Raw genomic sequence first — 69144 nt, 5'->3', positions numbered from 1 at the left:
AAAAATGTATACAAGATGTGTTTTTTTTTACTATAATAGATAATAAATAAACTTAATAATTGATAACTAAGAAATTCAAATTAATAGAAAATATGCAATATCTTTTAATATTTGCAATAAATAATAATTTAAATTTAAGTAGAAAATGTATAAGGAAATTAAAAAGTTTAATGTAACAATCATATAAAAAACATTAATGTGATAAAATACTATTCTCACAAATAGCTTTCATTATGTGATTAATCAAAAATACCTATATGATTAACTTAAATATTATCTAAGATAATGTTTCATTTTTTAAATCTATGTATTATATTTTATTTTTAATAATATGTGATTAACTTGCAAATTATTATAATTGAATCATTTGAAACTAATACATTAGAACAAGTAATAAAATTATAATAACGAACTTATTAATAATATACTGTCAAAACAAAAATTATGTCTAACTAATTAGGCTATTTAAAAATCATGTCAAAAATGAAGATAATGTATAAATTAAAAATTATCATTATTATAATCTACGGATTAATTTAAATCATAAAACAAATATATAATTAATATTTTTAAACAATATAACAAAAATAATTAAACATAAAATATTTCAATTTCTAATCTTGTTTAAACAAAATAAATAGTTGATAAATATATATATAAAAAAAAAAAAAGCTCGTCTACATAAATGTACAACTAGTGTACGTATTAACTAATAAAAGTTAATTTAAATGTACATGACTCATCTTAGTAACCACGGTAAATTTTATTTGTAAAATTTAAAATTTATTAATTTAATATTCATTTTTTTTTCTCTCTTTCTTTTTTATTAATTAATCTATATGTCTCCTTTTAATATTTTTTTTTCATTCTTTTTTATTAATTAATTGATATATTTATCTCCTTTTACTATTTTTTCTTTTGTTATTTAATTTTATTTTTTTACTATTTTGCTTCTTACTATATTAATATAAATTATTTTAAAATTATTTGGTCTCTTTTAAAGATTAATACTTGAATATTATAATGTATAAATTAGTTCAATATTTATTATAATATTTAATTAGCTAATTTATAGAACAATATATTTATTTCTCCTCGATTTTTATTCCAATTTGCATAAATATAACGAGTATATAATCCGTGTTCAACTTGTGGAAGAACAGTGTACACTTTCTGAAAAAAAGATTAAATAAATAATTATTTAATAAAAATACTTTAAACAAAATATGAAAACATTAAAGTATCAAAATATTGAACTATTCTATACATTTTAATATTTATTAGTCTAAAAAGAGACCAACTAAAATTTTAAATTAAAATAATTAATGTTGATATAGAAAAAAAATAACAAAAGAAGAAATAGTAAAAAGAGATAAATGTATTAATTAATTAATAAAAAATAGACAAAAATAAATAGTAAAAAGAGAGAAAAGAATTAATGAATTAATAAAAAAACGAAATAGAAAAAAAAATAAATATTTAATTTTTAAAAATAATTAACCATAGTTATTATGCAGACTAGATGAGCCAATTTGTATTAGTATGTACGTTTAAATTAAATTTATTAGCTCCTACGTCTAATTGTATAATAGATACGTCTAACTAAGTTTTTTTTTCCTTTTAAAAAATATAAAAATTGTCTAAAATACCAGTAATTAGTTTAAATATAATCTCAATTATCGACATATCTATACCTTTCACATTTTGCATCATTATATAATTAAGCATTACTTATTATATAAATTTCTATAATTTATTGAAAACAAATAAAATATTAATTTATCGTCATTATTTATTCTATCTTTATTTAACTTTTCGCCAAATGCCATGTCTAGAGTTTTAGTTAATTTTAATATATATTTATATGAAAGTAAATGAATATTTTAATGCGACAGTAATTTGACCCACTAATAAACTTGAAATTTTTTATTTTAAAAAGTAACATAAAAAATATTATACAAAAGTTTCGCACTAAGTAAATAAGATATTATATTTCATATAACATATTGGTATCATATAAATTATACCAAAAGTGTTTTAATATAGTATTTCTTATATTTTTAATATTGATATAAATTTATACACTTATATAATTTATATATCATATTTGATATAAAATAATAATTAGTCTTTATAGGGACAACATTATTATTATATTTCTTAATTTTTATTTTTTTTACTATACCCTTTATTAATTGTATATAACTTATTATTCATTTTTAATATATTTTTTAAATAATTTAATATTTTAATTATTTTTATTACGATAATTTTATTAATTATTATTTTATATATTTACTTATATTATAAATACTATTGTTTATTTTATATATTATTTTAATTTTAAGTTTATTTTATTATAATTATTAATAATATTTAAATTAAATAAATATAATTTACAGTTTATATTATAATTAATTTTTATATTTTAATTAAAATTATATTAATTATTAAAATAATAATAATATATGATATTAAACAATATTATTTATAATATAAATAAATATATAAAATAATAATTTTAAATTCATATTTATATAACTTATATTATATACCAACTACTAAATTATAAACCATATACAAATACTATTTTTATAATTTATACCAAACATTAATAACCTTTACAACTTATATTACCATATACTATTTATACTTTCTTACCATTTATAATTCTGTACAATTTATACCATATATAATATTACCTACCAAACTGATTATATTTTCAATATTTTAATAATTTATATATTATATATAACATAAATCATTTATAAACATTATACATATATAAGTTAATTTTTTATTATTTGTCTCTTTTTTTATAGTTGACATCAAAAGAATAAATAATATATTTTATACTTAAAAAAAAATTGACCTTATTAATAAAGGGAGAAATGTTATTCATGAATTTTATAAAAAAATTCAAAATATTGATAATTATCAAAATAATATATATATATATATATATAATTATAAATAAAATTTATCAATTACAATTCATCTAATAGTTAATAGTTAGATTGATCATCTTTCACACTCGAAATTACTCTCACATATATATTAATAATACTTCTTTAAATTTTCACCCCATTAAATTCAAATATTTTTATTTATGTAAATTATAAAAAAATTAGTTAATTTATATTTATATAATTTTATATGAATTTATTAATTTATGACTCAAATATTTGTATTTACCGTGAATTATAAAAGAAGAAGTGATAAGAAAAGAAAATTTAGAAAAAAAAATGACGTGTTATTGAAAAAATGATAAAAAGTGAAGAGAATAAATAAATTTTATATTTTTTTCAATGAATTAATTTTCTCTCTAAAATTCTCTTCCCAAATCATTTCTCTTATGAAAAATAATTTAATTTATATTTTTATAATTTTATATGATTTATTAATTTATAACAGGATGAATAGGGTGATAAGTTATAAATTTGATAATCAATAATTGAGAATTATAAATGCAGTACACGTAAGATATTTAGATCAAAATATGTGTTAATCATACTGAAAGCTTTCGAATAGTATTAAGATAAATTATGGATAAAATTTGGAAGAAGAAACGAGAGAAAATAATGTAGTGCAATTTAATTGGTTGAAAAATAAAATAATTTTATTTTAGTCTCTTCACACTTTTTCATTTTTCCAACTAATAAGATATGTCATGTTATTCCCTCTTTAATTCTTACACTAAATTTATCTCCCTTATTACTCCTCTAGTATTAAATAATAATTTTTTAAATAAAATATTAATTGAATATCTTATCTCTTCATTAAGGGTGTTTTTGGTAAACCTTGGAATTAACATTGGAATTGGAAATTTTTATGTTTAGTAGACATTTTATTATTAAGAATTATAATTCAAATGGAAATCAATCAACTGTAAATTGATAAATTCCAATTATTTTTTTATTTTTTTAATATTTTTTTAACAAAATAATTTATTATTTTATCATTTAAAATACGATTAAAGTTTTGATCGATAATTTGATTTTGGAATTTAAGATGTTAGAATATCGAGTCGGTGTCTTTTTTTATTTAGTAATTTAATATTTTAAACTAATATATATATATATATTTAATTAATTAAGAAGTTAATATGTTGAATCAATATTTGTTTTTGAATTTAGATCAACCTTCCCTTATTTGTATTAAATAAATCTAGAAACTTTCAATTTTGATATATATAGCTCAAATTATCATAATTTTAGTCATTTCAAATTTTCTCACAAAATAAACGTCCGCCATCTTACTCTAACATAATTTTTTTTCTTAATTAATTTACCAAATTTGTTATAGCAAAATATCGATTTATTTTTCAATTATTCTCTTACATTACACATTTTTAAGACATTCAAATTATATTCAACTATTTTAAACGAATATATCTCGAAATAATACAACATTAAAAATACAAATACGTCTAGTGGCGGACCTACAAGGGAGCTTTGGGATCGGGCCTCCCCAACCAAGGAAAAAAATTTAAGATATTATTTTTGGAACTGAAATGTATAAAGGAGTTCAAGTGATCAAATTTGCCTCTCACATTTCCTTTATAATAATATTTTATACAAACACTATTTTCTAATATATATAATATATATATATTTATAATAACCTCACACTTCTTTTTATAAAATAATAATTTTTTTTATTTTATACCAACACTATTTTCTAATATATATATTTATAATAAACTAATACTTTCTTTTATAAAAATTAAAAAAATATTTATAATAATACATAAATATTAATTAATATATAAATAAAATTTATTTATATAAATTAAAATATAAAGAATTATATATAAAATAATAAAAATCATATAATATTATTATTTATTTTAAAACTACATTTATATTATAATTATATATATATATATATATTATTAATTTCAATATAATTAATAATACAAATTACTTATAAAATAAAGATTAAAATAACAATTTATATAAATATAAGGGTAAAATATTATTTTATATTTCTTAATTTTAAATTAGTTTTAAACTATTTCAACAAATAAATGTATTTGTTGGATTTTATTTAGTGGCATAGGGTTGTGACACATATTTATTTTAGTTATTTAGTTTATGTAGGATATAGAATAATGAAGATGTTCTATAACAAATTTGTACTTCTACATCACATGGTCAGTCTGAGCCTTCTCAATCAATTAATGAGCCTACTAATAAGTCTAATGTTACTAATCAAATATACATTGTTAGAATATAGCATATCAAAAGATGCATCATTTTGTTTTTGGTGTTATTTTTTCAAGCCTTTAAATAAAGAAAACGTAGATGATACCTTTATAGGAGATGGGTACAAAAATTGGAAAAGGGCATTAGAAAGATTCAATCGTCATATGGGAACTTCAATTAGTTATCATAATGAAGCTAGAATTCAATTTGAATCATTTCAAGATCAAAGACATAGCGTGAGAAACGTTTTACGTACACATGGTCGTGATATATAAATAAATTATCGCACCTGTTTAACAACAATGTTTGATGTAACACGCTTTCTATTGAGGCAAGGATTACCTTTTCGGGGACATGATGAGTCAAGTAGTTCATCAAACAAAGGTAATTTTCTTGAATCGATTGATTGGTATAGTCAATGTAATGAAGAGATTTTGTCTTCTTTTGTACCGACTCATGGACAAGAATAATTTAGTAATTGTACGTGCTTGTTAGTATTTTGTAATTGTGCTTGTTAGTATTTTTATGTAATTACCGAGTAAAATTTTAATTAAACAATGCATTTATTTGATCGCCAAAAAAATGCTACATTACTATGTATTTGGCCCCCCGAGAAAACATTTCTGGGTCCGCCACTGAATACGTCCAAGTTGATAAATCATACACAAAATTATGTTGTCATGAAACTCTTTGAAAAAATAAATACAAAATCTATCTCTATTCAAAATATATAAATATATTTTCTCATATTACACATTTGTTTAGTTACTTAAACCTTAAACAGACTTTGACAAATTAGAATGCATAAATCTCAAAAATAATACGTCCGAAATGTCTCTAAATATCATTTTATTTACAAACCTAAGAAACTAATTATAAAAACGGAAAAAATACATAATAAGATGACAAAAGTTTTGTCTATTTGAGAAAAACCTTAAATGACTTAAATTTTGATAATTTAAATATGATATGACACAATTCAAAGTTTGAGCATTATTTAATGAGAATGTCTCGTCTCAAATAACAATGCAATTTTTTAATAAAGTAATGCATTTAATTGTTTTTACCATTAATTAGATTGAGTTAGATTTTATATTTTATTTGGTGTAATATTTTGTTTAGCTAGATTGAATATATTTTCGTCACAAATCCTCTTTTATATTATAGTGATTATTTAGTGAGAATGACCCATCTCAAATAACAATTGTTTAATATTTTTTTTTAATAGTGTAATGCATTTAACTGGTTTTACCATTAAGATTGAGTTAGATTTTATATTTTATTTGGTGTAATGTTTTGTTTAGCTAGATTGAATATGTCATTTTTAATTAATTTTTAATTTTTTTAAAATTTATTTATTTTTATTATTTTTTTTAATTGAAGAGAACTAGCCTAACACTCCACACAAATAGTCCGCTTCAACTCAAAAAGCTTTGAGTTGGAATCGAACCTTCAACCTTTTAGTCTTTTAAGACGATCTTTACCACAAGACTAACTTGGTGGATTATTTTTATTATATTAAATTGATAATAATTTATTTATTTACATTTATTTATTAAGCATGTGTTCATCTTTTTTACCATCAAAGTAAATGAATTTAGAGAATTTGAATATGTTTTTATTTGTCAAGTAAAGAGTCATTAAATTGACTTTTTACATAAAAGCATTTTCTATACGTTTATATATATAACTAGGGACGAATCTATGTATGGGTTCGGGTGGACTGAAGCCCACCTCGAAAAAAAAATATAAAATAAAATTTCTTGAAAAAATTTAATATAATTTATTGTTTTTTTTTTATCTAATTATTAAAAAATGGTAAAATTTTACTTTTATATACTTGTTTTTTTCAAAAAAATTTCGTTGTTATTTTAAGTCCACCCTAAATTTTTTTGAAGCCCACCCTAGTTCGAAATCCTGGGTCCGTTCCTGTATATAACCAGTTATTACAATATATTAAATTTTCAGCTATTTCTTACCAACTCTCCTGGACAAATTTTATTATCATACTATACTAATTGGTAAAAAAACATTTCCAACATTTTGACTTTATTTATTTCGATTACTTATCGTTATCAAATTTAAATATAAATAAATAATGGTTATATATATATATATATATATTTTTAATTTGTCATATTATTTAACATATAGTTGTTTAAATGTTGTAGATGTTATTTTATATTATTTGTGATGACAATTGTGCAAATTATTTAGTAGGGATTCTTTTGTAATAGTTTAATTTGATTTTCTTAATCACTTATTGTTATTAAATTCAAATGTACTTATCTTGAAGAAATTAAACAATAGTTGAATCATCTTTATTGGTTGATATTTTAATTTATTTTTTAAATTAGTCATACTATTTAACAGATATATTATAGTTATATATTATAGTTTGGTTCTTTAAATTTTGTAAATTAATTTTAGTGGTGTATTTTTTATTTCATTTAAATTAATTTTGTAGTAATAATAACTTAATGGCGCATTCGGCCGTTTAGGAATGACAATAAGTACATGTATGTCCGATATTTATTGGTATCTAATGATTGAGATCGAGTATTTTAAATTGGAGTTAAAGATGAGAAGTATGCTAAACCTAAACCCAAACTATGATACCTGACTATATTAATATTATATATATATATATATATATATATATATATATATATAATATGTAGCAACAAGGGCTTAAATAAAGCACATAACCTACCAACACACTTCTATTTAATTAGGCGCGAAACTTGTCACTTGATAAGGCTCGAATCCAAAACCTCTCAAAAAAGTTGATGATATCCACATCTTGTTATCGTTAGGCCAAGTGGATTATTAATATATTATATATATTAACGTATTTTAAACATTCCATCGAGACTTCCATCCTTATAATTACATTATTTTGTTTATTTTTATTAATATTCCACTTTTTTCCCCTTCAAACTCACTTCTCTTTCTATTATAAAAAAAAATTCATCATTCTTAATTTTTAAATATCATAATACTCTTGGTAACTTTTAATTCTTCAATTTTTAATATTTTTCAATATTTATTATATATTTTATTTTTTAATTATAGTAATAACAAAATTGATATTTTAGTTCACATCTACACTATATTAATATGCTTGGAAACTACCTCACTAATAAGTAAGTAATGTTTTCATTTCTTTTTTATTTCAATATTACTATTTTCAAATTATTTGTTATTTAATTATTTTTTAATATTCATTTTTGTAACTTTTTTATAGTAATATATATAATTTAGACATTTGGAAAATGTATAGATAATATTTGTAATAATTTTTTTTTTTAATAATACCAACAAGTTGAAAATGACAGCAAATAAAAGTTGAACTATTTTAATTCATCAATTATTTATAGTATGATTTAATATAAAATCTATATATATATAATGATGCTTAATTTTTAAAGTGTCCGGATTGCCGGGTCGAGAGCTGTGGTTAATTTGGATACTTGAGTCGGATTGTGGGTTGACCCGTTTTTAAATTTAAAATGGTTAAAAATAAAATTAAAAATGCTAAAGGTATGTTTCGAACTTGCAACCTAACAAAATAAGTACAACTCTTTAACCAACTAGGCTATAAAGACTTTATATTTTAAATTCAATACCAAATTTGATAAACGTGGGACGTTTTAATATTAATATAAGTTCAACTTTTTAACTAACTAATATATAATATTGTTGAGTAAATGAATAATTGGGTCGGATTGTGGGTTGACTCACCCATAAATTTATAAAACGGTTAAAAATAAAATAAAAAATGTTATCCGTAATTTTTTTTCACGGTTTTTATATTATTACTCGTGCAAATGCACGGGTTAAATGCTAGTTTAATTAAAGGAAAAAAGCTCACTTAGACGTATGTACTTGTACAACTAGTTCACTCAAACGTATGTACTAATAAAATGTCATTTAAACGTACGTACTATTAAAAATTGACTCATTTAGCCTCTTTTAATAACCATGGTTAACTTTTATTTTTAAATTTATATATTTATTAATTAAATATTAATATATTTTCTCTCTCTTTCCTTTTCATTTATTATTTCATTTATTACTAATAAATGAACCCTCTATTTTTATCTTTTTTATAATTTTTTATTATTTCTATATGAGTATTTATGATTGATTATTTTAATTTTATTTTATATATATAAGTATTTATCATTAATTATTTTAACTTTATATTTCTTCTTCTTTTTACATATATATTTTTTTATATTCACATTAATTATTAATTATTTTAAAATTGTTTGATCCCAATAATTATATATAACAATGAAAATTATTTCAGCAATAAAAATCCTTCAACACAAAAATAAATTACTTAAGAATTAAGAATTGAATAATAATAAAAACTTATTCATCAAACACTAAAAGAGTAATAATCAAATATTAGACAAAACAGTTCTTTTACTACTAATATAAGTCGTGAATAAAAATTAATTAAAAGATTATTAATTTCATTTTTATTTATATTAAACTAAATAAGAAAACCCCTTTTTCATTTTTATTATATTAAATTAAATAAGAAAAAACCCTTTAAAAAAATATTACAGTAAAACATAAAATTCTTGTTAAATTAAAAAAAATGAGAATTTAAGAAATATGAGAAATAAAAACTAATAAAAAAAGAAGATGAAATATAAAAGAGAAATTAATATTAAAATAATAAAAAATTTAAGAATAAAATAAATTACCTAGTTTAATTAATGAAAAAGTAAGAGAGAGAAAATATATAAATATTTAATTAATAAATATATAAATTTAAAAATAAAAATTAACCATGGTTATCAAAAGAGGCTAATTGAGCCAATTTTTGATAGTACATATGTTTAAATGATCTTTTATTAGTACATACGTCTAAGTGAGCTAGTTGTACAAGTACATACGTCTAACTGAGCTTTTTTCCTTAATTAAACTACCAATCAAAACATCTTGATAGTATTCCAAATAATAAAATTCTAAACTCTATAAAACTGATAGTGAGAGATGTTTGGGTGTGATCAAGTACACTCTATTGATGTATAAATCAGACATTTTTTGGCAATGAAAGAAACCTTTCCATTTTACATAAACACCAGTCCAGTTTGACTAGCAAAGAGCTAATATTGATCAATTGAGCTCATAGGAAGGAAAAGAGAGAAGGAAGATGACATGAAGAGGAAGAAATAGAACAAAGACAATAACTTTCTGAGATGGGTTTTGTGATAATTGCGTAGATTAGACAATTCTGTTCTTCAGTGGCGCGCAGGAAAGAGGGAGTCGACAGTTCGTCGAAACAATCAATCAAACATCATGGAATCTTCTACCCCTGAACCGCAAGTCCCCCGACCTTATTCTCCTACTCCAGAGGGTATTCGAGCTTACAAGATCTTCTGGCGTGTTCTTCTAGTCTCAAATCTCGCTATCGGAGGTCACTTTCTGCTTCTCTATCAATCTTTTAGTATCTCTATGTTTAGATTCGGAAATCTTCTATTTGTTTTTTCATGAATGGATGAAACTTCGATCAATGTGATGGGTTGTTTCGATTCTGAAAATGTTGGAATTGGGTCTACTGTTTATATGTTATTTTTTGCATACCCAGTGTTCGACGTTTTGACTGAGAGAAGATAAATTTGTGCCTTTTAGAATGAAGAACTTTATATGAGAAATAATTCAAAGGAACTCTGTAGCCCTAATAGAGAGTCAGAAAAGGAAACAGAAGACTGTTTGAATATGTGAAAGAAAACCTGAGATACTACAAGATACATTGCTTCTGTATTGCTCTTTTGGAGCTTTAGCATGTGATGTTGTGAAGAATCCTCAAATGTTGATCAAGCTATGTATTAACCTAAATGTTCTTGCTGAAAAATAAAAGTATTTCCAAATGGGGTTAACTTGATCTACTTAAGCAGATATTAACTTTACTATTATACTTTTTCATTTGCACTTCTTTACCCAAATTAATGTTTTTCATTACTAAGAAGACCCTTAACCCGATTTGACACCTAAGTTGTTTCGATTTTGAAGCTTATATGTTTGCATCTGCAAGTAAGAAGGAGAAAAGTGGGACAGATCGTAAAAAAGCTTCGAAAAATTCATCTTCAAAGCTAGAGAGACGCAGAACTGTGTCTACTCCAGATCCTTTAATACCTACTGTAAATCCTCCACCTGAAAAGGTACAGCAACCTATTTCTGAGGATCAGCAGCAGAACTTATTCAAATGGATTTTAGAAGAGAAAAGAAAAGTTAAACCTGTGGATCGTGAAGCGAAGAAAAAGATTGATGAAGACAAGGCTGTTTTGAAACAATTCATCAGTACCAATTCTGTTCCGAAACTCTGATGGAGGAGGTTTTCAATTTTCATTAGTAATATTGAACTTCATTTCCCAATTTATCGCGCAAAATAGCAGTTTTTTGCTTAAAGCGATTTCAACTAATAACTAGTATTGATTGTTTCTCCCTTACTTAGGTCATTGATTGTTACAATCTAGACAGTCTGTATGTTTTTTCTTGTCAATTATTTGAATTTGACATTCCCCTGTTCTGTTTTAGCTGAATATCTATTGTGAGGTTATCACAAGCTTGATCACAAAATGACCATTGAATGCATTCTTTTATGGTAAAAGACAAAAATAGACATTTTGCTTCCAGGAATTCTTTTTTTTTTTAATAGAAAAAACTCAGCCTTCAATAAGTGATACTATGAGGTTAGTGGTCCCCTACATGAATTTGTCTCTTTAATATTCTGAAAATCTATGTCCACCACATATATACATGTATACCCAATCCATAAGGAAGAAACTTAGACTGCAAGATCCTCTTAGAGTCCATCTTCTCCTCATTCTCATTGGAGTTAGGTCAAAGTGGGGAATAAGAAAAATGCCAGGCATAATCAAAGTTTCAGGTAAAGAAGCCTCTCCTGATCTCTGTCTCATTTGTTATGTCATTGAAATGATTTCCCCTTTTTTGTATTATAATCATCTTCCAGTTCTGAACTACATGGACCTCCCATCTTCATCTACATCTTCACCATTATCCCTTAAAGGTAAATAGGCCATCACTTCTTTTTTTTGCAGATTTTTTTCTAATTTGAAAAATTGTTTTGCAGTTTCAGTGGGAAAAAAAGAGTATCAGACTTGGGATAAGAAGGATGACTTCTCTTTGTAACCATTCTGAAACTCATGTTATTTGTTTTATGCTGTTTCGTTCTATGGTCTTAGTAATGGAAGTTCTTTGTTTTTCTTGAATGTAGTACAGCCCTTTGGCAAACCTTCGTGACAATATATTCATTATGATCCAGGATGCCGATGGAAATGAAATTACACGTACAGGTTTACTACGATTTGCTGTCACATTTTTTATTGTGGCAGATTTTGGTTTTCTGATTGATTCTTGTGAATGCCTTCAGTTATTCAGACAAGGGAGGTGATTGAAAAGGGTTCTTTGGACGATTTATTTGCACTTGAAGGAGGGGGAAAAGTACATATGAAATTGCAATTTGTTCTCAGTGAAGAAGAGCACAATCGAATTCGTCGAATCGTAATATTTATCCTTTTTTCCTGGGTTCGTTTTATGAGTTTGTATGGGTTATATATAATTCTGTTTTATGCTTACAGAGAGAATCTGTAGTGAAGAAGAAACAGGGAGACACCAGTCCTACAACTCGCACAACTACACGAGCCACTACAATTGGTTCACCTCTGCAAATTGAACGCGACATCTTAGGTATTATTGATTAATGACAAAATAAATAAATAGATTTCCCTTCTAATTTTGATAAATGAATCTCTCAAGCTGAATCAACGAGCCGTCCTCAAAACAATGATGGAAACATTCTGTCTCAACCAAGTGATCCTCAAACTTATATAGCGAAGAAAGAAGTCCATCAGGAAGAGACCTCTCCAGTTAAGGATTTTAGTTTCATTCGCTTAGATTTATTATTATTTTAATGAAGCTCTTTGGATTATGCTAAGTTTTCTAACATTTAACTGTATTTAGATTGATACAGATAGAAGTACTCTAGAAACCTCATTATTAACAGTTTCGAAGTCAAGTGAAACTGAAGAGAATCGTGGAAATGCAACAAGAAATATTGATGTTGCCAATCTGACTCAACCAAGTGATCCTCAAATCTATACTGCATTCCATCAGCGAGAGACCTCTCCAGTTAAGGATTTTAGTTTCATTTGCTTAGAATTATTATTATTATTTTAAAGAAGCTATTTGGATCATGCTAAGTTTTCTAACATTTAACTGTATTTAGAATGATACAGATAGAAGTACTATAAAAACCTCATTATTAGCAGTTTCCAAGTTAAGAACACAAAGGAATCGTGAAAACGCAACAAGAAACATTGATGTTGGCAATCTGTTTCAACCAAATGATCCTCAAACTCATATTGCAAAGAAAGAAGAAATGACTTTCCATCAGCAAGAGACCTCTCCAGTTAAGGATTTTAGTTTCATTTGTTTAGATATTTTTTTACACAAGTAAAAAAGTTCAATTTGCTTCCTCAACATGCGGTAGGCTCGTTCTGAACTTTTAAAAATGGCTCAAATTACCTTCTCGTCCTCATTTTTTGGTTAACTCCAAAATGCATGATTTGATTTTAGAAAGAAAAAAACACATTAAGTCAAGAATTGCAATTAAGGAGATGCAAAAATTGTGTATAGATTATTTAAAAACTTTACAGAATTAACAAAAAGAATGTCAGTAGGATGTAATTTGAGCCCTTTTAAAAATTCAGGAAGAAAAACGAGATTTTGATGCAACTTGAGGAAGAAAAATGTACTTATATCCGCATGGATCATGCTAAGTTTTCTAACAGTTAACTGTATTTAGAATGATACAGATAAAAGTACACTAGAAACCTCAGTACTAGCAGTTTCCATGTCAAGTGTAAACGAAAGGAATCTTGGGAACACAACAAAATCACCCTTTGCTTCCTTAAAATCCATATCCAAATCGAGGAGCGAAGGCACATTAATCTCCATCGGAAAGCGTGAATTTTCGAAAACTCCTAGCAATGTAAGGAAAATGATAAGTGCATTCGAAAGTAGCCAACCCCAACCTGTTAAGCAGCAGCATTCTCTTATTGCCAAGCCAAAGAAGTTCGCAGTGGATCCTCCCACAGAGGATCCAAGCCCAATCCGAGTAACTAAAGAAGCAGAGTCATCTAGTAAGGAAAAATCAGACACTGGGCAGATAGAGACAACAGGAGTATCAGAAAGTCTGCCAGAAACGAAAAAAGACCAAGAAGTGGTCACTCCCGCAGTTTCAGAAAGTTTGTATGAAAAAGAACCGTTTGATTTGAGCGATAATCTGAAAGAAGGTGAAGATTCTTTGGCTATGGATAGTGAGATTCTTTTCCAAGGGATTTCAGATGATGAGGTGAGACCAGAAGCCTTAACACATCGTGAACATAACAACAAGACAGAAGCTTCCGAAAGCTTCACTGATTCCTGGATATTTCCGGATTACAATAGACACTTGTGTATAACAACCGCGAGTAAAAAGGTCATGAAATGTAGGATACAACAAAATCCCATGAAAAGAAAGGTGAGGTTCTTCTTCTTTGTTTCTTCATGTTTTAAAAATATTCATTGAAATCTATCTGCAGATAGGAAATTCTATTGAGACGAAGAAAGACGAACAAATTCCCAAGAGTTCAGATAACGAAGGTCGCAAAAGATCAGTTACGCAGGTTGTTAGTACAGAGTTTTCTAATAGCTGTTTTTTCTTATGTTTGTTCCTTTTTTCTAAGTCGATTACTTCTCAGGTGAAAAGAGTTGCGATAATGGTAGCTTATGGAGCTCTAGTATTCCTCACCCGAGAAAGAAATCCTTGATTCGAAAAGAGTTGCGATAGTTCATTGATTCTTAAAATTTAATATTTTTTGGTGATTTAAGATGGTTGGAGTGGAATGGAACTGCCCCAATGGACATCAATCATCCACATGAAGGGAAGATGATTATCAATACTCAGTGGTTACAGATTTTACCTGTTTTTTGTTTTTGACATATTTGACTACATGTGTATTTTGATATTTTCTAATAATCTTTTATTGTTTTCATCAATAAAATGAGGCTATCCTTGACAGGCAATAGGTTTCTGGATAAGGTGATTTTTTTATTTATGGGATTATTTGTATATTTATACATTAAGATGATTTTTAACAATAATTGAGAAAAATATATTAAAAAAATCATATATAATGACCTATTCTGATGTTTTGATATTATTATTAAGAGTTGATTTTGTGATAATTTTTTAATAAATTAAAATGATGTTTTTATTTATTTTGAAGAAACATTATTCAATATAAATTACATAACATTCAATTTGGGGTTATGGTGAATTAAAGAAGTTTGGGTTATCATTTCAATTATTTAATGATGAATTAAAGAAATCGGTAAATTTTCAGTGAATGTATTTGTTTGATCCGTAGAATTAATAATGTTATTATTATACCTACTAATGTAGTTCAGTGTAGGGGTGTAAACTAGTCGAGCTCGAAGTAGCCCTAGCTCGAGTTCGATTCGACTCGTTTATTGGCTCGGCTCGAGCTCGATCGAGCTTTTAATATTAAGTTCGAACTCGGCTCGATCATATAAACATAGGCTTGAGTTCGGCTCGAAAGACTTGAATTTAAATATATTTATATATATTAGTTTCTTATATTAAAAAAATAACTAAAAAAGATTTAAGATTTTAGAGGAGCAAAATTTAGAACTTCGAAATGAGATATAAGTTTGTTGAAGATGTATCAATGGGCAGTCTCTTGAGTCTTCTTGCAAAATGATTGTGGAAGTCGTCTATTGTAATTGAGATAAACTTAAAAACATATTAGATTTTATTAGGTTTATTTTGAAAAATAAAATAATTTATAGTGAAATAAAATTAATTTTATATTTTATAAAATATAATATATTGAGATTGTATATATTAAATAATATTATAATATAATTATTTTTTTTTAATTTTTAAAAATTATGTTTTTTAATTAAATTAATATAAATTTATTTATTTCCTTATAAGTATTATATAATATATATTTTTTAATTTATAAATATTATTATAGTATATCTTGATATACAAAAATATTGAAAATCTCATACCTATTACGTACCAATAATTTTGGTATCGGTATCATAAACAATAAGTCCATAAATAGTCTTATGGGGTTTCAAATTTTGATTAAAAAGTAAAATATAATAAAAAAATAAAATTATATGATTAGGCTCAAAAAAGTTCGACGAGCCATCAAGCGAGTCTTACCTAAGCTCGAATTCGGCTCGAATCTTAAACGAACTAGCTCGAGCTCGGCTCGAATTCGATTTTGACCGAACTCGAATCGAGCTTTGATCGAGCAGCTCACGAGCATCTCGCGAGCGACTTGATTCATTTACACCCCTAGTTCAGTGGTAAGAGTCGGTTTAAGAGACTAAAAAGTCACGGATTTGATTCCATTTGGAAGCGCTTTAAGTTTAAGTAGGAGTCATGACTATGGGATGTCATGCTAGTTCTACTTTAATTTAAAAATATATAATGTTATTTAATTTAAGGATTTACGAGCTCGATTCGTTTTTCTCAAGAATTTACGAACTCTATAAAAGTAACATGATTGTATTTTATTATTTCTTTTCTTTTTTCTTTTTTTTCTTTTTTCTTTTTAAATGTCATACTTTATGGTTATGTTCTTATTAAACAATATTTTTAATATTTTTAATATTAATAAACTGTTTTAAAAATATTACATACCATTAAACTTGATTCAAAATAAAATATTGTCAACAAAATTATAAATTTATAAAAAATAAAATAAATTCAAATCAAAAGTTTGTCAATTAACTTCAATCTCACCATCTAAATTAATATATCAAAGAAAACATTTTAATGCTTATATTTTATTTACTTTTTTTTCAACAATTGATGATTAGATGAAGTTTTAAAAGAAATTCACCCCAAGTAACCCCAGATAATTTGGATAAATAAAAATTGTTTCCATAATAAATCTTATTTAATTTGATTGAATGTTCATTTCACAATAAAATTTATGTGAACTTCGATTGTTTTTTTATAATTACATTCCCTTTTTACAGTTTAAAAACAACTATATTTTCCTAGTAGAAAGAAATAATTATATTGATCTAAAATTTTTGTTTTATTCCTATTAAACATATTAAGTTAGATGTTTAAAGGGTGTAAGTAGTTTAAATTTATTTTTTTACAATGAAATTTATAAATAAACAGTTAAAAATCAGTTTAAGAAAATTTTATAATTAATTTCGTTTCATCAACAATAATTACTAAATAATATTAAAAAAATGATAGAGAACAGAAAAAATATTAATTAGATAATTTAAAAAATTTCTCTTATTAAATTCTTAATCCACTCAATGCGTGTAAATCATTCTTACACTTTTTTTTCTCAATATTTTCAAGCTCTCTCATAATATAATTATACATAAAATCTACCTTTAAAAAGTAAATAACAAAAATATATATATATTGTTTTAACATAAAAATATTATTTCTAATTAAAACTAATAATTTTCCTATTATTATTTTACATTTTTAAACATTTAATAATGATTAAAATAAACATTAAAAGAAAAACTTAGATATCATCTCTTAGTTTGAATTGAATTAGGTATATTTTTTAAAATTTTAATTATTATTAGGTTTGTTTAGCGGTTCGATCAACAAAATAAATTATTAGATTTTGTTTAATCTGTTCTAGATTATTATAATTTAAAAACTCAATAAATTATTAAGTACTTTTTTTTTCTGACCTTTTTTTTTTCTTCTCAGGTGATTATACTTAAACGATTTTAAATAAAAACATATATAATTTATCATAATTTAATTATTTCAGTTTTGTAGCATTTCAATTGGATTTAAGTGGTATGTAAAATGATTAACCTGAATTTTTAAACATATATTAATATAGACATATGGTGATTTAATTTGTAGCATGAATCATATATTAATTTTAATGTAATAATAGTTTCTAAGTACACTCTCCGGACCAACTAGGTAGCCAAACAATTGACCAGAACAAAAATGGCAGCCACACAGGACCCAAGTAAAGAGCATGCAAAAGAATAGAAATTTACAGTAAAGAGATTAATGAATGAATGCCGTAAATTTGTTAAAGAAACAATTTTTTTTGTCTTGGGCGTTTCTGGTTCACATAAACGAAGTCTTGGATATTCTCTTTCTCACTTTCCACACACACACAGGGAAATACTGAAAGAGAAAGAGTCCTCCAATGGAACTCACAACCTTCTTAGAGATCGATTGATATAATTAAGCTGCGATTCTCCGACCCACCTATTATTGAATCGCGGAACGAACTTCTAGTCTTCCGCGATTCTCTCTAATCAAATCTCCAATCAATCGTAGAAACACAATTTACACCCATATAACCATGGCCAATGTTATTCGATTCTCATCCCATCCCACTGCTTTATCGTCTTCTTTACTCAACTCCGTTTCCTCCTCTTTCAATTCCCTGCATGTGGGTTTTCTACCCAGTCAAAGGGTTTTCAAGGGTATTCACTCTCCCGCTGATTCTGATGCTTCTTCTTCTTCTGCTGTTTCTCTATTTGGTTCCAGACCCAGAAATCAATTCGACTTTTTCAAGGTATAAAACCTCTTAATTACTTTAGGCCTTTTGATTGTTGCTAGATTTAGTTGGGTTTTGTTCCCTTGTCTGTTTCTATTTCTTGAATTGGCTGATTGTGGTTAATTCTATAGAATTAGGACAATTAGATGGATAATTTGATACGATTTAGGCAAGACTTTATATTCTAAATCACTGTTTAACTGGAATTTGAGTAATTTAACTATGTAGATTTTTTTATCAGTAATTGATACCTGTTTTGGTTTTAGTTGAACGCAGTTATTACTGGGACTGAACAGCCAAAATGGTGGGAGAAAAATGCAGGACCGAATATGATTGACATTCATTCTACAGAGGAGTTTCTTGATGCATTAGGTCAGGCTGGAGAAAAGTTAGTCATTGTCGAATTCTATGGAACTTGGTGTGCTTCTTGTCGAGCATTGTTCCCCAAGGTAAAAAGAAATGAAATGTTATCTGCCTTATTAGATATGGTAGAAATACAACATAGTAAATCCAATTTTCAGAAAACAAGGAAAGAAAAACATGATTTCATATCCTATAAGGAACTCGAATTGCTAAGATTCAATGATGGTCTTTCAAAGTGTTGAATGTGCTGATGCTATCTTTCCAATGGAGGGAGTATTGTTATGTACTGAGGCTCCCTCAAAACAGTTGACTTAAATAGATAACAGCCCATTTGAAAATTCTTTAATACTTTTGTGTTTGGATCTGAATAACGAAACATTTGGAAATCTTAGAAGATCAATTAGTATTTCAATTAGGGTAGTCTATTATAATTTCAAGACCTACTATGGTTTCTTAGAAGATCAAACCATATCGCAAATTTATGGTGAAATCAGTACAAGTTATGACATGAATTATCATAAATTTTGAATCAAGACAGCAGGAACCTACTATGTTACATTCTAATTATGCAATTCGAATTTTCTATGGTCTCAAATTCTTCTTGACTTTTCAATATATTCATTCATGTTCCAATCAAACACTATGAGAAAAATTATTGACTTAAAATAACATTCTTTAGTATTATTGTTTGGGATCAATTAGCCTGATTACATGATTGGGTTTTCCAGCTGTGCAAAACGGCTCAAGAACACCCTGAAATTTTGTTTCTGAAAGTTAACTTTGACGAGAATAAAACAATGTGCAAAAGCTTGAAGGTGAAAGTACTCCCGTTTTTCCATTTCTATCGAGGAGCAGATGGACTTCTCGAGTACTTCTCTTGTTCACTTGCTAAGGTAATGAATGAATCAGTTTCTTCATCTTTTGCCATTGGAATTGTTCTTATAACCTAGAAAGAAAAACAAAACATTCTGTTACAGTTTCAGAAGATTAAGGATGCAATTGAAGCAAACAACAAGACTGGTGTTTCCAGCAGTGAATTGTCAAATGGTGCTAGAAAAATAAGTCTAGAAATGCTAGCTGCTCAAGCTGACAAAGCCATCTAAAACTGATATGTTTTGTATATCTTTGTTTTCATTATATTGTGTTATATGATTCACATGTTAGCTCTTATTTTATGATATCTTCAAGTAAAAAATGTAAATATATCTCCCCCATTGAATTTCATTATTATGCCCACTCTTGTTTGTTTTCGGAGATGAACTTTCAAGATTGGCTAATGAAATTTAAGATTGTTTACGCCAATGTTGTGTTCTAAAATGTTAATCGAAAGTACTTGAAGCTATTTCTTCAATTGTATCGGCATAAACGCACAAATATTTTCAATATTCGGAATCCAATATTCTTTAAGAGGCTGAATATAGATCTAATATTTTTCTTCTGAATTTAAAAAGCTAAAACACAATATGATTATACCACTTTAAATTTACTTCTTTTATTGCCAAGTGTGACGAAGATTTGGAATATATATATATATATATATATATATATATATATATATATATATATATATATTAATGGAGGACGTACAACGTTAAGTTATAACATTCATTTCAATTTAAAATGTTTGAAGTGAGAATTGAATCGGTGATATTTGGTCTCTTAGAAACCCGATTTGAAGTATATTTTGGAACATAATTGACATTGAAGTATGTCTGAGTCAATTGTGGATTGTTGAAATATTTGGATAAAAATTTTGAACTGGGTTGGATTGAGTCGATGGTTACATATCCCAATTATTTTCAGGTGAACTATTTGACCCGAAAAGAACCGTATGATATTTAGTGATCGTGATTGACTAATGCGTTACTCCACGACAATATTATTATGACGATATGGGAGATTAGGCATTGCAGTTTTGCCTTGACGGTTCGGGTATCCAAAGGAACCGAATTGATCAGTTCAGATAATTGGTTTGATTTTCGGTTCCAGATAATTTTGGATTGGAATCGATCGGTCCGTGTACCCGAGAATAAACCCCTTAACCGAACCAAACCCATCCTCTCGCTTTTTAAAAGTAAATTATGTATTAATTTCGAGAAAAAAATAGAGAAAGAAGAGAGGGGAAATTTGATTAAATAACCTCAAAGATGAGATTATTTGATCTGGTGGTGAATTAATAATTTAATTGCGCTCGTGGTCTTTTTTTTTTTTTTTACGAAATTGTCCTTGTCGCGAAACGCTAAGTGACTTAGCGTTTCGCGAAGTGAAAATGTGTGAAATGTCTAAATTACCCTTACTATTTAATATAACTTCTCTCATTTTTTTCATTTCTTTTCTTCTCCTTCTCTCTCTTCCCGTTCTTCTCCTCCTTCTCTCTAAACTGGGCGGCGGCGATCGGCGGCGACGGCGAAATCCACGACAATGAGTTTCACGACGAGCACGAGCACTATTCCACTTGGTACGTTTATCTTATGATATTTCAAGTTTATTGATGTTTGGTTTATGCATCTTCGAATCATTGTTAAGGACTTCCCGTTTCGCTAAGGACTTTCCATTTCGCTAAGGACTTCCCGTTTCGCTAAGGACTTATCGTTTCGCTAAATATTTTAACATGAGTCGTCTTAGCTTAGTTGGTAGATTGCGTGGCTTTTAACCATGTGGTTGTGTGTTCGATTCTCATAGATGACGTTTTTATAGTTTTTTTTTTTTACTTTTGCATAAATCAAATGCTCATTTGTAGAGAAATGATTATGTTTTAATTTGATGCATAAATGAAATGGTATAGAAAATGTTTGTTTGTTTTTTTTACTTTTGCATAAATCAAATGTTCATTTGTAGAGAAATGGTTATGTTTTAATTTGATGCATAAATGAAATGGTATAGAAAGAAATGAAACAAAAGCAGCTTAAACATTATTAACAAATACCAAAAGCAACTTAAACATTCATTAACAAATACCAAAGAAAGTAGTTCACTTTTTACATATTATTATTTTCTTAATTAGAATTAATTTATTTATTTACTGAAGTAATCTTCAGTCCTGCCCTTGAATCCAATTTGTCCAAAAGTCAATGCCAAAAACAATCTCAAGTGCCAAGTAACCAGCCCTAACCTGTTTGTTTACTTGTTTATGTATATTAATATTAGAAAGAAACATAAATATATTTTAATTGCTCAGTCCCAATACTGGAAAGAGTCCGTTGATCGTCAGAATACTGGAAGGTGCTAACCATCCGATCAACCCAAACCCAATCACGTTCAGATCTTTCCGTAGCCAATCCCTCTCGAAACTACAATCAATCAAACAAACAAATTTCAATTATACTCTTATTTTCTTACATTACATACATACATGATACATACCATGTAAGCTTTCCACCTAAGGCTTTTGCAACCATCAAAGGGTTCATGGCTCTAACTGGAGCCTTTAGGAATCCTGAGCTCAGTCTCACCGGTGATGAAGACAGACAAGATCCGTTTCGCTAAGTGCTTATCATTTCGCGAAAAGCTAAGCACTTAGAGAAATGCTAAGCACTTAGCGAAACGCTAAGCACTTAGCGAAACGGTAAATCCTTAGCGAATCTTCCCTGAAACGGAACTCATATGATCCAAGATTATATGCAAAACCCATTAATGAACCACACTTAACGAAATGCTCAAATATGAACAAAATAACAAATATGAACCCACAAATATGAACAAATATGAACCAAATATGAACGAAATATGAAAAGGTTTTTGAAATGAAGAAAATGTAAACATGAACATAACTGTTTATCAGATCTGAAATGAACATCTACCTCGACGACCTTCAAATCCTTAGAATCGGAGACCTGCATACCTTAAACCCTAGAATCGGAAACCTGCATGCAAAATAGATTTAGGGTTATAGATCTTGTAAATCTGTATAGATAAAAACATAAATGGATTAGGTTAGAAGATCTTATAAATCTGTATAGATCTGTATAAATAACCGCCGCCGTCCGTCGCCGTCCGTCGTCGCCGCCGGCCGCCGTGAAGGAGAGAACGGGAGAAGAGAAAGAAAGAAAACTAAGGAAATGAAAATATTTGAGTATTTATACTAACCCTAATCCACTTCGCGAAACGCTAAGTTACTTAGCGTTTCGCGACAAGGGCAAAATCGTATAAAAAAATATAGAACCACGAGCGCAAAAAAATTATAATATTACCATCAGATCAAATATTTGATCAAATTTCCCGGAGAGAAAAAGGAAATTAAGTTAGAGTGAGAATGAGATTTATTTTTTTAATATTTGTTTTTCTTAAAAATATTATTTATTTTTAAATATATAATCTAGGCCTGTTTGTTTTATTTTAATTAATATAATTTTTTTTCTAATTACTTTGATTAAATTTTTTTATAAATCATGAAATTATTTAAAATTAAATTAAAATGTTAAAATTTTGTTAAAATTAATTATGATTAACTAGTAAAAATATGTTAAGAAGGTAAAAATGTTAATCAATATAAAATAGTTAAATGAATAAAAAAATAGTTTTAAAGAATCGGGTACGTGTACCCATCGATTCCGAACCGATATTTCGGGTAAATTAAATACTCATTTTTTGGGCAAATTCGGGTCCAGTTTCGGTTGGTTCGGGTCTCTCAAAACCCAGAAATTTACCATATCTATGGGAGATCTCTTCTGGAAAACCGGTGAAAACGGTCGATAAACTCATTGATCTTTTCGAGAATCTATGAACTCGTTAATATAATATTTTATGTTTTGTTTGTTTATTGGTAAACATTTTTTGTTTATGTTTTCATTATCCTTTCAAATGGTTAATCTCATTGTGTTTTGGTTGTGTTTGGTGACTATGTAAACACTCATATTTTGTATTGTTTTGATCGTTATACTTAAACTACTCTCGTTTATATTATATAATCTAGGACATCGGACATTTTAAAATTGTTCATCCTCCACAACAAATTGTAGATAGAATATGACAACACTTCGACCTTCGGAAAAAAATGTTATCAAATCATTAATCCTCCGATTAGGACGAGTTTTCTTTTTTATAAAAAATCTTTTAGTTTATTTTTGTGAAAATTTTGAAAATAAAAATTAATATATTATATTTAGAAATATGTAAAACTGACACCTTTATCGAATGTGTAATCTTTTTGGTAAACCAATGAAGCCACCGTCCATAATTTTGTGGTATACTATGTTGTTTGTTCATTATTTAAATCAAAGTTTAGAACAAATATACATTGTCCATCATTTTGTGGTATACTATGTTGTTTGTTCATTATTTAAATCACTTTGAGAACAAATATCAAGAAAGATAGAAGAGGAAACATTTATGTTTATTTCAATGGTAGTATCCGATTTAATTTTAATCGTCCATATTTATTCATTTTCTCAATTTACACTTACAAAATATCTAACTTATTTAAGAACTAAAAGTTTATATGTACACATTAATAAGTTGGTATGTTGCAAAAACCTCATGCAAATGGCTTGCCAAAGTCTGTCACTATTAGCACATGAAGAATCGTCACTAATTCAATTACCAACCGTCGTTAAAATATAATATCGTTGCAAACAATGTTAGAGAAAAACGATACTAATAGTCAACTTTTATATACATCAAGGGGTCGAGGTTGAACACAAACTTAAATAACGAAAGAACACAAAAAATCAATCAACTTTGGACAACAAAAAAAACAAACTAAGCCCAACCCCGTTTACGATTGCGAAAGAGATCCTCATTTTGAGAGTTCTTGAAAGCGATACAACCAATCATATACACAAAAATAAGAACCACAACTGCCACCATAATCGCGACATTAACTTTCCTCCATTCATACCTTAGATTTCCCAATAGTCCGGCCTTGCATGACTCACAATTGTAGCAAAGTTGCCTTTGGTCGTTGCTCCAAACAGAGCAATCTGGATCCCCCCCCATATTAAACGGGCTTATCCACATTGTCGGGTTTACAAATTGGTATCCACAACTTGTCGGTGGCTTACAACATCCTGACTGTTAATTAAAAATATAAAAAAAAATATATATATCACGTTCTAATGTTCTATATGCCAGCAAAAAAAACATACTCAAAAGTAGAGTCACGATTGGATCATGAGACCCTTTTGGATTAACATAATAAAAATGTAACCTTTAAGTGAAAATACAGCATATAGTAAACCTATGAGTTATGAGAAGAAAAAAATAATTGAAACCATATAGAATTCATATTTTAATTTTAATGCACTAAAAGTGAAAAACAAAATTTATAGATCAAATAAATATTTATATAATATATATTGTTTAATATAATAAAAAATTATAAATAAATATAAAAATTTATAAAATATAATAAATAAATATATTGATAATATTATAAATTTATTTAATTAAATATCGAACCCAAATATCATTTTTAATCAACACCCTACTCAAACATCTATTCAAATTGAAAATCACTCCAAAGATCATTCTTAATATATATAGGTTAGGAGCTTGTCGTGAGTTTAATAAAATATATATTACAAATTTTATAAAAAAGAATTCTCATTCTCCTATAATTTAAAAAAAAAAAACATTTTTATAAGTTAAAGTATAACACTCTTTTTATTTTATTTTCTCTTGTGATTTAGGTAAAAAAAAAATCTTCAAATAATTTAAAGACAAAAAAAATTGGAGCTAGTTTTCATATTATTAATTTTATTTTATTTTTAATTTTATCCAATTAAAAAAATTTAACATAGTCACAAGTCTTAATACACTATATTTTAACTATAAAAACAAAAAAAAATTCAACTAAAATATATTTATTTTACTTTTATTAAATTTCAAATAAAAAATATTTTAATAATTAAATCAACTAAAACCTAATTTTATTTTTTTTTACAAAACTCATAAAAACCTTAACATAATCAAATGTAAAAAAAGAACATGTTTTTGAGTATGTTTTTATTATTCTAAACAAGAACTTGCCTGAATAGGGGAGATGGGCGCAATAAGGAACTGATCAGCACCAATATACATCTGATTAAGATCAGGACAAAACTCAGAATCAGCAAGACAAACCCTAATCTTCAACCAATTCTCAGAATCAACAATTTTCCTCATCCAAGAAGAATACCCATCAAGTTTATACTCTTTATAACCTCGATTAGGAACCACATAAGCTCCAGAGGGTCGAGTAACAATGAAAGCAAGAACTAGAAGTAAGATTAGTGCAGAGATAATGAATGCCATGAAAATTAGGTAAATAGCAATAAGGCCTTGTTTGTTTTTGTGAGCTCCGATGAACCCAATTAAGGAAATGATGAAGATTGATATGCCGAAGAAGAGGATTGGAAAACGGAGCCAATGAATGCATTCGTTGTCGGGTTTTGAAGCGACCCAGATGCCGGAGATTATGATGGGAAAGGAGGATAACATTGATGTTATGTTTAGAATTGATGTTATCCGGTTGCTTACCGCCATTGATGATGTTCTGAAAGCTTGTTTTTAGAGAGAGAAAACTGTGGTTGTGAAGATGAAGATGAAGATGGGTGGGTTGTGGTTTGTATTAGTGATGTTATATCAAAATGAGGGAATACTAATTTAGTCCTTAAAATATTAACTAATTTTGAAATCAGTCCTTCAAATATTAAATTAGGTCTTAATTCTTTATTATAAAATCGTGAATCAGAGAGTTTATCGTTTAAACCGAAACTAAAACGCTTCAACAAAATCGAATTCATTACGGTTTTATTTTTAACAAGTTTATCGCAATTGTTTGGGTGATCGGTTCTTAAAGAGCGGAGAATGTGAGAATTATATCTTAAACTTGTAGTGATAAGTAATTAATTATAATTTTTAGATAAAAATACATATTTAAAGTAAAAAATATGATAGCAAACAATAAAATAAGACTTGTTAAGAAATTATCATGGATATTAATGATAATGAGTAGAGAAACTTAATTTCTAAATTATTGATTTATTTGTATTGTGATGTTTAATAAGAAAAAAATATTCTTAGTTAGTACAATGAAGTGTTTAGAAAATGTTTTTTTTTTTTTTTTATTTAGTGTATCTTTTAATTCATGACATTATTCGTATAAATGCAATATAATCAAGTTATTTAGATAGGGTCGGTTATCGGACTTTATTCATAATATTATTATTTGTGTAGGTATATTTTTAACTTTATTTCTTAGTCGGACCTCCTACGATTATTACATTTTCCTCCACTTAAAGCGTTTAGAGTAAGAATCAAACATAAAACATATGATGATGATTTTAGTGGGTTATTATTTGTCTATACATGACCATAGATAATGTTATTATTGATATATATGTTTTTAATGTATTTTTAAAAGATTGGTCCATACATCAAACTGATTATATATGTTTTTAATGTATTTTTAATAAATTGATCCATAAATCAAATCGATTAAACCAACCAAACTTATCTACCGAACCATTAAACTGAGTCAATGAAATTTAGTCAACGATTTGAATGTGTATTAGAGCCTTACATCCTTGTGTACTAAGTTACAAGTTTGTTTAGACTAAATTATATAATTTATAAAAGAATTTTAAAAATAAATAAAACTAACTTTTGTAACATTTGGAAAGTATCGATTCCTTGAACACATTATAGGCTTTCATGCATGTTCATAGTTGGCAAATTTAAGTAATTATTTTAATACATGTTTTGATAGAAGATCTTGGATATTTAAATGGGTGTTTTCTCACTTGCTAAAGCACATAGAACCAAAGAGAAAAGAAAAGTATTTAACCCCATGTTTTATTTTCTAATTATACCCTTTATTAACACTTTTTATTTTTATTTTCTAAGCATAGGTTAAACTTGGCACTTATAACTATGACATGTGTCAATAAAACTTTCCAGGTATTACTATCATCTTCTTAAAAAAGGAAGTTTGATTCTTCAAAACTTTATGTAATTTAAATTTTCAAATAATTGAGGATATTTTTGTTTCATATCATGATCTTCAACTACCTTGTGTTAGATTCATGATCTCTTTTTCATTTGTGGGCAATTATCAAAAGGCAAACTGCCCACATCAAATGGGAACTTACAAATCTCTCAATCATAGGTAGGAGTTAGGTTTGAAACCAAAAAAATAAATTTCTTTAAAAACACTATCTTTAGTTATAGTATCTCAATCAAAGAATGTTTTGAAATATAATTTAACTAGACATATATTCATAAATGTGTTGACGGTTTCTCATTCAAACACAGCTTCAACTACATAAAGTGTTTTTTAGGCTCGTCGCCCAAGATTAAAACTTGCAGATACCTCGTCGTTCTTCACTGAAAGAATCGCGGATAGATTGCACCAACGAAAGCACTGCAGGCATGTTGCCAAATTCTTCATTCTGCTCGGAAAAAAATTGATGTTGTATTAGGAATATCTTCAACAACAATTCTTTTTTTTAAGTTTGACATACCACGCCAGCTAAACGATCGACAATGCCACCCTCAGATTTTGAATCGCTCATCATGAATATCTTCCTGTAAGCTGTTCTCAGGCTTCTAATCTAGACCCTTAAAAAATGTGATGTAGCATTTCAAAACTGCTAATGCTTTTATCATATTGAAAAAAAAAATATCCAGTTAAAACCGAACCTCTGCATCCGAAAATCCTCTCCTTCTTAAACCTTCCAAATTTAAACCATGAAGCTTGGCTCTTTCTCCTGATACCATTACATACTTTGGTACATCTTGCGAGACCTGGTATAAGTTTATCATCATCAAGATCATATTTACATCCAAAGTTCAGTAAGCAAAACGAGTTTTTTCCCAAAAAAAACTTACAACAGATCCACCGCCAATAAAAGAGAAAGAACCGATATTACAAAATTGATGAACAACAGTAGCTCCAGCAGTGTGAGTATAGTCCTACAAATAAATAAGAAAAAAAATCAAGCTTTACAATAATGAAATTTAACAGTCCCACTTTATAATAGAAAAAAGTGGAACTTACCTCGACAACCACATGGCCAGCTAGAAGAGTATTATTTGCAAATATGTTATTGTTGCCAATTTTGCAGTCATGAGCAATATGACAAGATCCCATAATAAAATTGTTGTCACCAATTACAGTTTTTTCAGTTGGCTTTGATGATCGGTGGATAGAGGCGTGTTCTCTTATCTCATTGTTGTTACCAATTACCAGAAAACATTCATCTCCACTCTACATTATAATAAACACAACAAACAAAAATAGTGTCATTTGACTCATTTCCTTTCCAACACCATAACATAAATTCTCTATTTCCTTGGGACTTTTCATATGAATCAACAGATGAGAAAATATTAGTGTCATTTCCTTTCCAACACCTTAACATAAACTCTCTATTTCCTTGGGACTTTCCATATGAATCAACAGATGAGAAAATATTAGTGTCATTTCCTTTCCAACACCTTAACATAAACTCTCTATTTCCTTGGGACTTTTCATATGAATCAACAAACGAGAAAATATTAATGGTTGGTTTTGGAAATGGTTTGGTATATGGTATCTCATCTGATCATTGACAGGCGGGTTTTCTGAGATACGCCTAAAACATCCATCGGAGGTGTCAAATTGGTAAGGTGGGTGTTGAAAGATTAGGAGCTTATTTTATTTGAGTTATAATTCCTTATCACATTATCTATAAGTCAACAATCAAATCACTCACTCAATTCATTAACCAAAACACCAATTACACTACAAAAGAGCATTATAAATAACCCCAAATCAAAAGACCTATAGACTACAAACTGTATAAATTTCAGGGTAATCTGACCTTCTATAACATATGTATCTTGATTTGTATCCCAAAATTCAGATACAACACCGTTACTAAAACAAGTCATTGTGACAGTATTGGGGTTGTGATAATGTTGAAACAACTTGAACTAGCAGCAGCCTAACATGATCTTATCTATAACCTAAAAGAACTAGAACATGATGCAAGAATAAACAATCATCAAAAACATGAAACAAAGGAAAGGGAATCAAGAATAGTCACCTTATACTTCAAATCTTGACATTTAACTCCAATCACAGCATGATGCCCAATTACATTATTATTCCCAATAGATGTATGTCCAGGAAGATCATCTCCAACCACTGCACCACTATGAAAATTGACAAGCACAAAGATGAACCAAATCTTCATTTAAGAAAACAAAACAAAAAGAATGAACTCACGGCATTAGAATACATCGATCACCCAATTCAGTTTCTCCAAAAACATGGCTTCCTGGATGAAGAAAACAAGCATTTCCCAGCTTAACAGAAGCTCCAACCGTGCAAAATGGGCCAATGGAAACACTCTAAAAAATTCAAAATTAAAATCCATTCATTCATTCATTCAATCTATATCTGTATTGGGTATTTCGTACCTTTCCAATGATTGCATCAGGATGAACGAAGGCCGTCGGGTGGATAGAACTTTCGAGTTTCTCATCGGCATCAAGTCTTGTTCCGTTTTCGACTACATCTGGAGGAAGTTCGAAAATCAAATAAAGTAACTAGTTGAGATAGAAATTGAAAAGACTAACTTGCTAGAGAATAGAAGCGTCGTAGAGGAAGAAGTGTTCTTAGAGGATAAGTAAGATTCCGGCGAATGTTGGAAGAGAAACACGACATGACCTTTCTCCGGCAGGCCAGCGAAGTCGCCGCAAACGTTAACCTGGCTCATTTTTTACACCATTTCTAATTCTAAGTTTTATATAATAAAAATCTCTTTTTTTTTACAAAGTTTTTTTCTAATTCTATTATTACTTAATTTCATATCACAAAATAGTTTTTTTTTTTCCACAACTAAACAATTAAATTCAGACATATAAAATCTCAAATGGTCAATTTTCGATCAAAAAAAAATATATAAGTAAATAATACAATTATACATAAAATTTTATATTAGCAAGAGTATATTAACTTTTAATAATAATTATTATATATATATAATTCAAATTGAAAACTTAATTATTAAAATTAGATATTAATTATAAGTATATAATTAAAATACGATTATTTTTAAAATTTTAACGTCGATAGGTAGATTTGGTAATTTAACTGCCACTAAATCGAGCAACCAAATTGTTGGATTCAGTTTGACCATTGTACAAATCGTCAATTTTTCAGATTGATCGGTTCTTAGTTCGGTTAAGATGATTTTAAGCATTTAGTAATGAACCAAGATAAATGATTCCATTGAAATAGTTAATTTCATACAAATTTTAAGTAGGTTCTTCCTCTTAAACAAAAATAAAAGATTTAGTGAGACTCTTAATTATTGGTCCGAATCTTCTTTCTCATAATCAAAATGAAGCAAAATATTATATTATTAAAATTGAGTTGGTTTAAAAAACGAAACTATTTCGGACCTATTTCGTTCCCGTTTCATTCATCGTTTTGTTTGTAACCTAAATATTTTCTCGTTCGGTCACTTCATCTCATCTGCAATAATTGTTTCACATTATTAATTTGCATATCTTTTAGTTTCACAATTTATTACGATTTATCATCTCTCTAGGCCATTCAATATTTTTTGGAAACAAGTTCATGATTCTTTGCCGGAAACTTATTTTCAAGATTTCGTCTTGAGAAGTTGACTCAAGTCCAGGCATCTTGAGAGCGTTATTGGACTTGTGTTAACTCATCAAGACAAAATCTTGATGAGTTTGGCAATTTTTGTTTGGAGCTAGTGCAAAAGTCATATAGACTAACAGAGGCAAAGTTTGAGAATGACAATAATACGAAAGCATACATCATCCATGTGAAGTGCGCATCACACGAGAGCGTTGTACAACAGCTATCAAGTGATGCGCACTTTACATAAGATCGGTATTCACTTGAGATCGTACAACATCCATATGAATTGTGTATCACACAATAGTGATGTATAGTAGTTATCGTGTAAAGTGTGCATCACACGAGAGCATTGTACATCAACTATCATGTAATGCGTGCATCACACGAGAGCGTTGTTCAACAATTATCGTGTAAAGAGTGCGTCACATTAGAGTAAAAAGAATTAAATCGAAAAAAAAATAGAATCTAATAAAAGATTGAAATGTGACTTAAAGAAAAATTCAAGAAAAAAAAACAAGAAAACAAATCAAACAAATCAGAAGATCATTCATAGCAGGAACGTCATCTTCAATTAACAAGTTCATTACAAAGATTGTATTGAAAAGACATCAGATGCTGATTCCAAATTGGAAGAGACTGATATGGTCGATTTGAAATATTTTTTAGCTTAACATATACCGACTATCGAAGAAGGCCAAGGTGTTGTTAAAGAAGAAATTGTTGAGAACATAGCAAAATCAGACAACATCGGTTATACAATTGAGAAGATCGTTAAAAAATTGAAAATTAGTCGATAGGTGGTCCCCATCTTTAAACTACTTGTTGATAAATAGTGGCGAAACTTGAATACTACGAGGAAATAATACAATTAGATGAATTGGTTAAATGAGAGTATGCGATGAAAGATGAGATTGATTATTTGACGTCGAATCAGACTTAGGAGCTCACCGAGCTATCAAAAGAAAAGAAAACACTTTACAACAAATGGAATTTCATAATTAAATAAGAAAATGATAAACAATAAGAACTATTTTGAGTTTGGTTGTGAAATATGACTTTTCATCTTCAACAAATGGATGTCAAAACTGTTTTTCTTCATGGTGATTTGGATGAAGAGATTTACATTCAATAACCACAAGGATTTGAAGTAAAAGGAAAAGATGAGTTTGTGTGTGAGGTTTAAAATAGTCTGTATAGTTTGAAACATGTTCCAAGACAATGGTACAATAAATTTGATAGCTTCACTAAAAATAACAATTTTATGAGGTCTGAAGTTGATCATTGATGTTATATCAAGAGATTTGATAATTGTACATTATTTTGCTCCTCTACATTGATGACATGTTGGTTACTGGAGCAAATTTGTATGAGATTAACAAGTTAAAAAATAGTTGTCTGAGAAATTTGCAATGAACGATTTGAGTGTTGCAAAAAAAAAATGGGATGATGATCTTTAATGGATAATAATTTCTCAAACTTTCACAATAAGAATATGTGAAGAAAGTTCTCAATAGATTCAACTTGCACGATGTTATTACATCTTATCTAGTCACACAATAGACCAAAGGCGATCTATGTACAAGCCTACTCGGGCTGTGGCATGGGTAGCCAAAAATATTTTTGTAAATGGTAATAACGATGGGAAAATATCGTCATTATTGGTGATTTTTCCGTCGCTAAAGGTGATTAATGATAGTAAACTAGGTATATTTTGTTTGTTGCTTGTTATTAAAAAAAATGTGTCTACAAGAGGGTTAAGCACATAGTCCGCAAACAAATTTAATTAGGCGCATAATTTGTCATCTAACGTGCTCGAACTTAGGATCTCTCAAGGAGGCTGGAGATATTCATCTCTTGTTGTCGTTAGGTTAGAAGAGGGGATTGTTTGCTTGATATTATTATCATCCTAGCTTGGGTATATTATAAATTTTAGCTTTGCCCTTATTTTAGACTATTTAAAGATCAGTCGTTTTTAATAGAGAATGAAAAAAATTACATGACCATAGTTCTGTATGTTTATGTCATTGGTTGTATTATGTATGCAATAGTTTGCACTCGACCAGACATAGCAATGTAGTGAGAATTGTTAGCATATTAATGAGCAACCCGGGTAGACAACAGTAAAGTGGATACTACAATACTAAAGTGGAAGTATGAATCTCGCTTGCTAAGGAGATTATGTGATTGTAACCATTTTTACGAGTATTTGGTCAAGACTACAAATTAAGTATTTTGCGATTTGATAGTCAGAGTGTCATTCATTTGTAAAAAAATCTGGTTTATAATAGAATAATGAAGCATATACAAGTTCGTGAGCAATTCATCTGATTAGCTTTAGAAAATGGAGTGTTAGCTCTTGAGAAGATTCACGGAAGCGAGAATCTGGTTGATATTCTGACGAAAGTTGTGACAAACAAGAAACTTAAGTTGTGCGTAACTTCAGTTGGACTTTTTCTTTAAAACACAGGATGGAGAGTCACTATCGATTGAGAGAAAATGAAGTTAGTTTTCAAGTGAAGATTGTTGAGTTGTGGAACTTACACTTATAATAAACTCTATAAAAATTTATTATAGTTTATTGGGTTGTGTTTGAGTTTAGGTCTAACCAAGAGTTATTTAGGTTTTATAACTTAATGTTTACCCTATAAATATTTTATTACTAAGAGTTTATATTGCAGCACGTGAATCTAGAGAGATAAATAGTGTGAGGCAAAAAATTAGTATTTATTCTTCTTCTTCATAATGAAATCAAGCAATTGTTGGAAGTGTACTTAACTTTTTTGAGTGAAGCACTATAAATTTATATCCTTTTGTGTTATTATTTTCTTACATTTTTATATATCGTTTCAAACATATCAGATTTGGGGCATCCAAATCCTAACAGATGGTTGTTGTACAACAGCTCTAATGTGAAGCGCTTAACAAGAGAGTTGATGTGCAGCAGCTCTCTGTAAAACACGCTCTCATGTGAAGCGAGCATCACACGATAGTTGATGTACATGTACGCTCTTAAGTGATGTGTATTAATGAAATACATTATCTTTCATCATTATCGTTGATGTTGTTGTTGGATGTTTTCTGAATATTAACAAAACATAACCATGTTAGTTCTCCAACATAACATTTCACACAAATAAAACATAACCTTGTTAGTTCTCAAAAAAGTGTCAAGCGTACCATTTTCGTGCACTACGGACCTTGTTTCCTGTAAAGATTCGTGTAATATGTTTCCAGACAAAGAAATCGTGAATGGTTTAGAGAGAGAAATCGTAAATCATAATAAAATTGTGAAATTGAAAAAAATGAGAACTGATGATGTGAAACGATTATGGGATAGGATGTGACAGGGCGGAAAACGATTTGGGTTACAAACGAAACGAAAAAGAATGGTCAAGCTTTGTTTCGATTTTTTTAAATCAACTCAATTTTAATAATATAATATTCTACTTCATTTAGTTGTTGGCAACAGAGGGGCATAGGGTGTTTGGGAGCAGAAGATTCGGAAATTATAAGTTCTTTCGTTTAGTAAAAAAACTTGTGTGTGGGCGTTTTTAGTTAATTTTGTTTCATTAAATTGATTAAATTTAATTATTTTTAAATTTAGGATATAACATTGTTAGATAAATTCATACCGGTTCGAATAAACCTAACTTAAACAAACTTCCCATGCAGGAACAAGAAACCGGACCGGATGAACAAAGGAAAACCAACTGAAGAAACCGAACCGGTCAAGCTACCAAACCGATCAAGAGTATTTGGTACGTGACCGCACAGAGGAAGGATCGGCCAAAGCTCAAAACCGGAACCATCATACAGCAGATCAATCCATAAGGCAAGAATAACCGGAAGAAGTCCGGTTACTTCACTACCAAAAGACATTCGGCCAAGTCAAGAGGCCGACTAGTACAAGAAGACACTTTGGGTATCTGTTGAGAATGATACCAAAGGAACAGACTGAATACTTCCATATCCATGCAAGTCTGAGGAAAGACTGTAGGCTGCAGGAAACAGTACTACCGGATCCTTCTACTTCGGGATAAGCCAGAAAGGAAATCTTCAAAGTACAGACAACTGTCCAAGCAGACAGTGTCTACATTGAGTAAAAGACAAACCCAGCAGGTCTATCCTGCAAACCGGAAGAACAGACCGGCAGGTCTGAGACGACCGCAGGTCTGAGACACTGAATCACTGCATCTCTGATCAGCCAATCAGATTCAAGGCTTCGAAATATGACCGTTGGCATATTTCACCTATAAAAGGAGGCAGTTGCAGAAGAGTAAATGCAGTTACAAGAGTTACTAAGTGGGACATTAAGTGAGACAAGTGAAGCGTTGAGAGCATTTACTACAAGTGATAACAGTGTGGTATTCTAAGAAAGCCTGAGTGCAAAATTCTAAGTGTGTTCTACAATTTCGGTGTAAATTGTAAGAGTATTATCGAGCAGAAAATAAGTCTCGATCGGATTGTATCTTGTATTCCTTAGTGAATATCCTTCTCGCGGTTTCGAGAGGAAGGGGTGACGTAGGAGTTTTATCTCCGAACATCCATAAAATCTGTTGTGTTATTTACTTTCTGTTGGCTTCATTACATAACCGACTAATTTATCCATACCGCTCCAAACCGACTCCATACTGACCATACCGAATATCCAGATAACCGAAACCGACCCACCATTCTTCAAATCTCCATCATCCGAAACCGATTCCGCCTATCATACACGTGTACCGCTTCAACCTGAAAGCAAACCTCTTCCGCGCTTGAACCTAGTTCAAGGGTTTGTGACAGGTTGTGTAGTATTGAAACCCCGGTGTTAATCTCTAACCGGATTAACCACCACCCTACGAGTGAGAACCGCTAACCGGTCCAACCCCCGGTCCTCCAGCGGCGATCTAGATCCTAACAAACATAATCCTAAAGTACGTACATAATACACTATCAACTGACTCCTTATCCCGGGAATTCGAAGTGGAACGAAGCATGCATGGATGACTTATACCGGGAATTCGAAGTGGAACGAAGCATGGATGGCTTATACCAATAATGTTTTCTAAGAGACAAAATGTTAATTTTGTTTTTGACTAATATCAAAATAAATTTAAAATTTATTTATTTTTAAATTTAGGATCTCATATAATAAATAACACTAAGATAGTTCAATCTGACAAGACCGTAAACCAGTATTGGTCATGTCTCTGTATCTAATCTGACAAGACCGTAAACCAGTATTGGTCATGTCTCTGTATCAACTAATGCATCTTCACAAACCCATGTCCCCCACTTAGGGGAGTCCGTTTTTCGATAGCTAACTAGAAGCTTATAGGAGAGCGCTAGCGTGCATACTTCTGTTGATGTGCCGATGGAATCTTTTTTACATTTTTTAGTCGGACAAATGTCAAGAGTGGTTTTTAAGAGATCAAATGTCACACGTTCAATTTCTATTTAAAACGTCTTAAATTGAAGAATATAATGAGTAGTTGTGGTGCTAACATCTTACATTATAAAATATATATAATGAATATATAATACATTTACCATCCATTACTCAAAATCATGTTTAGAAGGTTTAACTTCTTACATTCACAAAGAAAACAATATCAAATTATGATCCAATATATTGGATAGCTCTAATCTACTGGATATAAAATCAGATGTAATGTAAGTTTGTAGCCCATTTAGTAATACAAATTTGAAATTATAAAAAAAATGTACTCAATTATCAGCCCTAACTCCAACTTCTATTGCTAGTCATATCATTACATTACATATAATTTTCAGTCCACACTATAAACAGAACTGAAAAATAAAAAAGGCAAAGCAATGTATTTCAAACAAAAAACATATTTGAGCTGCACATTTTGTGTTCTTCAAAGTTCAACCAACAGTAGTGTCCTCTTCCAACAACCGGAGCACCTTATCATCGCAAAACAAAAGCATAAACATGAATAATTCTCAATAAAAAACATCATAAAATACGACAAACAACACACCTGAGACATTCTAGGCCTTAATTGAGGATCCCTCCTTATGCACAATGAAGCACATCGAATCATGGAAAAAATCTCAATCTCGGAATACTCTTCGTTTATTAGCCTCGGATCGATCAATTCCTTGATCGCTAGTCTCTTCAGCAAAGGCCGAGCCTAATTCAATATCAATATCAATAGTAAAAGTTAGTGTTCATCACAATCCACGCAAACAAAAGTTAAGAATTGTTTTCTTTGTCTTGTACCCATTCGGTTAAACATTGTTGCCCTTTCGGCCTACTGATATCAACCGCCTTTCTTCCTGTTATAAGCTCTACCAAAACAATTCCAAACGAATACACATCCGCTTTTTCTGTTATTTGCCCACTTTGAGTATATTCTGGAGCCAAGTACCTATAGATACAATCACACTGTCATTACTCGCACTTTACTTAAATCAACATCTTCTTGATGAATATACCCGAAAGTTCCAATGATTCTGGTTTCAACGCCCAAATCCCCATCCGGCTGCCATCTTGCTAATCCAAAATCTCCAACCTGTGATTTCATATTAGTAAAGTGAAGGATCAAAGGGAGAATTGAGGAGGGAATTCGACATATACCAATGGTTCGAAATCGTGAGTAAGAAGGATATTGTTTGGTCGCATATCACGATGAATTATGCAACCAACTCTACATTCTTCGTGAAGGTATCTCAAACCTCGAGCAGCTCCAACTGCAATCTTTTTTCGCGAAGACCATTTTAAGATAGCCTTACTATGTCCTGAAAAAATTGAAAAGATTTAGTTCAAAATCATTCTGTCATCAAATTGATTAAACAAAAAAGTTACCATAAAGATGAGTATCAAGAGAGCCATTGCAAACATATTCATATACAAGCAATCTTCTTCTATCCTCCACACAGAATCCAATCAGCATCACCACATTGCGATGTTGAGCGCAGCTCAAGACCTCCACTTCCGAGCAGAATTCTCGATCACCCTGAGAACTACTAGCAGACTTATATTGCTTCACGGCGATCATTCGTCCGTCTGGTAAAACACCACGGTGTACTGAACCAAACCCTCCTTCAGCCAAGAAATTCGATTGAGAAAACCCATCTGTGGCGTGTTCAAGCTCGATAAAAGAGAACCAATTCGGCGGTTTCCCGAAGACAGGCGCTTTCTCTTGACATATCGAACATAATGGAGGTGATTCTGACTGTGGGTTTCTTGATAACGATATAACATCCCTAACTTTCTTCTCTAAATTCACGTCAAATCCTAATTTCGTCATCCATGACTGCGATGAAGATGATAAACTCGTTGAAGGAGAACAATCAGGTTCAGAATCAGATTCTTCTTCTTCTTCATAAAGGTTTAGTCTTGTTCCTTCTTTCTTGAGATCCCAATTGATTTCAGATATCAAGAACGGCGAACCGTTAATATCCAAGCTTGATAACGATGATGTCCCGACATCGGTTGTACTGAAGGAGGTATGCTCCGGGCTGCTAACGGGTGTCACGTTTGGAACTCGAGTTGAAGAATGTTCTTGTTTAGATTCTGAACTGACTGGTAAAACGATACTACTCTGTTCTTCTTCATCCATTTGTCCTGTCTTGGACAATCCAAGTAAATTCAAACGAATCACTTTGGGTTGAGACCGTTTCATTACAGCTATATTACATTCAAGTTGTTCCAAACAATGTTGTTCTTCTTTCTTCAAACCTCTGTCTAATATAACCCAACTCGAATTAACTTTCTTAGCTTCAACAGCAACTAATCCACATTGTGAGCCCGATACCACTTTTAATTTAATCTTTGTCTGCAAAATTGAATTGGAATTGAGAATTGGGTATTGGAACAAACAAAAAACAAACAAATTACCTTGTTTGAATCATAAACATGATGAAGTTGAATCATCATTTGAGAACAAGTATCTGTAATATACTCCTTCTGTTCAGATAATGTTCCTAAAATGGAAGTCCATTGACCACCAGCAGTACAATCACTACTAAATTTTGGAATCCCCCATTTCCCTATAAATGGAAAGTAAAAGAATGATGAATTTCAAGTTTCCAATGATTATAGATAGAATAGAGAAGAAGAAGAAGAAGATAAATTACTTGAAGTGTTTGCAGGTAAGATGACAATCAGCTTGACAGAATCCCCAGGTTGAACAACATGAGTTAAAGCCCATACTAAAGCTGTTCTTGAAATCTCTTTACCTGCTTTCACAGCAACAATTACAACTCTATCATCATCTAAATCAGAACCCTTCTTCATCATCCAAAGAACACACTTTTCTTCTTCTTCTCTCTCAGAGGGAAAGTATCAAACAGGTTATGGGCATGAGAAACGTGTTGTTGGCTGAAAGCCTGAAAATGGGGGAGACAACGGGAAAGAAAAAGGGTGTTGCAGACTTGCAGGCCTACATTGACATCATTATCTAATTGTTGGTTTTGATGATTGAGATTTATAAATAAAAATGAAAAAATGGACCACCATGAATGAGCTGTGTAGTTCTGTATATGAAAATATATATATGAATCAGTACAAAGAGAAAAGGGTAGAGTATGAATCGGCCATGGATGGATGGATTGAAGAAAACGAAAGGTAAACAAACGCAGCCCAACAAGGTCCCGGGACATGCGTTGTCTAGTAAACGACAATGGCTGAAAATTTTCAGCTTTTGGAGCCAGCCACAGACTCAACAGTGAGAGAGAAGACAAAATTTGATAGTTGATTGATCATCAAACTTTAATATTAAAGTTTCTAAATATTATTGTCATTTATCTATTCATTCATCTTTTTTTTTATTAATTAATTTATCCTAACATCCTAATATTATAAATAATAAATAAATTATTATGGTCATTTTATCGGTTAATCGCGGTATTTTTTTTTGGTATATATTGTAACTTTGAATATTCGTGTTTTTTTTGTTAAAGTTAAGCTACTTTTATTTATATTATTTATATGATATTTTCGTTAAAACAATGTAACGATAGGTACTTAAGTCCATCGTATGTGTATAACAATTTAATGGTTAGTATTCAAATTCTCATATGCTTATGACATTTATACAAAACTAATCTGAATTATTTGTTTTGAATATTAATGGTATTTTAATTAATATAATTTAAGTTGTAGTATTAAATTCTCGATGTGAAAATCTGATATCATATCGTCGAATATATATAATTGATGTAAAAAAAATCAAATCAACTCAATCTAAAATATTCAATTTTACAAATTATCAACCATTTAAGATATGCATGAAACAATTTCATAGAATTGATGTTAAATGAGTAAAATTGAGGTAATTTAATTGTAGTTACATTGTTACAATTAAAAAGTAAATTTAATGATAAATATTTTGTTTTTTTTTTCACATTTGAGAGAATTATTCTATATTTTGGTTATTTGATGTTTTTTTTAAGTTGTCTAGAAAAATATTGTTTGAATTTTATAAAGATAAATAAGAATGTTTTAGTATATTATTAGAATATAGTAATGTTATATAATTTATTTATTTTTATAAAAAAAAATGGAATAAAATTCTAAAAAAACCCAGATCATCATAGCAGCAACTCAATCATTGAATCATTGGCAATTGAAAATAAGTGTCATTTCAAAATGTAGAAAATGTCATAATAGAATTTCTTGATAATTAATCCCAGCTGTGTATTGTATTTTGAAATTGAAGAAGGTACAAATTATTGGTTCTCCATTTGTCTGAACCCTAAACTATATATATAATATATATTTAATTAATTATTGATTTTTGACTCATTATATAATAATCATGAAGAATTGCTTACAACAATTTCCCTTTTTTCTTGTCTTACATGTTTGGAGTTTTTTCCCAATTTTATTCCTCATAAAAATACTCTTAAAATAGGCATCTTTTCATGAAATATCAATTTACTAATAGAAAGAGTTTGTCTCATTGATTCTACATCCTCAGAATGAACTAAATTGCCCTTTCTTCAGTTGTTTTGAAAACCTCGAATTCGATCATAGTCATTTACTCATTTTAACTCAATATTAATCGAAACATCATCACACAAAAATTCAATCCTAGATTTAGTGATGGAAACAGGAAAACCTTCAATCTTCATCTGAATCTTCTTCGTTAGAGACAGGATTCTCAATCTCGCTGTCGCTATCCATCTTTTCCGATGCTTCAGAGTTCCCTCTCAGATTGTATTTAGTGAACTTTATCGGCTTTTCCTTTCGCTTCTTTTTTTCTTGCTTACGTTTTCTTCCACTTTCATTCTCACCCAACTTCATCTTCTGGGCAGCAGCCATAAATTTGGCATTCACATCTTCTCCTTCTTCATCTTCATCTACTTTGTCCTCTCCCTCCTTATCTACATAAAAGAGGTCGTCATCTTCGAATTTCGCATCTCTGTCAGATTTAACTAACTCATCCTCTGATTTAGATTTCTCCATAGCCAACCTGGCTCGGGATTCTATAGTTCCATCCTCGAATAGACTAAATCCCTGATCCTGTAGTTTAAGTAACCACTCTGAATGGACAACAAAAGAAGAATCTCAAACAAAACACTCTTTAATTGAATACATATAAGTTGACAGATCGAAAACACTTACGTAGAAATGCTTTAGGTGAGGATCCACTTGGTTTAGCAACCTTACTAATCAAACCAATCTCATTTTTGACCAATTTAATCAGTTGAGAAGGTATATTTGACGTAGAAAACGCGTTTATGTAAGAAATGGCTTTCGCTTGATCATCGCTTCTCCTGCAACCACGACAGTGTAAGACTTGTTGTTTATGTAAATTTATAAATTTGTCATTCTTACCTATAGATTTCTACAGCTTCATGTGTAACAATCAATCTAGCAAGTGCAGCATTCTTCGAACACAAAGAATAAGCAGATAATATTACAGCATCACATACAATTTTCCTAAGAAAACCCTCATCTTCAGATTTCTGTCAAATGCATTCAAACAGAAAAAATGGTGGTAAACATAGGATCAATCGCATCCGAAATCTCAATTGAAGATAATAGTAATACTAACCAAAAGGGAGGTTACTGGCAAAGTTTGATCAAGCAGTGTCCTCACTAGTATCTCTGGAAGAACATGAAGGAACATAAATCAGCTATTTAAGATTGGAGTAATCGAAACAAGGGTTTAAGAAAGAAAACTAACCAAAGAAGTAAACATGGTGGAAGCCGGTTATTGAGCTAATAGACCAAGTTATCAAATCTTTCTGCAATTCCTGTTTTGAAGTTCCTCTGTTTATATCTAAGCAAAATCTAAACAGAAAAGCCTCCATGATCACTGCCCCAGCAAGCTCATCAGCACCATTGTTGTCTTCTTCACTGAGCCACTGAATAATTCCATCACTCAAAAGTGGGAAAAACAACTTAGAACCACCAATTTCATCCCCACCTATCCAAACTCGAACTAAATCTTCTAAAGGTCGAATAAGACATTTTTCAGCATGATCTCCAGAGCAGCAGATGTTAATAAACGCAAGGATTGAAGCAGACAAAGAGTTAATCCCTTGCATTACCTTTTTCTCTGTCTTAGAACTGATGCTTTGGGATTTCATATCAACAACTAAGTTATGCAATTCATACAGTACCGGAGCCATCAAGATAATGCTTTCTGAAGAAGAACACGAAACCGAACAAGCTGAAATTAACCCAAACAAGTTCTTGATGGCTTCTAATCGACCCAATAGCTCGTCTTTTGGTGGATTTGAGCTCCGAAACTTTAAAGCAGAGTAAACCCATATCGTTTCGACAGGTGGGTTTGCTCGAATTTGCATTAATTCATAGAAATTCGACACGAAATCTTTGTGAACGATGTTTGATTTGCTTTGCTGGTCCAATAACTCTTGTATGGATTGATTAAGAGAAACTTCGTACTTATCCATGGATGCTGGTTCAATCATTGTAGACGCCATTACAATGAAGACTTTCAGTAGTTCAGCAGTGAGTTCGTAGAGGGCAAGATTTGGTATCAGAACTAGGGTTTACAGTTTGGAGACAGGTGAAAGAAGGAGACTTTAGGTTTAGGGTTTTACGAGGGCACGGTTCCAATGTATAGAGTCTACACTTGCTTACTGTGGGTCTGCGGTCATCAATTTTAAAGTAACTAATTAAAATTCTTTTTTTCACCTATATCTTTTATTTTATTCTTGCACTAAATTCATTTGTTTTACCTTTATTAATAAAAGTTTAATCCTTAAAAAAAAAAAAGTTAAACAATATTTGTATTTAATTAAAATTATTAAATAATACAACTCAATATAATTTGGCTTAATGATTAAAATATGTATTTAAAAATAGTTATAAAAATAATGTGAAATATAAGGTGTGAGTATTCATTTTGTACATTAAAATGACATTCACGTTTATTTGAAAAAATCTCAAATCTAAATAGATTAAGAGATGGTTTATATTGGTTTTAATTTACTATAAAATTTGCACTAAATAAAATAATAACAATAATAATAAATATATAAGTATAAATATATATAGTTTTAAGAGAATAATAAAAATTATATTGTTTATTATAAAGTTCAAAGTGAAATTATGATTTGGAACATTTACTTTCAAACATGACCATTGTTTACACTACATTATTAAATAAATAACTAAAAAATCATACCATGTATCTAATTTCAACACATTGAAAGTTTTGACAATCAATTATCTCAATTTTTTAGTCAAAATCATAAATTTACTAAATTTCAATAATTAAATTAGTTATACGAATATTTAATAAATAATACAACGGTAAAATTGAGACTCCTTATTGGAAAAAATTAAAATTTTAGACATTTTCTTTCAAACTTTATAATTTGGAGTTTCGTAATTAAAAATAAAATTTTATCTTTAACGATTTTTTTAATGCGTTTACTTATTATTACTTATTATTATGTGTCTTACAAAAAAAAAATTATATAAAATATATCGAATTAAGAGTTTTAACTACCATTTTTTTTAAATAAAAAATTTAAATTTGACATTTGACAAACAAGTATCATTATATATTTATTATTAAGAGACTATACTTGTATATTTTTTAAATTTTAGCCACCATTAAATCAACAAACCAAAACTTTAGATTGAATAATTAATTTAGTAAATTCATGAAATGTGATTAAAAAATATATTTAAAGTAACTTAAAATATCAAAATTGAATGGCAAAAACAAAAAATCTAAAAATAAAGTTAGTTAAGAATTGAAAAATCAGTTATTCTAATATTTGCCATAGAAGGCAATTTCCCAAAACCCTCCTCTACTTGTATGGAATTCCTTTAACAAAGGAAGGATAGTAAAGTAATTTAACGTTCTCCCTCTCCTAAAATGGAATTTAGTTACAACAGAACGGAAATAAGAAGAACGAACTCAGACTCTCTCTCTCTATACACTTCATTCTCTCACAATTCAACAGAGCTTCAAAAGAGCTTCAACAATGGCGTACGGCGTTTCTTCAACAACCGCAATAGCATTCTCTGCAATCATATTCATTCTCTCCATTGCAGATGCTTCCGTCGATACTAAGGTTTCATCTAAACATCAATCTATGTAAACGATACGATACGATCTAAATCTATAACTGTGTTTGATTGTATTGATTACAGCTCAAATGCACCAAAACATGCATCTCCGACAGCTGCGATAGTAAATCTCTATGATCTTTTTCATTAGAAATAGTATGATTCTTCAGTTTTCTTTTCTTATGAATGAATGAATGATAATTTCTCTCCAGATGTGGCGATTAGATACGGTAAATATTGCGGAATTGGATGGACTGGTTGTCCTGGTGAAGAACCTTGCGATGATCTTGATGCTTGCTGTAAGCATCAGGATGCCTGCATGGATAAACATGGTAATTATCTGTCCAAATATTCTTTACTCATTAATATTCATGTTCATATGTATAGCTAGTTCATCTATTCTCAATCCAAATCCAATATCATGATCTCTGTTTTTCTGTATGAAACATATGTATAGCTAGTTCATCTCAATCAAAATCCAAATCCAAATCCACTATCATTGATCTCTGTTTTTCTGTATAAAACATTTAAATTGATATTTATAGCTAGGTCATCTCATCTGAATCCATATCCACTATCATTGATCGCTGTTTTTCTGTATGAAACATTTGAATTAATATGTATAGTTAGGTCATCTCATCTGAATCCAAATCCACTAGATCTTTGTCTGTTTGAAACATTTAAATTGATATGTATAGCTAGGTCATCTCAATCCAAATCCAAGTTCAAATCCACTATCATTGATCTCTGTTTTTCTGTATGAAACATTCAAATCGATATGTATAGCTAGGTCATCTCAATCCAAATCTAAATCCAAATCCAAATTCAATATCATGATCTCTGTTTTTCTGTATGAAACATTTAAATTGATTAGGTCATCTCAATCTGAATCCAATTCCACTATCATTGATCGCTGTTTTTCTGATCAAACATTTAAATTGATATGTATAGCTAGGTCATTTCAATCAAAATCCAAATCCACTATTGATCTCTGTTGTTTTGTATGAAACATTTGAATGGATATGTATAGCTAGGTCATCTCAATCCAAATCCAAATCCACTATCATTGATCTCTGTTCTTCTGTATGAAACATTTAAATTGATATGCATATCTAGGTCATCTCAATCCAATCTGCATGAAACATTTAAATTGATATGTATAGCTAGGTCATCTCAATTCAAATCCAAATCCACTATCATTTGATCTCTGTTTTTCTGTATGAAACATTCAAGTTGATATGTATAGCTAGTTCATCTCAATCCAAATCCAATATCATTGATTGATCTCTGTTTTTCTGTATGAAACATTTAAATTATTATGAATAGCTAGGTCATCTCAATCCAAATCCAAATCCAAATCCAATTCCACTATCATTTCTCTGTTTTTCAAAAGTAAACCCTAATTATAATGATGATATTGTTTTCAGGTGTAGGAGATGTGAGATGTTTCCATATTCTGAACAATTGCATAGATGATTTGAAGAAGTCTGGAAAGAACAATGGATTTTCTCTAAAGTGTCCATATAATGTGGCCATTCCCACCATTATACAGGACACAAATATGGCTATCTCCCTTAATGATTTGCGAAACAAAGTCATGTCTAAATAAATATTCAAGAAACCAACCCCCCCACATTCCATCATCCATCAATTCAATACATATATAATATACCTATTTGTATCATTAAATTCTTACTATATTATTAAAAGGGGGGAGGAAATGACTTTTTTTTATTTGTTTTAATTTCCGGTATGTAACCAGTTTTGTAATTGGTTGTTTTTGAGATATTCTATTAATTATACAATAAGTTTCATTTCATGAATATAAAATGTTGTTTTGTTTCATGTATTTGTTTACTTTTTGTAAGTTTTAAATAAATGACTTAATTCCGAATCAAAAGATAAATCTCTTTTACTATTATTTTGTTATGGTACGTATTGCTTAGTTCATTTTCAAGTTAGTTCGGATCTTTTTAATATCATCGTAGATAAGAATGGAACTAAATCCCTTGTCGTTAAGGTTAAAAACTTAATATTATCTTGTAGCACCACCACAACACTGATTCTTGTTATTTTTCTTAGCCATTTTTTAACGGAATTTATTCTTTGAAAGAATAGAATGACCTTATTTTAATATGTTTTTATAGTGCAAATCAAAATTTACTTACTAAAATGACCTATAGTAGTTTGTATATGTTTTTTTTTTTTGGGTGAGAATCAAATTTAAAAAATGATAGAATGAATCTATTATATTGTATTTGATATCTTAAATATGACATTTTATGACATTACTTTGTTTTATTGAGATTCAAATTCAAAATATTTGATCAATATTATATATAACATTTGATGGTTTGAAAAAAAAAAGTAATTTTAATATGAATTAATTATATGGTATTTGATATATAAAATAAGAAATTTTATTAAATTAGGAATGAAACCAAAATAGTTAAATGTGTTGAAAAAAATAAAAAGTTGAAAGGGGCGTTCCGAGAATCGAACTCGGGACCTCTCGCACCCAAAGCGAGAATCATACCACTAGACCAAACGCCCTTATTTGTTTAATTTTATATATTGTATAATTATAATAAATTCATCTTTGTGTTGTTGAATCTATAAAATTAGCGCTAAAGATGGTCTGTTTCCCGCGCCTCGCAACAATAATTATTTATCACCCTTACGAAACCCTAAAACCATCTAACGAAGATGGGAACGAAGAACAGCTCCTCCGATCTCGTCTCCGAATCAAGGAAACGTCGTTGCATCAAGGATCCAGTAGTCGGTAACTGATCTTCCCTTCACTGTTTTCTTTCAATTTCGACTTCATTCTTTCATTTCTATCACTTATCATCTTTAACTGTCGTTTTCCGTTCAAATCTCTAGATTCCGGCGTTGTTCCTGATGAATGCATCAAAATTTATCTAGGTATGCTTCAGTTATTACTAGACATGATTATTCTCTATTTACTTTCATTATAAACTCTATTCCTTGTTGTTTATTGTTAAAGTTTCAAGCAAAGAAGAAGTAGATTCTGTAGACATCTCGCCTCTCCAAGATTTGGATCTCAATCAGTTTTTTGAAGAAGATGATAAAATTTATGGTTATACTGAATTAAAGGTAACATTTATCCTTCAACTTTGGATGTGTTATGTTGTTCTTAGTTTGATATATTTAAGAAAATGTGTAGATAACAATCTGGGTCAGTACTATATCATTTCATGCTTATGCTGATATTAGCTTCCAGAAAAAATCTGATGTAAGTTTTTCACCTTTCTTTTCAAAAAAATCTTTTATGTGTTATTCATAACCAGCTAAGATTGTTTATCTTGTGATGTTTTAAAGGGAGGCAAAGGTATCACAGATCTGAAGTTTTGCCTTCAGGTATGATGTTCATCAATTTTTTTTTCCTGCCTTCTTCATGTAAGCACTTTAATTCATTTTTTTCTTGCAGAAAATCTTTGGTGAGAATCTTATTGACAATAAAGATGACTTCAATCAAACATTTTCAACTGAAATTGGATTTGTCAAGTAAGATTTGTCATGAACTTATTAATTATTAATTATTACTAATGGTTTCAATTTTGTTTTATATCTTGAATTTTAGTTTTGTCTTGTCTTGTGAATTTTGTTTTCAACTAGATCTGTTGTCTCGAATGGAGAAGTGTTGAAACAGAATTCCCATGGTGCTCATGGAAGCAAAAAGTCTGTCTCTGAAGGAGATCTTTCTGATGTTGAGGTGACTTTCTTAACATATATCCGCTCCACACTTGATGAGTAATTTGTATTAGATTTGAAAGTAAATGCATCCCTTTCTTCTCTATGCATCTGTATTCCCCAGGTTATTCGGATTGTGGATATCATGTCTGTTGGTACTCTGTACAGCCGATTGGTTCCTTTTGTTCTTCTCCTCATAGACGGTAAACCCTTTACCCAGTTCATTCAGACAAGATTTTAGTAACCCTTTGTTTGGTTTGGAAAAAATTGAAACTAGAATTGGAGGTTCAGTTCCAAATACGCTGTTTGCTAGACTTCTTAAGTTTCAGTTTCCTCATCCCCACTCCGAAATTGCAGTTCTATGATTTCTAATTTCAGTACTTGCCTAATGTGTTTTAGTGCTTATAGTATAAACATCAGTATTGGTAACCCGGATTGTTTTGGTAACAGGTAGCAATCCCATTGACATTACTGACCCATGCTGGGAGATTTTTGTTATTGTGAAGAAAAAGCGTGATGAAGAAGTGGACAACCATGTTCAACTGCTTGGACTTGCTGCACTTTATCGATTTTTCCATTATCCCAACAGTTCACGCTTGAGACTTGGCCAGGTTTTTATTTACTTCTGTCGTGGATAAATAATTGTTTGGTTCGAATTATTTGGGGTTAATCACAAATAAGCCACCATCCAATCATACATTCCCTCGAAAAAGTTGATTATTTGAGTTAAATGACTAAAATATTCTTTGATGATTTCAATGATTAACTGAATAATGTTAGGTTTCTTCTTCTTGTATTGTTGTTGCTGGCAGATACTTGTATTGCCTCCATATCAAAAGAAAGGCTACTGTCGTTTCCTACTGAATGCCCTCACAGAATTTGCACACAGTGAAGACCTTTACGATTTAACAATCGAAGAGCCGTTGGACTCCATTCAATACATACGTACATGCATCGACATCGAGCGCCTGCTTGCATTCGAACCAATTAAAACCGCTCTAAATTCAACAGTGTTGCGTCTGAAGCATGAAAACCTATCTAAGAAAAGTGAGTCTAGTTATTTTGGGCCACCTCCAAGCGTGACCGAGGAAGTTAGGAAAAGCTTGAAAATTAATAAGAAACAGTTTCTTCAGTGTTGGGAAGTGCTTACTTATATTAGCCTGATTGAAGGAGGAGGAGACAAGTACATGGAGAATTACAAGACGGTTATTTCGGATCGAGTTAGGGCTGATATTATAGGAAAGGAATGTGGGAATAGGAAGAAGGTGATCGATATTGAGACTGAATTCGACGAGGAAATGTCGTTTGTGATGTTTAATGGTCCCGGGAATCCGGTTGAGGAAAATGAGAAGGGTCAAGAAGAGCAGATGAGGGAATTGGTCGAGGAAAGGATGAGAGTTATCGAGTCGATTGCGGCTAAGGTTAGCAATAGCAATTGAAGAAATTATCAATTTTATTGCAGAGTTGAGTCTTAGTAGAAAACCTTTCAAATGTTTTATCACTTTGATGATAGAATGAATGAATTTGTGTTATCTATCTAAAATTGCATCATTTATGATGACACTAATTTTGAACCTATTTGATAACTTTAAAATGGGTGATTTTGCTCGAAATTGCTAAAGTTCAAACTTTTTATTTTTGTATCAGATTGATTTTTGGATCATATTTTGCAGAATAAAAGTTTGATTTTGTTTTCTTAACTTTGTATTAAAAGCTTGGATCAGTTGAGTCTTTAGTAACCAAATTAATTATTAATTGGATTTTCTAAAAGTTTAATAACATAAGTTAATGATTTATTTTATATTTTAAATGTGATCTAAATTATTTTATAGAAGTTTTAATAATTGAAAAACATATAAATCTAAAATTTGTCTTAAATCATTTTATATATTTTAAATGGTTATATAAATTGTTTTTTTTAGAAATTTTGATGAAACATACAAATCTAATATTTATAGTAATGGTTGTTAAAATAACATTTTTGTTTCGTAACATAATTGATCAAATAATTAAATATGTATTTTAATTAAATTTATTTGTAATTATTTTAAATTATATATTTAAATATGTAATAAGAAGAAAATTTTTTTAACCCTTAATATTAATCCTATTAATTTACTTTATATAGGGATGACAAAATTTCACCCGACACATAAACATGTCAGGATAGGGTAATGTATTTTTGAGTTTAAATGAACCGGTTTAACTTAATTAATAATTGTCAAAATTGGATCGATATAAATGACCCAAAATAAACCCGCAAACCATTTTTTTTTTTTTTAGAATTTTGTGTTTGTCATTTCCTACTCACTTACTCGTTTTGTAGTCTTCTGTAAGCGAATTAACACTTACTCGTTTTATAGTCTTTTATAAACAAATTTTTTATTTAATTTTCTTATTTTTTTTTGTGTTAATATCATTTTATAAACAAATTTGTGATTTAATTTCTTGGGATTTCAATAGAATAGAATTAGGCTTAGATCATTACAATTAAACAACCAAATTAATATTAGAGATTTTGACCCAAATTACCCGCTAAACTACAAACCCAAACCCAACTCAAAATGAATTACCACTCCTACTTTAATTCCTGGCATAAAATTTTAACCCTTTTGTATAATCATATTTAATTCAGAAAGAAGTAATCTAGAACTTAAAATTTAATATTTAACCTTCAGTTACAATTTTATCAAAGGATTATTCTCAAATTAAAACTTAACTGCATCATTCAAAGATTTTACATACTTTGTATTACACATTACAGACATTTGTTCTATCTATTGAAGTAAAATTGCAAAATGAAGATCACATATTCTTCTTCCATTTGCTGCCTATATTTTATGAAGACTGTAACCAGCAGCCTCTGACCTTAATTCCTCACTCCAACTTTCAAATTCAGATCCACCAAACACAACTTGCTTTATTCCAACATAACTGCCAAAACACAACAATCAATAACAAGTCAAATCATGTTTTTTTTCAAATCAAAATAGATAAGAATTGAGAAGAGCTTATTGTTATATATAACTTACTCTGAACTTATCTGTGTCAATGCATTTATTAGAATGTCCAACATTAAGGGTTCATTTGTACCAATATCAACCCTGCAAATAAAAAATATTTGTCTCTCAATCTTTATTAAGGTAGACCTAGATTCAAAGATCTAAGTTAAAATTACCATATACGGGCTAAGTTATCTTGAATCTCAAAATCCCCGATGTTGTAAAAGGTCGTCGGAGTTGCATTTGCTCCTTGATTCGCATCATAAACCGGTCTTTTGTCCAAAGGAGATTGAGACAACTGAAAACATATTCAAAACAAAATCTTCAATCAAATACAAATGTTATGTTTGTCAAAAATCAGACTACTAAGTCTTCTTACTTGCATATTCATGGAGTTGCATCCACCAAGACGACCAATAATATGCCATGAACGAATTGCCTGCATTACATTTACACATGAACCCTAATTTACAAAATGTGTAGTAAATATGCAAAGTTTGATAGTAAAAACTATAAAGAAAGAACACTTACATCAGTAATCAACTTAACATCCTTCTCAAGAGGAATATTATACAATTCAAACCATATGTATGAATTTGAGAAATCAAATCTATATCATAAAACAAAGATTAGGGTTTGATAAAATTGAAAAAAACAGTAGTAAAGAAGAATCTATACATAGTTTGCTTACTTGTTGAATTTCACTTTCATGGGTTTTGCTGAACCAGTCTTAGTTTGCAAGATTTTGTTCCTTTTCTTACTCAATCTTTCTTCTATCTGAAACAAACCCTAGAAAATCAGTAAAGAAGAACAATTTCAACAAGTTTATTTATGAATTCACCTTGGATTGAGCTTTTTCAGGGTCGTCGAGACAAGTACCGAGAATATCAGAGAATTCAGGGTTCTTATCAAAAGTTTTCTCTCCTACTGCATCTTCTCCTCCCCAAAATGCATCCGTTGACAAGACTTGGTCTTCAGGTTCGCCGCGGGAATTGAAATCGGTCTGACCCTTTGCATTAATCCGTGATTTGAAATTGTGGGTTTGATGTGGTTTAGTTGTGCGAATCGATTGAAATGAAAGTGTGGTTGGGGATTGGCGGGAAAATGAGGAAGATGAAGGAATGGAGTGGATTGTTATGGGTTGTGGGCAGGAAGACATTAATAATGTAAACATGCTATAAGGAGGAGAAATCGGTTGATTTCTCTATGGTTTATTACAGGCACACAAAACCCTAGCTAAACCCTTGCAGACAGACTGCTGATGATGGAAGAGGAGAAATTTGTGAACTTTTGTGTTTATGTGCAAATTTTCATATAAAAAAATCATTTTTTTTTGTAATTGATTTTTTTTTTTTTTTTTTTTTTTAAATCTAAATTTATTCTTAAAATAAATTGTAACATTAATAGTAAACATCGAATTTATACTCTTTAATTTGTAACATTAAAAGTGAAAATGGAACTCTTTATCGAATTATAGATACGAAACAAATAAGCTAAAGAAGATAGCTAAAAGATATATCGTGAATGATTGTAAACTATTCAAAAGAAACTTATAGGGAATTCTGTTGAGAAGATATAGGAACCAAAGTGCCATTTTCAATGTTCTCTTTTTTTTTTGGTTAAATCTAAATTTATTCTTAAAATAAATTGTAACATTAATAGTAAATTATATTTATCAAATCTGTAATTCAAACAATTATATATTTTTTTATCAAAATATTTAATTTTTATTTATTTATTTTACTATTTGATGTTTAATTAACTTAATTATAAATTTTTAATGTTATAATTAATTTTGTTTATTTATAATAATATTTTATTTATTTGTATTAATTTTATAATTCGTTAATTTTGAATATTATTAACTTAATTATGTGAAAATAAGTAGAAAATATATTATATTGAAGTAAAATATATAAAGAAAAACAAATTAAATAATATATTTTTATTTAGATAGTTTGAAAATTTTAGATAATCTTAATCTGAACTCAAACCAATCATAAATAATTAATCCTTATCCTAAATCCTATACTCTAAAACATATACCCCTAAATCCCATCCTCTAAAACATATACCCTAATCATATACCCAATTTGATATTAATCATATTTAAGTGTAACTTATCAACCAAACAACAATATTCAAATAAAGAACACACCAAAAATTTGGTGCAAGAACATTGACAATACTAAATTATCACAATAGTTAATTTGAAATATATATATACAGTTTGAAAATACTTTTGCAATTTCTCTATGGTAAATAATTTGATAATTTCTTCAAACATTTACATAATCAAATACTCCACTAAAGATCCAAACAAGAGCAATGAAGCTTATATCCATTCCCTGTCTTCCCCAAATACTAATATCAGACCTCATGGGAGGAGTTGTTGATAAAAAAAAACTTTAATTTCAATTTTACAGAAATATAAAAAAAAAAAACATAGCCTATAGTTAATTAAGAAACAGTTATTTTACAAAGTTCTTACCTATGTCAAGTAAAAAAAACTCATTGAATACATCTTCTACCAACAGCTTATAAATAAATAATGGGACACAGATTTTCCCATAAAAAAATGTGAAGTGTAGTTATGTATGGATTTTTAAAAGTAGGTAAAATGGGCAGACAAAGATGGAACCTAGAATTTTCAAATAAAATCAATACAAGAAGAAGAACAGCCAGGCACAAAGAAGGAAGTAAAACACCACATTTGCAAGAGATTAAATAAAACTTGTCTTCTTTCAACTGTTGAATTGTTGAAGGGAAAAAGAGGTAATAAATAATAACATGAAAATAGTTACTAGAATCACAAGCCAAACCAAACAAACCAATGTAAAGTATTCAAATGTGCTATGTATCAAAAGAGGTAAACAGAATAATCACCATTGTGTTGTTATTTCTTTCTTAAAGATCAGCTCTTCCCGGGTATCTCGGGAATGGAATAACATCCCTAATGTTATCGATTCCAGTTGCAAACAGAATCATTCTCTCAAATCCCAAACCGAATCCACTGTGTTTCACACTTCCAAACCGCCTCAAATCAAGATACCACTCGTATGGCTCAATCGGTAGACCCATCTCCAATATTCTGAAATCATTTTTTTTATGCAGACAGTAAATAAACTAACAAATTACTTGTAATAGCAGGCGGCAGCAATGAGGTAAAAATGTAATTTCAACTCTACCAAATATAATAACTTAAACCTTCCTATCCATCTAGATTAAAGACTATTTTGCCCTCAATGAGGTAATTTGATTAAATTACAGGTTATTCTTATCTTACCCAACTAACTAAGCAAAAATTTATAGCTTAATTTGAGCCGAATCTAAATAATTAAGTGGTTTTATGTAATGGGCCTTTTTTTAAAGATTAAGTTACCAAATTACCTTTCTTTAAGAACCTCATATCGCTCTTCCCTTTGGCTTCCACCAATCAGCTCTCCTACCTGAAAGAAATCAACCAACATTAAATTTTCAATTGAGAAAACTATTTTTTTAACTGGGAAAGGGGAAGACATACCTTTGGTACCAATACATCCATGGCAGCTACCGTTTTGTTATCAGGATTGACCTTCATGTAAAACGCTTTAATCCCCTTTGGGTAATTGTATACAATAACTGGTGACTTGAATTTCACATCTGTCAAGAACCTATTATAGAAGAAGAATTGATCGATTTATTGATTGATGTTAACAAACAAAAACAAAAAAGCCCCAGATGATAAAACATTACCTTTCATGTTCAGAAGCCAAATCAATTCCCCATTCTACTGCATTTTCAAACTGCTTATTTTCCTTTGCAATTGCTTCCTCCAAAATGGCGATTGCTTCAGTATATGTTATTCGTTTGAAATTCGACGAAGCAACCAAACGAAGACGATCAATTGCAGCCTTGTCAAAAGTTTTCACCATAAACTCCATATCATCAAAACAGTTGTCAAGCAACCACTGGCACATGAACTTCACATATGCCTCTGCACAATTCATATCATCCTAACAAAATACAGTATTAATGAGTCTCTTACCAATAAAATTAATAACAATAGTGATATATAAGTCATTCGCGAAAAACCTGGATATCTGCAAATGCAATTTCCGGTTCAACCATCCAAAACTCAGCCAGATGCCTTGTTGTATGCGAGTTTTCAGCTCGAAAAGTTGGCCCAAAAGTGTAAACACTACTTAGAGCACAAGCGTAAGTTTCAACTTGAAGCTGTCCAGAAACAGTTAAAAACGCCTGCCTTGCAAAGAAATCCTGAGAATAATCAATCTTTCCATCTTTTTTAGGTAGTCCAGGTTTCAGTTTACTCCTCTCCTCTATCTTGGCTAGATTTTCTTTGGATTTCGACAATTCAGCTACAGCTGCAGTTATTTCAACTTTGCTGGCTTTAGCAGATTTCAACTGAGCAACAGCCTCTCCTTTCTCCTTGACAATAAGCTTAGCAGCTTCAACATCAGCCTCAGATGGAGGAGGATTGGTAATCAATTCCTTCTCAATCCTCTCCGACTCGTTAATCAAGGTTGTGACTTGAAACATTTCACCAGCACCCTCACAATCACTTGTGGTTATGATTGGCGTATGAACATACAGGAAGTTATGCTTCTGGAAAAACGTATGGGTTGCAAAAGCAAGCGCATTGCGGATACGAGCAACTGCAGAAATCTGAATAAATTTTCAATCAGACAAGCACAAGATACAAATCAATTCAAGTAATCTATTACACATACCGTGTTGGTTCTAGATCGAAGATGCATAAAATCTCTGAGAAATTCAAGGGTAAGTTTTGTTTTAGGCAATGGGTATTTAGCCGGATCCACAGGACCAATATCTAGAACCTTACGAACACGAAGTTCAATCTTCTGCTTCGTTCCTTCAGGCGGCAACTTGATCTCACCTTCAACATGAACACAAGTCCCCGTTTGCACAAGCTGTGCTAAAGGAGCGACGGCAGCGTCAACGATGACTTGAAGATTAGCAGGACAAGAACCATCGTTAAGTTCAAGGAAAGCAAATGAACCTTTCCCTTGTTCACGACCAGTTTTAACCCATCCCCCAACACGAACAACCTCACCAGCTAAGCCAGCGCCACCGTCGTCACGACTGACGATGGTCTTGATCAAAACACGCTGTGAGAAAGTTGCTTCCTTTGAATCTTTCAAGACTAGGGCGGAGATTTCGTCAACCGGTGGCGGCGCCGTTGCTGTGTCCGAAGACATAGTCTCGATAGCTTTGGTATGCAGCAGCAGTTATCGGAAAACCTTTGTAAATTATGATAGAGAAATGAACCCTAGTAAGGCAAATTTAAGACATCCATTTCAAATAAACCTCATTTGGAACTCAATTATATATGTTTTTTCAAATAAACCTTAATACATCAATTTGGGTCAAATTAACCCCTATAGAATAAATAAATAAATACTCACATTATTAAAATGTTTGTGTCATTTATTAATGTATCTATCAACTAAAATAAATATGTTGGATTGTTAATTTTATTTGTTTGTAATGTAATAAAAAAACTTAATATTAATTTGTATTTTAATTTAAAGTGTTTTAAATATGAGTGACGTAAGTTTTATTATATTGAAAAACTCTTTATGTTAATAAATTTTGAATAATTAAGTTATAAAACATATGGATAGTTACATTAAGTTGATCAATTAGTAAGTGTCTATCAATTAAAATAAATCTAACTAAATTTTCCAGAGTTAAATTATTTACATATTATGAATTAATCAATTAATCAAGTGTTTAGTAACTTTATATATATATTTATTATTAAGTTATCTCGCACCACAAGGTACAATTCATCTCATGAGACAAGATTAAATAGATTGGGTTATTGATTTTTATGGATTAATTCGTTCTTAAAATTAAAAATGATAAATTTAAGTTTTGAACTTAAAACTAAACAAGTAAGTTAATTTATCTTATATTTTTAATTCAATAAAATATCTCTCTATATAATAATATATATTACTAAGTTACGGAGTCCTCACACAACAAATATCTCTCTTATCCAGTCCTCACACTAGAACACAACTTATTTTATGAGAATAAATGGGTCGAATGGTTGGTTTGTGGGTTGATTCGGCCTTAAAACTGTAAGCTGTTAAAAGAATATAAGATTAAAAATGATAAATTTAAGTATTGAATTTAAAACCTATACTTATATGTAAAATACTTAATTAATTTATTTTAAATGGTTAGTCATATTAATTACATATTCATAAAAAAAAATGTATAAACATAAATTAAAAATCTTAAGTGGTCTAATGTTTAAATTAATAATAGTACATAATAAAACCAATGTTGTTAGGTGTAAGTTTGATAATCAAGGCCGGCCTTAGGGTAAGCCCAGCAAGCCATTGGGCTAGGGCAACCCACTCCCCATGACAGCCAAATTATTAAAATTAATAAGATATTTTTATTAAATTTGTTATAATTTTAAATAAAAAGTGTTGTAGTTTAGTGTTGAAAGATTAGTATTTAAAATGTTTAGTTGTTCGTGGGTTCAAATCTCATTAAAAGCTAATTTTTTATTCCATTTTTAAAATAGACTTAGGGCAACAATATTTTCGATCTTTTTTTTTACCCGAGGTTGGGGCAGTCCAAATCTCAAGGCCAGCACTGTTGATAATGATGAGACAATTGAGTGTAAAATGCTCGAAATGAGGTTGATACTGGTTAAATATATAAATAAAATGTTGGTTAACCGAAATAATAAGAGTTCAATTAGGAAAAAGAGAGATGCAATAATTAAATATGTAAATGAGATAATTGATTGACCGAAGTGATGGTAAAAAATCGGTAATAATGAGATTGTTGGATACAAAATGCTCAGAGTGAAGTTACATAGCTGGTATTGAAATGTCGATTGAGGAACAAGAGATAATGAGTGGTTAAATATGTGAATGTGTGATTGTTGGTTGGCCGAAGTAATAGTAAGAAGTCTCGATAATATGTTGAGATAATTGAGTGTAAGATGCTATAAATGGGATCACAAGATTAATAATATGCAAGGATAGATTTATGTTAGGATTAGGTTTGTGTTTTTTTTTTTACATTAAAATTGTGATATGAACCCAAATTTCCTAATATTTTTCAATTTAATTTACTATTTTCTTCTAATTAAAAAAAAGGCAAATCTCATCTTCATCCACAATTTTCTTTTTATTTTCTTTAAGCTCACTCAAATTATTTTTTCAAACCCATCACAACTCTAATTTATGAATTTTTCCAAAGTAATATGAGAGTTCGATTGAGAAATAAATGAATATATGGTGGTTAAATATGTGAATGAGATTGTTGGTTGACCGAAGTGATGATAAAAAGTCGATAATAATGAAATAGTTGAGTGCAAACTACTCGAAATGATGTCACGATATTAGTAATGAGAATTCGATTGAGAAACAAGGGAATATGTGGTGGTTAAATATATGAATGATGTTGTGGAAAACCTGACAAATAAAAGAAGAAACGAAAAAAAGAAACACACTCAAGAATTTGATAACAGAGTTCGTCCAAGTATTGGCAATGTCTCCAAACACTAAGGTTATCAATTAATAAGGAAGAAGAGATACAAATATTGGGTACATCAAATCAAATAGAGGATAATATCTTTTATAGACTAAGAAACTTTCTCCACTCCCATCATCATCCAATGTGAGATTCTAATTATGCCAAAAAGTGAACAAATAAGATGAAGGGTTAACTAAAGTGATGGTAATATGATGAAATGGTTGGGGTACAAAATGTCTAGAGTGAGGTCACAAAATTAACTGTGAAAGATGGATTGAAGAATAAAAGATAATAGTGGTTAATTTTGGAATGAGATTGCTGATTAGTCGAAATGAGAAAATATTAGTAATATGATGAGATGGTTGAGTTCAAAATGTTTGAAATGAAGTCACAAGATTAATTGTGAAAAGTCGATTGAGTAATAAGACATAATGGATGCTTAATTTATGTGAATGAAATTATTAGAAATAATGAATATTTAATTTATGTGAATGAGATTGTTGATTGATCGAAACGAGGAGAAATCGGTAATATGATGAGATGATTAAGTGCAAAATGCTCATTATAAAAATTGTATTGGTATTTTGTTTAAATAGTTAACTTTGCAAATGCATATAAATTCTGTTTGAGTTTGAAAATAAAAATAAATAGTTTCATGTAACAATTATCAAATAAAAATATTTTATTAATATTTTTTAAAGATTTGTCTTCACTAGGATGATAATTTAGACTAAATCTAAATAAATTTGAACTAATCGGATTTCTCCCACTTTGACTAGGGTAAAGGCGAATTAGGAAAAATCAAAAGATGTTGACCGTGAATTAGAACAAAGATGGTAATTATTTACAAGATTTAAAATACGTGGTTGAATCGGCGGCCTAACTGGTCGGACCGCGAAACAAGTGAATGTTCGTTCTGAATTTTAACTTTAATACGTATACATTTCGAACCGGCCAAAATCCGTATTATAGTTAGAATCAGGAATCCCTAATCACATTTCTCTTATATCATTGTATTTGTATACTAGTATGTTACTCTCATGCGCTGCACAAATATAAAGTAATTTTATTTATTACATAATTTGTGTGTCTGAATGTAAATAGAATAAATCAAGACCAATGAAATGTATTTTCTATTAAAAATATTTAACATCGTAATCATAATATTTAATAATGTCTAGATAACTATAAATTATAATGATCGATAAAATTGTACAAATAATCATCCAAATCAACACAATTTCATATTAAAAAACAAGTTACTAGTATCTACATTATGTAAAACTAAAACCTTCTTAAAAAAAGTTTGAAAATTTTCTACAAACTAAAAAGAAATTTTTAAGAAAAAAGCGTGTGAAAACATATTTAAAAATTTCACTATTTTTCTTTTTTTTAAGTTATATATTTACTATAATAAAAAATGTCAAGTTAGTTTCTTAGTAGGATGCTAAAATGACTTCGCATAATCATGACACTTACTTCAACTTAAGACTCTTTAAGTAAAATTAAGTTATCTTAAAAACCACCATTGCTACTTGTGTTACCTTAGTGAGTTTCAAATAGTTTGTCTTAATAGTATTTTAATCACTCTTATCGTATTAAAATAAATTATAATTCACACTTTAAAATAGAATTTCATTTATGCAATAAAACATAATTAAATAAAATTGAGGACACTTTTTTTACTTTTATGTTATCTTATAATGAGGGAAATTTGACGAAATAACCCTGATAATAGGGATATTTCCAAATTTAGCATAAACATGATAAATTTTGCAAAGATAACCTTTTATCATGGGCAAAAGACACTTTTACCCTTAATTAAAAAAATGGGTTTTGTTATTTCCCTCAATCCTTTTTCCCTCTCTCTCCTCATTCCAGTTTCTCTCCCGACCATTTCTCTCATTTCAGTTTCTCCCCTGACGATCAAAGCAAAGCAACGAAACGAAACGAAGGAAGTCGATCGATCAACTCCCTAAGGTAACGCCGGAATGCCTTCATCATTTCAGGTGAGTTATGCCCGTTTTTCCGTTGTTTTTCTTGTATGCATGCTGAAACGGAAAATGGTTTAGGATTTAGGGTTTAATTTAAGATTTTAGATGACAGCTGAATGATTTTAGGGTGGTTGAATGATTTAGGGTTTAATATCTATCTGTCGTAGGCGTCGCAAACGAAAATGCATCTGTCGCATGCGAATATGCATCTGTCGCCTGCGAAAATTGCGCATCTGTCGCCTGCGAAAATTGCGCATCTGTCGCCTGCGAAAATTGCGCATCTGTCGCCTGCGAAAATTGCGCATCTGTCGCCTGCGAAAATTGCGCATCTGTCGCCTGCGAAAATTGCGCATCTGTCGCCTACGAAAATTGCATTTGCATGTGTTGGGTTCTTGTTGTTATTGCCCTTTGTGTTTTGTAAGATAAAGTATCATTTTTTCTTTTTTCTTTTTCTTAGAGGAAAGTGAACCCTACTTCCCTAAAGAAGTACGGTGATACGGGGATAGATATGAACGGTCTGGATAGGAAAGCAGGACAACTTACGGCGACGTTCTCTGTCTCTAAAGGTGGTCCAGTATTGCCCTCGAAGGCTGACCGGAGAGATTAGATAAAATAGTGACCAAAGTTCTTCTTTAGAATTTTTCTTATTGGATTATACTAACTTTTGTGGGGTTAGATGGAATTGTATAATCAATAGTTTCTTCCCTTTATAACTTTGCTCATACACAATTCTAATAACAATTTCTTTCTTTTTCTTAAACAAAAATTGAATGTCATTAAACTAGAATCAAACTAGCCCAGAAAGTTGATTTAACTCAGTAAGTGAATGACATGATCTACACAAGATACCAAATAGAAAAGAATACAATATTGCATTGGTTCTTGAAAGGACACTAATATCTATTGACCAATAGAATAGAAAACATTTTTTTGATGCTCTAATTCATTATTGTGTTACAAAAGGAAGAATGGAGTAGTTCAATGAGCATTCTTTTCTCAAGGAATCCATCAAGAAACCTTGAGAATTTCCTGAAAAGCCTCTTGAGGAATATCAACAGTGCCCACTCGTTTCATCCTCTTCTTTCCTTCTTTTTTCTTTTCCAACAACTTTTTCTTCCTCGACGCATCCCATACATAACACTTTGCCAACACATTTTTTCTCATGGCCGAAATCCTTAATTAAAGACAAGGAAAAACAATAACAATGATAATACATCCTCAAAGATGATGATATAACAACCAAGTAAGTAATATGAAGTGTAATAACATGACCCACATACCTATGAAACACAAAGTAGAGAACAATAACTAACAGGAGGTAGTTGATTATATCGAAAGAGATATAGATGGGAACTTACTCACTAGGAAGAATAATTGTCGCTCTGACAGTTGGCTCCCAAGTAGATACCACGCAGTATTTAGGGTTTGATGGTAACATAGCAAGATTTTGGACTTCTAGTTTGCTAAAAACAGGAAAGAAATTAAAAGATAAAACTTTTTTGTTAACCCAAAAGAAATTCCCTCTCGGTTATAGAAACTCTATGAAAGTGTGTATTTTACATACCTTCCATCTGAATATTCAAAGATATATGGTACAGTGGGAACAATGGAAATGACATGAACTTCATACTCCTACATTCAATAAAATGATGGAAGAAAATGATGCTTAGCATGTAAAATAAATTACATTATGTACTTAGGCTCATAAGAAAAATTGCAGTAACAATAACTTATAACGTAAAATTGTAAAACTGAGGTAATTAAGACCTGTTCAAGGCGCTGATGAAAAACATCCATGTAATCAAGCCTAAGAAACCACGCCTGAAAGTGGAACCAGACAATAATAATCAGTTCATTTGTATTCACCAAGTACCTCTTACAAACGAGACACTCCCATCACTTGACTTGTCCTAACCTAAAACCAAGACCAAGTGTAATACTGCTTTCTCTATTCACTTGGACGCTAGAATCATTGCATGTTAGTCTCTCTATAGCCAGGTTAAGTTCCTCAAAGTCTGATCCATCAGCTGGGTAAACACCATGTGCTTTGCATGCTTGAAACCTAAGAATTAAACATCAAGTTTCAGTACATAAGGGAATTAGACAATTCAAAGTAAATTGAGTTTAAAGTACCAGGAAGGGCATCGACAATGAAGCGCTTCCGGTAAACAGTATCACCCACACGAGCCTCTTTGGTTGATCGCATACCGGTTACAACATATCCCACTTGCCTTGTTAATAGAATTCAGGGGTGCATGATCCCCATCTCTGAAGCTTCATAGGAATTACCACTTGCTGCAAATGTAATATCATCCCTCTTTTGCAAAATTCCATCAACAACTGCCACATGGAAAATAACTCCCTTGTATTCATCATAATAAGAGTCGAGTAAAAGCATACGTAATGGAATACTAGACTTCCCAAAGGGAGGAGGGATCCGTTCTATGACAGCAGGAAGAACCGTCTCAAGTCCTTGACCAGTCTTGGCAGATGTTAAAAGGGCGGAAGCTGGGTACAAATCAAACATAGATTTCAATTGAGTTGGTTTCGGATCCAGAAGAAAATGGGTATAATGATGGAAGCAAGGCTTGTGATTTGAATGTCTTGGAAAGTCTGTAGGATAAAGCCATACCAGAGGGTCTAACTCTGGAGGATTAGGGTATTGATTGAGCGGAAAAAAGACGGTTTTGTGTTCATTTGCCGGCGGAAATGGCCTATACTACCTTTCCGCGCAACTCTGTTCTTTCCGGCGGCTTCTATTGATCCTAAACTGCGACCGCGCGAACGAAAACACCTTTGGAATTTCTATTGCAATTTTCGTAGGCGACAGATGCGCAATTTTCGCAGGCGACATATGCGCAATTTTCGCAGGCGACATATGCGCAATTTTCGCAGGCGACAGATGCATATTCGCAGGCGACAGATGCATATTCGCCTGCGACAGATGCATTTTCGCCTGCGACAGATGCATTTTCGCAGACGACATATGCATTTTCGTCTGCGACGCCTACGACAAATGGATATTAAATCATAAAGCATTCAACCACCCTTAAAATCATTCAGCCGCCATCTAAAATCTTAAATCAAACCATAAATCCTAAACCATTTTCCGTTTCAGCATGCATACAAGGAAAACGACGGAAAAACGGACATAACTCACCTAAAATGATGAAGGCATTCCGGCGTTACCTCGGGGAGTTGATCGATTGACTTCTTTGTTTTGTGGGTTCGCTTGGATCGTCGGGGAGAAGAAAAAGAGAGATTTGAGGGTCGGGGGAGAAAGAGGAGACTAGAAAGGAGAGAGAGAGGGAAAATGGATTGAGAAATAAAAAAGGGTATATTTTAATTAAAGGGTAAAGATGTCTTTTGCCAATGGCAAAAGATTATATTTGCTAAATTTATTTTAACTATGCTAAATTTGGAAATAACCTTATTATCTGGGTTAATTCGTCAAATTTCCCTATAATGACTCTAAAGACTATATTTTTCACATTATATAGATATATAAATTAATTCTAAAAGTGCTTAAGAAAATTGTTATTGATAGAGATTAATCCCATGGTTATTATTGATAAACAATGTTACAATATATACTAGTCAAAAGACTCTTAATAAGGTAAACCACTAATCTAGGAATCTAAACAAGGTAACCCACTAATCTAGGAATCTAAACAAGGTAACAAGATATATACAATATACTAATACACCCCCGCAGTCGAAACGGGAGATTCTCGGACGCTGAGACTGTCTCTGAAATCTTCAAATAGTATGCGCGGAAGTCCTTTGGTGAATATGTCAGCGATTTGAAAACGAGAAGGCATATGAAGAATGCGAACTTTACCTCTATCTACTTTTTCCCTTACAAAGTGTATGTCCATTTCGATGTGTTTGGTACGTTGATGTTGGACCGGATTTTGGGAGAGATAAATCGCACTTATGTTGTCGCAGTAGACCAGTGTGGCTTTGTCCAATGAGATACGAAGTTCTAACAATAAATTGCGAAGCCAACAGGATTCGGAGACAACATTGGCAACTCCTCTATATTCAGCTTCAGCACTAGAACGAGAAAGTGTGGATTGCCGTTTTGACGACCAAGACAGAAGATTATCGCCTAGGAAGACGCAATAGCCAGATGTAGAGCGACGGGTATCTGGACATCCTCCCCAGTCTGCATCAGTATATGAAACGAGTGTAGACAGTGAGGATTTGTAAAGATGAAGGCCATAGTGCTTTGTACCCTGTAAGTATCGAATGATTCTGTGTAAGGCAGCCAAGTGAGCCTCTTTCGGATCATGCATGTGGAGGCAAATTTGCTGGACTGCATATGAATATCAGGACGTGTGAAAGTAAGATACTGTAGTGCTCCGGCTAAACTTCTGTAATGAGTGGGGTCAGAGACTGGTGGACTAGTTGATTTTCCAAGTTTGCCATTTGTATCGACCGGCGTTTGTGTTGATTTGCAAGTAGACATTCCAGCACGATCAATAATTTCTTCAGCATATTTCTTCTGACTAAGACAAAGTCCATCCTTAGTATACGATACAGCAACTCCCAAGAAATAGCTTAATTTACCTAAATCCTTCATAGCAAATTCTGCGCCTAAGCTTTTCATGAGAGTCTGACGTAACTGATCAGACGAAGCCGTAATGATAATGTCATCAACATACAAGAGTAGATAGGCAATTTCGGACCCATGTTGATAGATAAAAAGCGAATGATCAGTCGTGCTGTGTGTAAAACCGATTGTAGAGACAAAATCTGCAAACCTTTGATACCAAGCACGAGGAGCTTGTTTTAAGCCGTATAAAGATTTGCGCAATAAACAAACATGGTCGGGAAAGATTTTGTCTCTAAAACCGAAAGGCTGATGCATGTAAACTGTTTCGTTGAGATTACCATGTAAAAATGCATTCTTGACGTCCATTTGGTGAATGGACCAAGACTTCGATAAAGCAATGCTCAGAACAGTTCGTATGGTGGCTGGTTTGACAACAGGACTAAAGGTTTCTTCACAATTGATTCCAATCTGCTGAGACCTGCCATCACCAACAAGACGGGCTTTATGCCTCTCAAAAGAGCCGTCAGAGTTAGTTTTATGCTTAAAAATCCACATGCATCGTATAATATCAACACCCTGAGGACGCGGAACCAAGTACCAAGTCTTATTACTAATTAAAGCGTTAAACTCATCGTCCATGGCGGCTTTCCAATTCGGGTCTGATAAAGCTAACTTTGGGTTTTTGGGAATAGGCGATGGAGATGTGAGTGTGTTTAGATTGAAAATGCGTTTTGGACAGACAATCCCATCCATTGCGCGGGTTCGTATTGTCCGTGTTGGATTGATGATGGTTGGTGAATGATTTGGACGGTTTGGTCTTGTGGACGGGCTGGTCGTGTTTGGGTTTGGGCCTGGTGAAGTGGTGATGGGTGATGGTGGGTTTGGTGGAGTGTGTTGAGTTGATAATGGGCTCGGTAATGGAGTGTTGTTTGGTGGGGAAATGGACTCGGTGATGGGCGGGGTTTGGATGTGTATTGGGATGGTTATTGGTTCGGATTGAGATGGGTGAGTTGAGTTTGGGTTTTGGACAAGAGAAAAGGGAAATTTTGTTTCGTCAAAAATGACGTGACGAGAGATGATAAATCTTTTTGAGGCTGGGTCGTAGCATTTGTAGCCGCGATGATTAGAGGGGTATCCTAAAAAGACACAAGGGGTAGAGCGTTTATGAAGTTTGTGAATAGTGGTTGGAGGAAGAAGAGGATAGCAAAGACAACCGAAAATTTTTAGGTGAGAGTAAGAAGGAGTTCGGTTATATAGAAGTTGAGTGGGTGAGAAATTTCGAATTTGTTTATTTGGAAGAATATTTAGGAGATAAGTGGTCATTTCGAGGGCGTGATGCCAAAAATTTAACGGGAGAGAAGCATGAGTAAGCAATGTTCGAATCATGTTATTTATGGTGCGTATTTTTCTTTCTGCTTTACCATTTTGAGGAGAAGTATAGGGGCAAGAGAGGCGAAATTGTAGACCATTTTTGTCACAAAATGTACGAAATTGACTGTTGTTATATTCAGTTCCGTTGTCACATTGGATTGTTTTAATGGGCTTTTGAAATTGTGTTTGAATTTGATTTTGAAGTGTAGAGAAGACGGAGAATACTTGGGATTTGTTTCCAATTGGAAAAGTCCAAAGGAAATTTGTGTAATCATCAAGAAACAGAATATAGTATTTATGTCCATTTGTACTTAGCACAGGCGACGTCCACAAATCACTATGAATAATATCGAATGGGGAAGTAGTATAAGAGACAGAATTGGTAAATGGTAACTTAACTTGTTTACCAAAGATGCAAGACTCACAGAGTTTAGACCCTAAAACGGGCTTACAAGAAATAGAATTTGATTTATTGAGAGAATGCAAAATATCGACACCGGGGTGTCCTAATCTATTATGCCATAAATTTGACGAAATTGCAGTAAACGAAGAATTAGTTGGGGGTTTTTGGCTTTGGCTCGACAGAGAGAGTGGGTAGAGATCCCCCGAGCTATTGTTCCTCATGATAACCTTCCCCGTCTGGAAATCCTTTACAGAAAAACCAAGTGAGTCAAATTCTACAGAGACGTTGTTATCACGAGTAAACCGACGAATAGATATAAGATTTTTAATGAGTTTGGGAGCATGTAGAACATTGTTCAGAAGTAAGGGTGGTAAGGGTGGTTTTAAGTTAGTTTTACCAATACCGCGAATCGGGATTTCCTGTCCACTCCCAACAATGATATTTTTAACACAATTTAAATTAGAATAAGGCGAGAGACTACCTGAGTTGGGTGTCATGTGTGAAGTTGCTCCCGAATCCATGTACCAAGTATCGTCAGGCGGAGTAAGGGATAAAGTGTGCATCGCCTGATTGATATCGGTTGCAACGTAACTTTGGGGCTGCTGCTGGCTCGTCTCAGCCATGTAGGCCTGCTGTGGCCGAGAACCGAGTACGCCTGCTCCTGCTGTCCGAGTGTGTTGCTGCTGATAGCCAGAACCGCGCCAGGAGGCGCCTTGTTGCTGTTGACCAGATGCGTGCCAGGGGGCGCTTTGCTGCTGCGGCCAGATCTGTTGTGTCGGGTAGGGACAAGGGGGTGCTGTCCAGCCCGCAGGCGCCCACTGTGCCCATTGCTGTTGGCCAGGAGGTGCCCAGAATTGCTGCTGCTGGTGGTATGTGCGGCTGGTGTTGCGACCGCGTCCTCTGCCGCGCTGGCTGCGTCCTCGGCCCTGGCCGGCCTGTTCCTGCGCGCTAGAGGTGCCCTGCTGCTGCTGCTGGCCGGTAGCACGGGCTGATTGGCTAGAGTTGTTTCCGCGGCCTTGGCTACGATCGTCCGAGGCAATAAAAGAGGTGTTTGTGTGGACGAATTCATCCTTCCTTGTTTCAACAAGGAGCAAATCAGATCTAGCATCGTAGAAAGATGGGAGAGGCTTCTTTTGACCTATTATGGTGGCGATTGTTTCGTAGTTTTCATTCAAACCCCCAAGTAGACGCAACACCAGTCGATTTTCAGAAACGGGGCAATCAACATTAGCAAGTTGATCCGCAATCATCTTCAATTCAGTGCAATAAGCACTCATGTTTGGG

General features: G+C 30.7%; 11 protein-coding genes and 1 non-coding gene across 15 annotated transcripts; 5 read left to right on the top strand and 7 right to left on the bottom strand.

The window, feature by feature from the left end:
* The first annotated feature begins 10272 nt into the window (after positions 1-10272).
* Positions 10273-11770, top strand: LOC124942507. Its single transcript, XM_047483027.1, has 2 exons — positions 10273-10644; positions 11241-11770. Exons 1-2 carry the CDS (start codon positions 10527-10529, stop codon positions 11552-11554), a joined length of 432 nt encoding a protein of 143 aa, XP_047338983.1. The 5' UTR covers positions 10273-10526; the 3' UTR covers positions 11555-11770.
* A 68-nt stretch (positions 11771-11838) lies between these two features.
* Positions 11839-15309, top strand: LOC124942501. 4 transcript variants are annotated; one of them, XM_047483020.1, is made up of 12 exons: positions 11839-12117; positions 12202-12258; positions 12322-12376; positions 12471-12544; positions 12622-12752; positions 12830-12938; positions 13008-13117; positions 13212-13379; positions 13477-13659; positions 14056-14772; positions 14834-14917; positions 14993-15309. In XM_047483020.1, the coding sequence occupies exons 1-12, from the start codon at positions 11988-11990 to the stop codon at positions 15059-15061; spliced, it is 1887 nt and encodes a 628-aa protein (XP_047338976.1). In that variant the 5' UTR covers positions 11839-11987; the 3' UTR covers positions 15062-15309. The 4 variants fall into 4 exon arrangements, with proteins under 4 accessions (XP_047338976.1, XP_047338975.1, XP_047338978.1 ...); XM_047483019.1 differs by having other exon boundaries at positions 14834-14920; XM_047483022.1 differs by having other exon boundaries at positions 12087-12117; positions 12466-12544; positions 14834-14920.
* Positions 15310-18429: 3120 nt separating this feature from the next.
* LOC124942506 (thioredoxin-like 2-1, chloroplastic) lies at positions 18430-20509 on the top strand. The gene is made up of 4 exons (XM_047483026.1): positions 18430-18862; positions 19111-19293; positions 19936-20100; positions 20185-20509. The coding sequence occupies exons 1-4, from the start codon at positions 18647-18649 to the stop codon at positions 20308-20310; spliced, it is 690 nt and encodes a 229-aa protein (XP_047338982.1). The 5' UTR covers positions 18430-18646; the 3' UTR covers positions 20311-20509.
* A 4228-nt stretch (positions 20510-24737) lies between these two features.
* LOC124942505 (tetraspanin-2-like) lies at positions 24738-26724 on the bottom strand. The gene is made up of 2 exons (XM_047483025.1): positions 26174-26724; positions 24738-25216 (listed from the first exon to the last, which is right to left on the bottom strand). The coding sequence occupies exons 1-2, from the start codon at positions 26666-26668 to the stop codon at positions 24905-24907; spliced, it is 807 nt and encodes a 268-aa protein (XP_047338981.1). The 5' UTR covers positions 26669-26724; the 3' UTR covers positions 24738-24904.
* A 1584-nt stretch (positions 26725-28308) lies between these two features.
* LOC124942508 (probable acyl-[acyl-carrier-protein]--UDP-N-acetylglucosamine O-acyltransferase, mitochondrial) lies at positions 28309-30877 on the bottom strand. Its single transcript, XM_047483029.1, has 9 exons — positions 30749-30877; positions 30590-30687; positions 30396-30520; positions 30214-30322; positions 29184-29393; positions 29015-29098; positions 28826-28930; positions 28648-28737; positions 28309-28575 (listed from the first exon to the last, which is right to left on the bottom strand). Exons 1-9 carry the CDS (start codon positions 30834-30836, stop codon positions 28480-28482), a joined length of 1005 nt encoding a protein of 334 aa, XP_047338985.1. The 5' UTR covers positions 30837-30877; the 3' UTR covers positions 28309-28479.
* Positions 30878-37491: 6614 nt separating this feature from the next.
* LOC124942502 (inactive protein kinase SELMODRAFT_444075) lies at positions 37492-40437 on the bottom strand. Its single transcript, XM_047483023.1, has 8 exons — positions 39873-40437; positions 39634-39785; positions 38599-39571; positions 38371-38531; positions 38229-38305; positions 38014-38161; positions 37772-37924; positions 37492-37694 (listed from the first exon to the last, which is right to left on the bottom strand). Exons 1-8 carry the CDS (start codon positions 40033-40035, stop codon positions 37656-37658), a joined length of 1866 nt encoding a protein of 621 aa, XP_047338979.1. The 5' UTR covers positions 40036-40437; the 3' UTR covers positions 37492-37655.
* Positions 40438-41615: 1178 nt separating this feature from the next.
* LOC124942503 lies at positions 41616-43777 on the bottom strand. Its single transcript, XM_047483024.1, has 5 exons — positions 42929-43777; positions 42797-42849; positions 42577-42707; positions 42364-42515; positions 41616-42281 (listed from the first exon to the last, which is right to left on the bottom strand). Exons 1-5 carry the CDS (start codon positions 43689-43691, stop codon positions 41860-41862), a joined length of 1521 nt encoding a protein of 506 aa, XP_047338980.1. The 5' UTR covers positions 43692-43777; the 3' UTR covers positions 41616-41859.
* Positions 43778-45209: 1432 nt separating this feature from the next.
* Positions 45210-46903, top strand: LOC124943149 (phospholipase A2-beta-like). Its single transcript, XM_047483703.1, has 4 exons — positions 45210-45299; positions 45379-45418; positions 45507-45626; positions 46722-46903. The coding sequence occupies exons 1-4, from the start codon at positions 45210-45212 to the stop codon at positions 46901-46903; spliced, it is 432 nt and encodes a 143-aa protein (XP_047339659.1).
* An 872-nt stretch (positions 46904-47775) lies between these two features.
* On the bottom strand, positions 47776-47847 carry TRNAP-UGG. The gene has a single exon. It is a non-coding gene; the product is annotated as a tRNA-Pro (tRNA).
* A 96-nt stretch (positions 47848-47943) lies between these two features.
* Positions 47944-50654, top strand: LOC124941794 (histone acetyltransferase type B catalytic subunit). The gene is made up of 10 exons (XM_047482146.1): positions 47944-48076; positions 48178-48219; positions 48302-48411; positions 48482-48550; positions 48637-48675; positions 48746-48822; positions 48934-49030; positions 49133-49211; positions 49459-49619; positions 49821-50654. The coding sequence occupies exons 1-10, from the start codon at positions 48001-48003 to the stop codon at positions 50445-50447; spliced, it is 1377 nt and encodes a 458-aa protein (XP_047338102.1). The 5' UTR covers positions 47944-48000; the 3' UTR covers positions 50448-50654.
* Positions 50655-51655: 1001 nt separating this feature from the next.
* On the bottom strand, positions 51656-53291 carry LOC124942212. Its single transcript, XM_047482670.1, has 7 exons — positions 52852-53291; positions 52702-52787; positions 52542-52620; positions 52390-52449; positions 52187-52308; positions 52041-52112; positions 51656-51942 (listed from the first exon to the last, which is right to left on the bottom strand). The coding sequence occupies exons 1-7, from the start codon at positions 53182-53184 to the stop codon at positions 51840-51842; spliced, it is 855 nt and encodes a 284-aa protein (XP_047338626.1). The 5' UTR covers positions 53185-53291; the 3' UTR covers positions 51656-51839.
* A 1415-nt stretch (positions 53292-54706) lies between these two features.
* On the bottom strand, positions 54707-57308 carry LOC124941359 (asparagine--tRNA ligase, cytoplasmic 1). The gene is made up of 6 exons (XM_047481670.1): positions 56741-57308; positions 56085-56675; positions 55746-56005; positions 55534-55663; positions 55401-55459; positions 54707-55101 (listed from the first exon to the last, which is right to left on the bottom strand). Exons 1-6 carry the CDS (start codon positions 57227-57229, stop codon positions 54918-54920), a joined length of 1713 nt encoding a protein of 570 aa, XP_047337626.1. The 5' UTR covers positions 57230-57308; the 3' UTR covers positions 54707-54917.
* Between the last annotated feature and the right edge of the window lie 11836 nt (positions 57309-69144).

This window comes from Impatiens glandulifera, chromosome 6, assembly GCF_907164915.1.
Source record: "Impatiens glandulifera chromosome 6, dImpGla2.1, whole genome shotgun sequence".
In the NCBI taxonomy this organism is placed as follows: Eukaryota; Viridiplantae; Streptophyta; class Magnoliopsida; order Ericales; family Balsaminaceae; genus Impatiens; species Impatiens glandulifera.
Note: the sequence above shows the minus strand (reverse complement) of the source record. Positions and strands in the feature narration are given on the sequence as shown.

Coding starts and splice junctions, on each gene's coding strand:
- LOC124942507 (XM_047483027.1), top strand. CDS start 10,527: ATGGAATCTTCTACCCCTGAACCGCAAGTCCCCCGACCTTATTCTCCT. Junction 10,645..11,240: donor CTCAAATCTCGCTATCGGAG/GTCACTTTCTGC, acceptor TCGATTTTGAAG/CTTATATGTTTGCATCTGCA.
- LOC124942501 (XM_047483019.1), top strand. CDS start 11,988: ATGTATACCCAATCCATAAGGAAGAAACTTAGACTGCAAGATCCTCTT. Junction 12,259..12,321: donor TTCACCATTATCCCTTAAAG/GTAAATAGGCCA, acceptor ATTGTTTTGCAG/TTTCAGTGGGAAAAAAAGAG. Junction 12,545..12,621: donor AAATGAAATTACACGTACAG/GTTTACTACGAT, acceptor GAATGCCTTCAG/TTATTCAGACAAGGGAGGTG.
- LOC124942506 (XM_047483026.1), top strand. CDS start 18,647: ATGGCCAATGTTATTCGATTCTCATCCCATCCCACTGCTTTATCGTCT. Junction 18,863..19,110: donor ATCAATTCGACTTTTTCAAG/GTATAAAACCTC, acceptor TTTTGGTTTTAG/TTGAACGCAGTTATTACTGG. Junction 20,101..20,184: donor TCTCTTGTTCACTTGCTAAG/GTAATGAATGAA, acceptor ATTCTGTTACAG/TTTCAGAAGATTAAGGATGC.
- LOC124942505 (XM_047483025.1), bottom strand. CDS start 26,668: ATGGCGGTAAGCAACCGGATAACATCAATTCTAAACATAACATCAATG. Junction 25,217..26,173: donor CGCCCATCTCCCCTATTCAG/GCAAGTTCTTGT, acceptor TTTAATTAACAG/TCAGGATGTTGTAAGCCACC.
- LOC124942508 (XM_047483029.1), bottom strand. CDS start 30,836: ATGTCGTGTTTCTCTTCCAACATTCGCCGGAATCTTACTTATCCTCTA. Junction 29,394..30,213: donor GTCAAGATTTGAAGTATAAG/GTGACTATTCTT, acceptor ATTATAATGTAG/AGTGGAGATGAATGTTTTCT. Junction 29,099..29,183: donor CTGGCCATGTGGTTGTCGAG/GTAAGTTCCACT, acceptor ATTTATTTGTAG/GACTATACTCACACTGCTGG.
- LOC124942502 (XM_047483023.1), bottom strand. CDS start 40,035: ATGATGAAGAAGGGTTCTGATTTAGATGATGATAGAGTTGTAATTGTT. Junction 39,572..39,633: donor ATGTTTATGATTCAAACAAG/GTAATTTGTTTG, acceptor TCAATTTTGCAG/ACAAAGATTAAATTAAAAGT. Junction 37,695..37,771: donor TAAGGCCTAGAATGTCTCAG/GTGTGTTGTTTG, acceptor TGCGATGATAAG/GTGCTCCGGTTGTTGGAAGA.
- LOC124942503 (XM_047483024.1), bottom strand. CDS start 43,691: ATGGCGTCTACAATGATTGAACCAGCATCCATGGATAAGTACGAAGTT. Junction 42,850..42,928: donor CCACCATGTTTACTTCTTTG/GTTAGTTTTCTT, acceptor ATGTTCTTCCAG/AGATACTAGTGAGGACACTG. Junction 42,282..42,363: donor CTCACCTAAAGCATTTCTAC/GTAAGTGTTTTC, acceptor TTGTCCATTCAG/AGTGGTTACTTAAACTACAG.
- LOC124943149 (XM_047483703.1), top strand. CDS start 45,210: ATGGCGTACGGCGTTTCTTCAACAACCGCAATAGCATTCTCTGCAATC. Junction 45,419..45,506: donor CATCTCCGACAGCTGCGATA/GTAAATCTCTAT, acceptor ATTTCTCTCCAG/ATGTGGCGATTAGATACGGT. Junction 45,627..46,721: donor TGCCTGCATGGATAAACATG/GTAATTATCTGT, acceptor TATTGTTTTCAG/GTGTAGGAGATGTGAGATGT.
- LOC124941794 (XM_047482146.1), top strand. CDS start 48,001: ATGGGAACGAAGAACAGCTCCTCCGATCTCGTCTCCGAATCAAGGAAA. Junction 48,551..48,636: donor GCTTCCAGAAAAAATCTGAT/GTAAGTTTTTCA, acceptor GATGTTTTAAAG/GGAGGCAAAGGTATCACAGA. Junction 49,031..49,132: donor GAGATCTTTCTGATGTTGAG/GTGACTTTCTTA, acceptor TGTATTCCCCAG/GTTATTCGGATTGTGGATAT.
- LOC124942212 (XM_047482670.1), bottom strand. CDS start 53,184: ATGTTTACATTATTAATGTCTTCCTGCCCACAACCCATAACAATCCAC. Junction 52,309..52,389: donor GCAACTCCATGAATATGCAA/GTAAGAAGACTT, acceptor ATATGTTTTCAG/TTGTCTCAATCTCCTTTGGA. Junction 51,943..52,040: donor TTGACACAGATAAGTTCAGA/GTAAGTTATATA, acceptor GTGTTTTGGCAG/TTATGTTGGAATAAAGCAAG.
- LOC124941359 (XM_047481670.1), bottom strand. CDS start 57,229: ATGTCTTCGGACACAGCAACGGCGCCGCCACCGGTTGACGAAATCTCC. Junction 56,676..56,740: donor TTCGATCTAGAACCAACACG/GTATGTGTAATA, acceptor AAATTTATTCAG/ATTTCTGCAGTTGCTCGTAT. Junction 55,460..55,533: donor TGGATGTATTGGTACCAAAG/GTATGTCTTCCC, acceptor GATTTCTTTCAG/GTAGGAGAGCTGATTGGTGG.